The sequence below is a fragment of the Dendropsophus ebraccatus genome, chromosome 5 (genome assembly GCF_027789765.1).
Source record: "Dendropsophus ebraccatus isolate aDenEbr1 chromosome 5, aDenEbr1.pat, whole genome shotgun sequence".
Taxonomy (NCBI): Eukaryota; Metazoa; Chordata; class Amphibia; order Anura; family Hylidae; genus Dendropsophus; species Dendropsophus ebraccatus.
The window spans coordinates 36,156,407-36,225,670 of NC_091458.1; the positions used below are offsets into that span (position 1 = coordinate 36,156,407).

Here is a 69,264-nt window from a genome sequence, read left to right on the forward strand (position 1 = left end):
TGGAAAGCAACAGCTCTCAAGAATCTCACTCACACCTAGGGAACACGCTGCAAGTTTGTCCGAATTTGCAACTTTTCCGCAGCTAATCCGCAACAAATCTGCAGTATGATGTTCACATATGGCGGATATACCGCAGATATATTGCATATTCTTCCAATTTAATTTAATAAGTAATTCAAAATCTGCAACAAAACTGCATCAAATGCACAACTAAATCCACGAGTAAATATAGTCACACAGAATTGCTAAAAACTTGTTGCAGATTTATTAAGGTTAATTAAGTAAACCTGCAAACATTTTAGCTGTGTGTGAACATACCCTTAATCCAAAGTCCCCATATAACATCTACTGTAAATAAATATATATATATATATATATATATATATATATATATATATATATTTACAAATATTAAAATATGTCCACCTGGGTTGTCACCCAGTTTTCCAGATGCTTTCATTGCACATTTACATATGGACCTCTGGATGTCACAAGAAGTAATAGGCAGGTTTTGCAGCAAGTCAGCTGACCTGAGACAAGTTATAGCTAAAAAAGGACTATTGCATTGGTGATATAGTGGGTAATGAACACACACACACATATATATATATATATATATATATATATATATATATATCTTCTTCTCACATCCATAGATCTGATACAGAAGGTCTTCTTACCAGAGTTGCCCTGAGTTGCTGGCTTCTTCATCCACTCATAGTGATGCCTCCTGTGCCCATCTGCAGCCCCTGGAGAGATCTGAGGCTGGTGCCCTGTTGGCAGGACCCCAACACATGGAGGCCCCTGCACCTGAGCAGAAGGGTAATCAGAAACAGGGCTATAGCCCAAACTGCCCCCTGGAGAGGGATTTAAAGGAGTATGTCCTGTGGAGTAGGCTGTGTGACCCCAGTCTTCCCTTGGGGCTCCATAAGGTGTGATCCATGCGGAGGATCCAGAAGAAGGAGCTGCGCTTTCTAGGCTCAGCCCATGGTAGCCCCCGTAGTCAGGATACTGGGGGGCAGTGGGGTAGTTCTGCAGCCCGGGGTGGCCACGCATAGATCCGGGGTACATGCCAACGTCCTTATCCAGGAGGTAACTCACGTACATGGTGGCAGGTGTGTGCCAGCTAGCTGCATACTGTACTCATGCCCTCCTCCTCCTCCTCCTGCTGCTGCTGCACTGTGCTTCCTGGAGTTCCCTCAGCCCGGGATATGTGACTCCATTGGCCACCACTTACATGACTGACCGTGTGTACAGGGCTGTATTAGTAATGGCAGAGCCTCTGGCAGGTGACGTCAGTGTGCAGAGAGCCCCCCCTCCCTGACATCATTTGCATGTGAAGTGAGATAAGGAGAGGAGGGCAGCGACCTGATCACAGAGAAGACTCCACTCTTTATTGTTTAAGAGCTTCCTCCTTCCAATACAAACCTGCTGCACTTTACCCTCCAATCCCAGGTTCAAAGGGCTCAAGTCAATAGAGCCAAAACCGGGGGGCAAACATACTGCAGCCAGGACAGGGGGGCAGAGAGCCCCAGGAGGTGAGATGCTGCCAGCCTGCCTCATCTATCTATATACTGTATATAGCATGCACTAGGTATATAGATCACCTAGCAGCAAAGGTGCAGTCACACCACATCTATACAGGTGTGATAACAGCTCTGCTATTACACCACAAGCGGCTATACCAGGCAGGTGTGTTCTCTGCTCCATGCCACTAATCTCTGTAGTATACAGATGTAATCAATAAAATATCGATGGATTGTAATCTATCTCTCATCTATCTATCTATCTATCTATCTATCTATCTATCTCCTATCTATCTATCTATCTATCTATCTATCTATCTATCATCTATCTATCTCCTATCTATCTATCTATCTATCTATCTATCTATCTATCTATCTATCTTCTATCTATCTATCTATCTATCTATCTATCTATCTATCTATCTATTATCTATCTCCTATCTATCTATCTATCTATCTACCTATCTATCTATCTATCTATCTATCTCCTATCTATCTATCTCCTATCTATCTATCTCCTATCTATCTATCTATCTATCTATCTATCTCCTATCTATCTATCTATCTATCTATCTATCTATCTCCTATCTATCTATCTATCTATCTATCTATCTATCTATCTCCTATCTATCTATCTATCTATCTATCTATCTATCTCCTATCTATCTATCTATCTATCTATCTATCTATCTATCTCCTATCTATCTATCTATCTATCTATCTATCTATCTATCTATCTATCTCCTATCTATCTATCTATCTATCTATCTATCTATCTATCTATCTATCTATCTATCCAGCTATGTGATATTTGCTATAAACCAGCGTTATCTACCTGGGTATTTGCGCTTATTCTTTCCTTACCCAATACATAAAAGCTGCTATTCAGATAATGCAGAAAAACTTTTTTTTTTGGAACGTTCGTTTTTATGTTTGAAATATATATTTCATAATATGTAATTTGTTATCAATGCAACATTCGACTCTGTGTTTAGAATCAAATCGTAAATGTTCTGGTGAGCGTTTAGATGTGTATAGTGATGTAATATAATATATATATATTGATAGATAGATAGATAGATAGATAGATAGATAGATAGATAGATAGATAATAGATAGATAGATAGATAGATAGATAGATAGATAGATAGGAGATAGATAATAGATAGATAATAGAAGATAGATAGATAGATAGATAGATAATAGAAGATAGATAGATAGATAGATAGATAGATAGATACATAGATAGATAGATAGATAGATAGATAGATAGATGATAGATAGAAGATAGATAGGAGATAGATTGATTGATTTATTATGAATATTACAAAGAAAGATAAATAGATAGGAATAGATGATATATAGATAGATAATGGATATTACATAAATAGATAATGGATATTACATAGATAGATTGAATTATAATAGGTAGAATAATAAAATACGTTTGCATAAATAAACAGACAAAAATATTAGGGGAGGAAATAGGTGAGAGGTATATAAATAAAAGGAAACGAATCGATTATCGAGAAATAGGTTAAGTGAAATACGAGATAGGGGATAGGGGGTCGTGTATGTTCGGCTTGTTCTTCTGTTGTCATTGTCTTGTTTTTAGTATGTCATTATCAATTTTTAGAGAGTTAAATGATAGATGATAGATAGATAGATAATAGATAGATAGATAGATAGATAGATAGGAGATAGATAGGAGATAGGAGATAGATAGGAGATAGATAATAGATAGATAGATAGATAGATAGATAGGAGATAGATAGGAGATAGGAGATAGATAGGAGATAGATAGATAGATAGATAGATAGATAGGAGATAGATAGATAGATAGATAGATAGATAGATAGATAGGAGATAGATAATAGATAGATAGATAGATAGATAGATAGGAGATAGATAGATAGATAGATAGATAGATAGATAGATAGATAATAGATAGATAGATACATAGAGATAGGAGATATATAGATATAGAGATAGGAGATAGAGATAGAGAGAGAGATAGGAGATAGAAAGATAGATGTTTTATAGATAGATAGATAGATACATAGAGATAGGAGATAGAGATAGAGAGAGAGATAGGAGATAGAAAGATAGATGTTAAATAGATAGATGATTAAAAAAGATTAGGTATATGGGTATACAGATAGATGTTTATAGAAAGAAGAATAGATAGGATATACTAAGTAAAAGTTTTATAGATATGTAATAGATAGATAAAGATAGATAGATAGACAGATAGTTAGATCAGGCGATGGATACAAAACAGGAGCCTAATGGGGGATCCACACATTTCCCTGTTGTGATTGGTTAGCATGCCATCATTGCCTATTATTAGAGACTGTTATATAATAGCCAGAGACAGAAAACAAACAAAGAAACAAAGAAACAAACAAACAAACAAACATAGAAACAGCCAGGTAAACAAATATAAAAGACAGACATACAGACAGACAGACAGATAGATAGATAGATAGATAGATAGATAGATAGATAGATAGATAGATAGATAGATAGGAGATAGATAGATAGGAGATAGGAGAGAGAGAGATAGATAGATAAATAAATAGATAGATTGATAGATAGACATGAGATAGATGGAAACATGGGCAGATAGATACGTTTGGATACATATAATACATAGCACTAATTAGATTATAGAGATAAATATTTAGAGAAATGAGAATTGATCATCAGGTATATAGATGAGCCATGTACTGTGGTGTATAGCAGAGTCTCCGGGCTCAGTGGTGGCAGCAGGCGGCAGTCACACATAGTATCAGCCTGGGTTATATATACAATACTTCTCCATTATATTAGCACTTGTATATATGGCGTCTTTCTCTTCTTGGTACATTATATATCTTGCATCTTTTGCTAACAATGTATTGTTTTTCCCTTGTGCTAATTTCCCATTGAGGTAATAGTTTTCCCTTTATTGTTACCTCTCCTGATGCCATTGTCCCCCAGCACAGACAGCTGTCCCAGATGCTGCCACATATCAGGGGATTGTATAGGAAGCTTCATCACCCTGCAGCCTCTCTGACAGGTATAGTCTGCAGCATGGACAGACATGGGAAGTCATACATAATGCTGACACATAACATCTCGTCTCCCTGTCAGGGTTATCGCTAGTTAGAGTCACCATGTAGATAAGGATACACCTCACTTCATAGGAAAACTCTATCTATAATAACACTCATCATCGTCTCATCCGGATAGCAATGTAACAATCCTATATCCACTGTATTAGGAGAAGAAAATAATAATGTAATATAACAGCAGGAATCAATCACAAGAGAAGAGCCCGGATCAGTGATCACCTGCTCCTTTTGAAATTTTGTTTATCTAACATACCTACATCTATCTATCTATCTATCTATCTATCTATCTATCTATCTATCTATCTATCTTCTATCTATCTATCTATCTATCTATCTATCTATCTATCTATCTATCTATCTATCTCCTATCTATCTCCTATCTATCTATCTATCTATCTATCTATCTATCTATCTATCTATCATCTATCTATCTCCTATCTATCTATCTATCTATCTATCTATCTATCTATCTATCTATCTATCTATCTATCATCTATCTAATTATCTATCTATTTTATATCTATCATCTATTTATCTATTATCTATCTATCTATCTATCTATCTATCTATCTATCTATCTATCTATTTTATATCTATCTATCTATCTATCTATCTATCTATCTATCTATCTATCTATCCATCTCCTTCCTATCTATCTATCTATCTATCTATCTATCTATCCATCTCCTATCTATCTATCTGTCTGTCTGTCTGTCTGTCTGTCTGTCTGTCTATCTATCTATCTATCTATCTATCTATCTATCTATCTATCTATCTATCTATCTATCTCCTATCTATTACCTATCTTATCTGCCAGGTGTAATTCCCACCTATGGCTCCTTCCTCTATTCCCTTATCTGAAATGACAAAAGTCAAATATTAATAGAATTTAAAAAACTTGCATTCCGCCCGAATTCTGCTCAAATTCTGCCAGAGCTGGCGAGGAATTTCAAGCCAGAAACTTTCCTGCTTTGGCTGCAGACTGACTTGCAGTGTCCTATTGGGGTCCCTGTGCGGCCTTTGGTCTGTGTCATAGTCAGTGTATCCTATTTGCCTTTGATATTTATAACGTTTTTAGGGTAGCTTTACACGTACCGGATCCGCAGCGGATTTCACGCTGCGGGTTTGCAGCCAAATCCCCTGTGGATACATCCAATGTGAAGGTCTATGGGTTACATATCCGCAGTGGATTTTTCATTTCGCTGCGGATATGTAACCCGGCCCCTTTAACCCCCGCCGCCCCAGCCCGGAACATACATCATCTGCTCCAGGCTCCTGCTTGCTTCGGGCCCTCCCAGCATCTCCCAGCGGTCAGCCAATCAGTGTGCTGCCCTGCCGCAGTGCACTAATTAGCTGACCGCCGGGAGATGTGGGGGGCTCCGAAGCCTGGAGCAGGTGATGTATGCTCCAGGGCTGCCCCCGGCCTGGAGCATACATTACCTGCTCGGCGCCGCGGCTGTTTGAAGCTCCTGGCTCCCGTCGCTCCTCAACAGCCAATCACTGGCTGGGGCAGATAGTACCAAAAAGCTTTGTACAGCTGTTGCCAATGCAGTTAGCTCACAGAGCATTGTCTACATCACAGGTGTCAAACCCAGGCCCTCCAGCTGTTGCAAAACTACAATTCCCATCATGCCTGGACAGCCAAAGCTTTAGCTTTGGCTGTCCAGGCATGATGGGAATTGTAGTTTTGCAACAGCTGGAGGGCCTGAGTTTGACATACCTGGTACATTGTATACAAGTGTCTTTAAGCCTCAGCTAAGTGCAGAACAAACTGAATAAGTTTTATTATGCAGTGTGTGAACATGGCTTAAGTATAGTATATTTTTCATTTCTTTTATATCACCCATGATCATGGCTAAAAAAAATTGCAGTGTTCTTTAAAAACAATCCAATGTGTGCGTCAAACCAGCCGAATTATGAAGAAAATGTAAGACATCACATCTCTCTTTTCCGCCCCCAAACAATACATTCCATTGAAGTGAACAGTATTTAAAAAAAAAAAAAAAAAAAAAATATTTTAAGCATTTTGCACATTTCAAATGAAAAGGAAATCGATCTGCATTTTTCAAGTGTGTGAACATATCATTACAGGAACGTAATTGCTGACTCAAAACCAGAATTTTAATATGAATGTCAATTCTATATAATAACAATAAAAAATGACGTTGATGACCTTATTAAGTGATAGACACCTTGTCGCTATATACTCACTAGTTGATGCTTTTATTGGGGGTCATCAGCAGATAACTGTGTTATAGTATCTTGTTAACTGAGTGAAAATCTGTAATGTTCAATACACAGTAAATGAGCAGGAAAAAACAGAAAAACAAAGAACAAAAAAAAAATTATGTAAAAAATATAGGAAGAATTACAGATTCAACAGGCATAAATCAGACATTATAAATAATTTATAGTTTATTGAACGTTGAGGTGTTTAATTGTGGAAGACGTTGAGAAAGCTGATAGAAGAGATGTACCCTGAGGTGTTATGTACATTTATAAGAAGCCGCTCAGTTATACTTTGCATCCTTTTACTTTGTAAATGTGTTCTGGAAGTTTGCATATTTACCCTGTGGAGAATTAGGCATCAAATATTTAGGAAAACAAGCGTGAACATTGCAAAGTGATGCAAAGCTAGAGTCATAACTTTTTGGCTTTTTTGCATAAAACATGCAAAATATTCAAATAGTGGCATGATAGAAAGAACTTCCCCATTGGGAAAAGAGGAAAATGGACTTAGGTTATTCAGGATCTGCCTAGAATTGGTTTTCCTGTAATTTTTAATTCAGTGTGTTTTTGTATTTTGCATCTTTAAAATATGAATAAAATTTTTTTTTTTTTATATATATAAATAAATAAAAAATTTTGCTTAGAAAATTAGATTGGGAATAACTCTGGAGATAGTTTGTGTTATAGAATTTGGTGCTATGCAAAAATGGAGGACAATACAACAAATGACACATGAACCCTACAAATGGACCCTATTAGGGTGCACTGACATAATTTCCAGGATCCAGAGCCATTTATGATGGAAACACCCAATGACCTAATGCACTGAACCTGGCAACCCCTCTGGAGCACTACAGGCTAAATTACACCATGGTGCCATGGTGTCAACTATCAGCTTTTTTTTTTTTAAGGCTGGGTTTACATATGTTGGCATCAGTTGCGTTTTTTGCCTAAAAACTGACCACAACTGATGTCACAACTGATGCCAAAAATGCATCAGTTGTCATCAGTTTTTCTATCCGTCTTTTCATTAAAAACCATCAGTTGCCATCAGTTTCCATCAGTTGTCATCAGTTGTCACAAGTTGCGCTCATCAGTTGACATTTTTTTCCCCAGTATGTTTTCCTGTCATTTTCAATGGGATTTGCGGGGGAGCGCACGGGGGCTATATACTAATTGGGGGAGCTCACAGGGGGGCTATATACTACAAGGGGAGAGCGCACATTTTGAACGATCCCATTGAAAACAATGGGATCAGTTCAAAGATGCGTTTCCCTCCGGCGCTTTTCTCCTGCGCCGGAGGGAAACGCCGCCGCACCGCCGGACATATGTAAACCCGGCCTAATCTGGAAAACCATAGCATCCTGTTGCATTGAGAATTAGTTCTTGATAACACACATCTATGAGCATGGATAAATATAGTAACTGTCCATAAGATATAGTCAGTGAACCTTCTCCTTTAGGCGAGTATACCACAATACCCTAACTGTGCGTTCACACGTACAGGATCTGCAGCTGATTTGATGGCGCAGATTTGAAGTTGCAGATTCAAAGCAAATCAAATCTGGGCCATCAAATCTGCTACAGATCTGCTGCGGATCCTGTATGTGTGAACGCACCCTAAAGCAATGTGGGTCACTCTTCTTTATTAATAATCTTCACTTCAGCAAAACAAACAGCAGGTTAGAATGTAATTAGCTTTAGGGTCAAGCAGGTCGGGTGTTGTTACAGGGCACCAGGGTACGTAAATATACTTTTTTTTTCTTTTTTTACCCTATTTACTTAGAATAAAAATAGTTTTATATTCCAGCTTTTTAGCAGAACCAGTTTCATATTAGCTACCACTGCTGTGTATACTTTTTTTTTAATTACTCTTATACTTTCACATCATAATGTACATTATAGCAGCACTATGACATTATGCCATTTTTGTTGGACTGTTTTCCCTGTGCTATTATGTCATGATGTGTATGATTGCTGTGCTGTGATATCAATGTATGGATTATAACTGTATTGTGACATCACTCTATGAGGTAAATCTGTACTGTGACAACACTCTATGAGGTATACCTGTACTGTGACATCACTTTATGAGGTAAATCTGTACTGTGACATCACTCTGTAAGGTATACCTGTACTGTGACATAACTTTATGAGGCATACCTGTACTGTGACATCACTCTGTAAGGTATACCTGTACTGTGACATCACTTTATGAGGCATACCTGTACTGTTAAATCACTTTATGAGCCAAACCTGTACTGTGACATCACTCTGTAAGGCAGGGCCACCATCAGGATTTTCGGGGCCCCATACAGCCAAATTGTCTGCCCCCCCCCCCCCCCCCCCCACTAACGAAAACTATGGAACGTATCTTTGACTCAGGGCTGGCCTTTGGGGGGTGCGACCTGTGTGGTTGGCACAGGGCACATCACTCCCGGCTAGCTGGGGTGGGGATGTACTGGCAAACAAACAGCACACTTAACATACAAATTGAAATTAGATGTGCTGTCTGCCGCTGCTTTGCAACTAGAACCCCCAGCATGCCTGGTCAGCCGCTGCTGATATATATATATATATATATATATATATATATATGGATGTAGTATACACATATATATATGCTGGATATAGTATACACATACCATACAGCCTGGATATAATATACAGATACCATACAGCATCACCCCTCCAGACTCCATGTCCACAGAAATCAACACACACACACACATCCTCTTTAATATGACCCACGGATAGAACGCCGCCATCACGGTGAAGCCGATGCCGTGGTATGTTTTTAGAACTGCGGCCCGGTTCCCGTGTACGGCGCCGTTCTATCCACAGGTACCGTGCTAGGTCTGAAGCACAGGAGGCGGGCCGGCTTGCCCCAGTGGGCGGAATCCCCCGCCTCCCTATGACCTGGCTCCATTGATTATAATGGAGCCCCGTCATAGAGGGGAGGGAATTCCCTCCCACTGGGGCAAGCCGGCCCGCCTCCTGTGCTTCAGACGCATTGTTGCATTGGTCAAGCACAGCAGAGCCGAGTTGTCGGTTACATTGGTCAAGCAGAGCCGAGTTGTCGGTTACATTGGTCAGGCACAGCAGAGTTGTCAGTTACATTGGTCAGGCACAGCAGAGCCGAGTTGTCGTTTACATTGGTCAGGCACAGCAGAGTTGTCAGTTACATTGGTCAGGCACAGCAGAGCCGAGTTGTCGGTTACATTGGTCAGGCACAGCAGAGTTGTCAGTTACATTGGTCAGGCACAGCAGAGCCGAGTTGTCGTTTACATTGGTCAGGCACAGCAGAGTTGTCAGTTACATTGGTCAGGCACAGCAGAGCCGAGTTGTCGTTTACATTGGTAAGGCACAGCAGAGTTGTCAGTTACATTGGTCAGGCACAGCAGAGTTGTCGGTTACATTGGTCAGGCACAGCAGAGTTGTCGGTTACATTGGTCAGGCACAGCAGAGTTGTCGGTTACATTGGTCAGGCACAGCAGAGTTGTCGGTTACATTGGTCAGGCACAGCAGAGTTGTCGGTTACATTGGTCAGGCACAGCAGAGCAGAGTTGTCATTACATTGGTCAGGCACAGCAGAGTTGTCGGTTACATTGGTCAGGCACAGCAGAGCCGAGTTGTCGGTTACATTGGTCAGGCTCAGCAGAGCCGAGTTGTCGGTTACATTGGTCAGGCACGGCAGAGCCGAGTTGTCGGTTACATTGGTCAGGCAGAGCCGAGTTGTCGGTTACATTGGTCAGGCTCAGCAGAGCCGAGTTGTCGGTTACATTGGTCAGGCTCAGCAGAGCCGAGTTGTCGGTTACATTGGTCAGGCTCGGCAGAGCCGAGTTGTCGGTTACATTGGTCAGGCACAGCAGAGCCGAGTTGTCAGTACGGTAGGGACTGGTTCAGCAGTAGCAGATTTATATACTATACCAGGATGGGGGCGCACACACACTCTCTCTCTCTCTCTCTCACTTACTCACTTACTCACTTACTCACTCACTCACTCTCTCACACACACTTACTCTATGCAGGGAAGCTCCAGGACCCATTCAGTCTTCAGTGCTCCTCACACAGCGGCTCCTCCCCTCCCCCTTGTGTTCCGACCTTGCAGCAGAGACGACGGCAGCCAGAGAAGTTTGTGAGATGGAAGGAGAGAGGAGAGAGGGAGGCAGGAGAGAGGAGAGAGGAGAGGGGGCCCGCTACATCTACCTGTTATCTGGGAGAGCACACAGGCCGGAAGTCACCAGCTCCACACGAGCCTGGGAGCTGCTGAGGAGGGGGCCGGTCCATTGTGGAGGGTGGGGGGGGGGGGGATTCTGCAGTCCGGTCCACAGACAGTGCAGGGGGGAGGAGGGCCTAATGATTTTAGTTAAGTAGAAGGGGCCCCTTACATCTGCGGGAGCTCTCCCCTCTCCCTGCACTGTCTATATACCAGGCTTCTCACAAAGTGTAGTGTGTGGGAGACCCGGGCCCCCCCATAGGCCGGGCCCCATACACCTGTACTGCCAGTAATGCCCTGTTGGCGGCCCTGCTGTAAGGTATACCTGTACTGTGACATCACTCTGTAAGGTATACCTGTACTGTGACATCACTCTATGAGGTATACCTGTATTGTGACATCACTTTATGAGGTATACCTGTACTGTGACATCAGAGCCGGTCTTAGGGTAGATGGCGCCTGTGCGAAACCATATTCTGGCGCCCCCCCCCCCAACACACAATATATATATATATATATATATATATATATATATATATATATATATATGTAGATAAACCAGCAGCACTCTGTTCTCTGTAGTTCAAACACAAAAAGTGACTTTATTCCATATAGGTGCGATGTTTCAACCTCCTCTCGCGGCCTTTTTCAAGCATATAACATGTGACTAGTGGTACAAATTTATAATCTCATTCACAGGTGCTCACAAAATTAGGGGGTGTGTTCACTCTACACACGTGTCAAATGCACATCTAGTACAAGTAAATAAATGTAGATCTGCTTCACAATATAGTGTTACTAGTGCTACAACCATTATTTGTGTATAAGTCCATTTATATGGTGAAAAATTAATCAAAGTAAAAATAAAAGTAAAAAAATCCGCCTTGAAAAATTATCAGCGGGCCGGCGAGTTGCATTAAATAATACAAGTCCAAGTTCATAATAGTTCATGTTAGTGGATGTCAGGATCCATAGTGCCCTGATCGGTAATACACCCATCGAGGATCTGTAAGTTGTTATTCACATTGTAGGCCTTGCGGCATATAGATACCATGGTTAGGTCGTATCCAAGGGAGTGCTGTAGCTATCTAGTGGGAGGGCCACTTAATGGAGTAGCTGTGTCTCGGGTCCGCTCGTCTTCCCCACCTTTAGATCACGGCACAGACTTCTCGGTGTGAATAAGTCCCAAATCCGGGTCCCACTCCGAGCAGGAGCTAAACCGCACCGATCAGGTATGTGATCACAGTTGTACCGCTCCTCTCGTCCTGGCGATGAGTCCATTCCGGTACTCTCGTGCCTTCCGGTTAGACATGCCTAGAGACTCTCCTTGTGGTATCCTCCTCGGACATATAGGTAACTGAATAGATAAAAAAACTCCCATAACGACCCTCTAGTTATTTCTCGGGTGATCGACCGATCATGACATGGATCCCGGCGTCTTCTTGCACAAGATCTATAAACACAAGCAGAACGTTAGATACTAGTCTCATATGGTACATTTTGATGCAAACAAAGAACATATTGGCATTTCAACAGCAAGTCATCTCCTATACATACAAACAAACAAACAAACAACATCCTATACATACATACAACATTCAAACTCAAGGAACTATCTATTAAAAAAATTAGTGATTTTCAACCAAGCAATACTTTTTACCCCATTGAAACCTTTAGTGCACTTGTCAAACAGGACATTGCCGAGTTACAAAAGAAGCATGGTGAGCATGATGTGGTACACCCTAATATGACCACGGATAATATGCAGGCGCTTCATGACCTTGTCCATAACCACGATCTGGTTATTAAACCAGCAGATAAGGGTGGTGCGATCGTGGTTATGGACAGGGCCAGTTACCTACAGGAGGCTTATGGTCAATTAAGTGACAAGGAGGTGTATAGACAATTACAAAATGATCCAAAATTTGCTATTGCTAGAAAACTAACAGCTTTGGTTAAAGAAGCACATGACAGCAACATAATAGATGATGACTTGAAGGATTTTCTAATAGTGGATCACCCGATTACACCTATACTGTACTTCATTCCCAAGATTCACAAGAATCTTAAAAAGCCCCCGGGGAGACCGATAGTATCGGGAAGAGATTCAGTGTTAAACCATGTATCCATATTTTTGGATAAAGTCTTTCAACCACTAGCTACAGGGGCCAGATCCTTCTTAAGGGATTCAACACATTTCCTGAACATCATCAAATCATTGTCTATTCCACCAGGCACTCTACTTGTCGCTTTAGACATTTGTAGCTTATACACATCTATTGAAAACAGCAGGGGAATTTCAGCCATGATGAATGTTTTACCCCAACTACAGATGCTCCCGCAGGAGAATAAATTTTTACTACAATTACTGAATTTAGTCCTAAGCAACAATTATTTTCTTTTTGATGGTCTACTGTACATGCAACAGAGGGGCGTGGCGATGGGTGCCAATGTGGCACCCACCTACGCAAATATAGTGGTTGCAGAGTTGGAGGAGGGTGTCGTCTATGGAACCCACCACTTCCAACATGTCCTGGGGTGGTGGCGTTTCATTGACAAAGTGTTCCTCCTGAGGACAAGCAACATCACACAGTTTAATGAGTTCCTAGTGGACTTGAACAGCGTGGATGAAACAATCAAATTCACAGCCACCCACTCACATGATCGTATACATTATCTGGACGTAGAAGTGACACTAATAGGGGATAGATTGGTCAGCAACATCTACAATAAAGAGACTCAGGTTTGACAGCTGCCATCCCCGACACATGATTAGATCCCTCCCGTACAGTCAAATGATAAGAGCCAAGAGGATCACAGATCCAGAAATGGATGTGGATAGAGCACTTGACAAAATGGCTAGGGAGTTTACAGACAGGGGATATCCACTGAGATTAGTGGAAGAAAGCAAAGAAAGGGTTAACAGACTGGATAGACAAACATTGCTCACACAGAGGAAATCCAGAGAAAAAGTAAAACGAATACCCTTCATTACTACTTACACACACTTATCCCCGCAAATAGGTCAAATTATGCAAAAACATTGGCACATTGTCAAGAATAGCTATAAAAACATACAAGATTTTCAAAATCCACCACTACTGTCAAACCGCAGAAACAGTAATTTAAGAGACAGAATTGTCAAGACAGATATAGCATTGCCCAAGCAAGATACGCAAAGATATCTAGTATTACGTAAAAATGGATCGTACCCATGCTTATCTTGTGTCAATTGCAAATATATGTGCAAGGGTGAGAAATTCATTCACCCGGTGACCCTAAAAGAGTATCCCATAAGACAGTATTTAACATGCAATTCGAGTTGGATCGTGTATGTATAATGGTGCAGTTGTTAAAAAATTTACGGCGGGGAAACCACCAATGACCTTAAAACTAGATTGACCCAACACAGGTATTCGATTCGTAAGGGCAAGATGGATTTACCTGTACCTAAGCATTTCCTGGATGTCGGGCATACCGAAAAAGATTTAAAATTCATGATAATCGATCAGGTTGTTCAGCCAAAAAGGGGAGGTGATAGACATACACTCCTAAAAAGGAGAGAGCTAGAGTGGATACACAAACTTAAAGCGTTGGGACCGTACGGCCTCAATATTGAATATAAAGTTACTAGTGGTCTGTATAGGAGATGACTTGCTGTTGAATTGTCAATATGTTCTTTGTTTGCATCAAAATGTACCATATGAGACTAGAATCTAACGTTCTGCTTGTGTTTATAGATCTTGTGCAAGAAGACGCCGGGATCCATGTCATGATCGGTCGATCACCCGAGGAATAAATAGAGGGTCGTTATGGGAGTTTTTTATCTATTCAGTTACCTACATGTCCGAGGAGGATACCACAAGGAGAGTCTCTAGGCATGTCTAACCGGAAGGCACGAGAGTACCGGAATGGACTCATCGCCAGGACGAGAGGAGCGGTACAACTGTGATCACATACCTGATCGATGCGGTTTAGCTCCTGCTCGGAGTGGGACCCGGATTTGGAACTTATTCACACCGAGAAGTCTGTGGCGTGATCTAAAGGTGGGGAAGACGAGCCGACCCGAGACACAGCTACTCCATTAAGTGGCCCTCCCACTAGATAGCTACAGCACTCCCTTGGATACGACCTAACCATGTTATCTATATGCTGCAATGCCTACAATGTGAATAACAACTTACAGATCCTCGATGGGTGTATTACCGATCAGGGCACTATGGATCCTGACATCCACTAACATGAACTATTATGAACTTGGACTTGTATTATTTAATGCAACTGGCCGGCCCGCTGATAATTTTTCAAGGCGGATTTTTTTACTTTTATTTTTACTTTGATTAATTTTTCACCATATAAATGGACTTATACACGAATAATGGTTGTAGCACTAGTAACACTATATTGTGAAGCAGATCTACATTTATTTACTTGTACTAGATGTGCATTTGACACGTGTGTAGAGTGAACACACCCCCTAATTTTGTGAGCACCTGTGAATGAGATTATAAATTTGTACCACTAGTCACATGTTATATGCTTGAAAAAGGCCGCGAGAGGCGGTTGAAACGTCGCACCTATATGGAATAAAGTCACTTTTTGTGTTTGAACTACAGAGAACAGAGTGCTGCTGGTTTATCTACATATATACTACAGTGGACCCAGGTCTACAGTCCGACCCGCTGGCAAGTAGTGCTGCTCCCATCCTTTGAATATATATATATATAGTTAGTTAGGGCCCTATTACACGGAAAGATTATGGAGTAAAAAATTGTTACATTGTTCAAATTTAAGTGCAAATCTTTCAGTGTGTTTGCAGGCGAATGGCTAAATTAGTCTTATGTTGTTGATCGCATCTTTTGAGCTGACCATAAAATCAATGTTAGGCTGGGTTCACACTACGTATATTTCAGTCAGTATTGTGGTCCTCATATTGCAACCAAAACCAGGAGTGGATTAAAAACACAGAAAGGATCTGTCCACACAATGTTGAAATTGAGTGGATGGCCGCCATATAACAGTAAATAACGGCCATTATTTCAATACAACAGCCGTTGTTTTAAAATAACAGCAAATATTTGCCATTAACCCTTTGAGGACCAGGCCCAAAATGACCCAGTGGACCGCGCAAATTTTGATCTTAGTGTTTCCGTTTTTCCCTCCTCCCCTTCTAAGAGCTCCAGCACTCTCAGTTTTTTATCTACAGGCCATGTAAGGGCTTATTTGTTACAGGAATAGTTGTACTGTGTAATGGCGTCATTCATTTTACCATAACATGTATGATGGAATTCCAAATATATTATTTATGAAGATATAAATAGGTTAAATCGTAAAAAAGAATGCAATATGGTAACGTTTGGGGGGTTCCTGTGTCTACGTAATGCAATATATGGTAAAAGCGACATGATACCATTACTCTATAGGTCAGTACGAACACAACCATATGCAGGTTTACGCAGATTCTCTAATGTTATATATTTTTTTTAAATGAAATCCTTTTTTTTGGCAATTAATTATAAATAAAATGGGACTATTGTGACGCTTATAACGGTTTTATTTTTTCACCTACGGGGCTGTATGGGGTGTCATTTTTTCCGCCATGATCTCTAGTTTTTATTAATACCATATTTGTGAAGATCGGACGTTTTGATCACTTTTTATTAATTTTTTTATATATATAATGTAACATAAAATCGGTAATCCGCGAACTTTTTTCCCTCTTTCCGTGTACGCCGTTTACCGTTCGCAATGACGCTTGTTATATTTTAATAGATCGGACAATTACGCACGCTACGGTATATTATATGTTTATCTATTTATTTATTTTTATATGTTTTATTTATATAATGGGAAAGGGGGGTGATTTCAACTTTTATTGGGGGAGGGGCTTTGGGGTAGTGTGTGTGTGTTTTTAACTTTTTTTTTTTTACACATTTGAAGTCCCTTTGGGGGACTTTTACATTCACTACTTGGATTTTTACACTGATGAATGCTATGCCATAGGCATAGCATTGATCAGTGTTATCGGCGATCTGCTCATTGAGCCTGCCTGTGCAGGCTCAGTGACCAGAGCGCCGATCGGACCGCACGGAGGCAGGTGAGAGACCTCCGGCGGCCCGTTTTACCGGTCGGGACCCCCGCAGTCACACTGCGGGGGTCCCGATCGGTAAGTGACAGGGGACTCCCCCTGTCACTTACACTTAAACGCCGCGGTCGCGCCGCGATCGCAGCGTTTAAGGAGTTAATGACACGCGGCAGCGCGATCGCTGCAGCGTGTCATTACCGGTGAGGTCCTGGCTGCTGATTGCAGCCGGCCCCCACCTGCTATGAAGCGCGCTCCGCTCCGGAGCACGCTTCATAGCGGGAGAAACACCCAGGGCGTACAGTTACGCCCTAGGTCGTCTGGGCCTGCCTTTCCCTTTCGAAAATCTTTTGGTGTATGTACACATTGTGCGTTCATTATTACGACTGTTCGTATGCTACAGTATATGATCAATCGGTTGTAATTGCGATCATAACTAATGACTGTTTTAAAGCATTACACTATGACTTTTTTTTGGCATCTTTAGATGAACATGTTATGTATCCAGGTATGTGTGTGGTGTCTCACTATGGTCGACTGGTCACTTGCCAGATGGTGCTGTGTGACGTCACTATTGTGGTGGTTGGTCGGAATATAGCTCAGCTGGATGGGTTGTCGTGACGCCAGTGCCGGTTGGGCACACAGGTATGGTGGCACACCTGCTTTTATTTTAGGTTGGCGAGCTATACCTTTTCCCCTGTGGTTGGTGACCTGCCGGGCTGTGAGGGGGTCCCTTGGGAGTTGTGACCCACCCGGACTATCGGTAGCGCCACCCACAGAAAGGGGAGATGACTCAAGGATGGTTTAATTACTGTGTAGGTGTTTGAGTAATAATCACCATAAATAAGATCTTCTTTACTAGAGGAACACTTAATACACCAGCTGACAATAGACTGCTGACTTGACTGGACAGAATCTTTGCTGAGAGCTTCAGAGGTAGAATAGTAGAGTTAAAACTGGTTGCGTGCTGAGGAGTAGAGTAAGTTCAGAATAGCGTAATAGAGTAGGTGGTGAGAGTTCAGAGTAGTGGAGAGGAGTCTCAAGAGTCCCGAGAGTCCCAACTCTACTCTTCCGGACCTTTAGAAGAAGTAGAATACTTGAGAGTACTTGAGAATAGAAGAATACTTGTGCCCGTGTTTCGACCTCTGTCGTGATACCATCTATTGCCCTGCAGTGGCAGGTGACCCGTCCTAACAAGATGACACAAGCCCCAGTCCTTGTTACCTGAGTTAAGCAAGGTTACACCTGCGCTGCAAGATAGAGTAGGTAGGCTTCTAGCGACTTTGCTCTATCCGGATCAGTCCCTCTTTTTTCAGGATACTGTCCTGCACCTTTAGAGATGTTCACGGCGTGGGTTGGGATGATCCCTGACTTGTCCTCTCTTGAGTAGTTTAGCACTGCATAGGTAGACAAAGGGTTGCTTTTAAGGAATAGGTCTCTGTGTCTTCCATGTGTGTCCATCCATTACCACACTCCAGACTAGACAACACTGGACTTGTTCTCTTGTCCCTGACAGGGGACCTGGCTGAGCCAGGGCCCAGCTGAACTACATCAGGGACCATCTTGTTTTGGGTCCTCTCTCTACCAAGACTCGGATAAGACTCACTAAGTGTGCGTGTGTACTTTCTCTCCCCATGTGACAACTTCCTACAGGGTATGTAATAACTCCTGTAAGTGGTGGAGAAGAAAGTGCAAAGAGAAGAAAAGGATAGAGATAGGTGGAGAAGAGGAAGAGCTCTCATTGGTGCACAAATCACAAATAAACAGTAACCCCTTTGTGGGTGTTGCTAGTATATACACCTTTCACAAAAGCCTGTACTTCAAGTAAAAGTGGAGATGTAGTAGTACCTGAGTTTTGCCACTGGATGTCGCTAGTATGTATATTGTATGCTTAAGTATTGCACAGCTATTGTACTCTAGGGGTTATCGTTGTTTGTGATTTGTGCAACAATGAGAGCTCTTTCCTCTTCTCTAACTATCTCTTTTCTCCTTTCTTTTCTTGCACTCTCTTCTCACACACTCACAGCAGGTATTACATACCCTGTAGAAGGTAGTCACATGGGGAGAGGAAGTGCTAAGTAGTCTTAGTCAAGTCCCTGTACAGACAGGACAAGTCTAGTGAGTCTTAGTTTAGCTGTTAAGCAGAACAGAGGCACATGGGAGACAAGTAAACTCTTCTTTTGAAAGCAGCACTTCTACACACTGTGCAGTGCTAAACACCCTTAGAGAGGACAAGTCAGGGATCATCCCAGCCGACGCTGTATAACAAGTCCAAAGGTGCAGGACAGAATCCTGATGAAAGAGGAACTGATCCGGATAGAGCAAAATTATCAGAAACCTACGTACTCTATCTCACAGTGCGGGTGTAACCAGGAAACCTTGGCCAGTCTGCTCATCCCAGGTAACAAGGTCGAGGGCTTGTGCTACCCTCTAGGACAGGTCACCAGACACTGGTGGGAAATAGGTGGTTCAAAGATCAAAGAGTCAAAACACAGGCACAAGTATTCTATCTACTCTAAAGTTTACTTATTTTACTTCTAAAGTTCCGGCAGAGCACAGTACTACTTTGGGTTGGGGCTCTATCAACATCCTCCTCTCTACTTCTCTGCACTTTCTTTCCTTCTCAGCCTGCAACCAAGCCAGCACAGCTGTTCTACCTCTCAAGCTCTCAGCACAAGTCTAAAGTTTCTTATCAAGTCAGAAGTCTATTGTATACCACTGTATCAAGTATTCCTGCAGTTAAGAAGAGTATATTTATTGCAACGGGACTCAGTGATTCTTATCTCAGCACCTACACAGTAACAGCACCTTCCTTGGGTTATCTTCCCTTTCTGTGGGTGGCGGTACCCATAGTCCGGGTGGGTCACAACTCCACTCTGGACCAACATGATATCCACCCAAGGGACCCCCTCACATCCTGGCAGGTCACTGACCACAGGGGAAAGGCTATAGCCAGCCTCACTAATATAAAAGCAGGTTTGCCACCATACCTGTGTACCCAAACTAAAATCTGTCTGGGCTGTACTCCGACCAACCACCACTGTAGTTGAGTCACACTTCACCAACTGGCAAGTGACTGGTCGAGCCTCACAGCAGTGCACCACACCTTACTTGCTACAGCTGTGCAATATACAAGTACAATAGATAAATAGTAGCGACATCTAGTGGCAAAATTAGGCATACCTTTATTACCACTTTACTTTGAGTACTAACTAGCAACACCCGTGGTGGGACACCACATGTGCAATGGTGAAAGCTGACAAAATAATATTTATGGAGGCCTCCCGACTCTCTTTGTTGGGGTGACAGTAAGATCAAGCAGTTGGACTTCAATATGCTCCATCCAGCAGAGGAGTCTGGCAGTGATTACTCTCCCCATTAGGAACACAATGCTGCTCATAAATCCTGAGTTTCACTAATAACATTACAATTTATTAAACATCATATAATTGTGATACTGAGCTCCTAGAGACTGGGGTCATGGGGAATCTTTTTATAGTTGCTACACATGCGTGCAGAAGATCTCAGCAGATACAGTTAATGATCTATGCACTTGTTCCTGATATGCACTGGTTGTGAGTGGAGCTTTGGAAATGTATTCACATTTGTTGCTTCATGTATTGATGTCCCTCTGCATGTGTCATAGTAATGAGTAATGGGGGACATTAACATTACATTGGTGTGTAGATGGTGAATCTCTTCAGATCAGGTAAACATTCCAGTAATAATTCTGCAGCCTAGAGGCCAGTGATCAATGCAGGCTGTCTCCATGTCTTCCATTCTATATGTATGTTATATGGACATTGGCCTATGTATACCACTATTACTAGTGCTTAAAGGGCTTTTGTTATTTTGACAAGCTATTCTTTATCCACAGAATAGAGAGTCAGTAGAAATCTAAAAATGCAGCCCTAAATGAACTTCATATAAAGTTTTGCCTTACAAGTTGTATGAGACCCTCATTGGAACACATTTGAGGAGCCACATAGGGTTTTGAACAAATGCATCTTAAAGCCATGTTCACGCGGCGTAAAACACCGGCACTAGTAATAGTGGTATACATAGGCCAGGTCACAGAACAGCCGGGTCAGAGAACGGCTAGTGTTTGTGAAGATCATCCCGGTACTGCAGATGATCTTCCTTCGTGCTGAATTGGGATCAGTGTGCGCCCGCATCCCAATTCACCATAGCTGACAATGGAGTGTGTGGCCAGAGCCTCACGCTCCATAGTGTGACTTGTCAGGCTTGTGCGGCAGCTATTCAACGAATAGCAGCCGCACAAAATTGACATGTAAGTTTTTTGTCCGGCCGCTATGTATACACTCCGGCCAGGATTCCCACAGCCTGCAGTGCACATAAGTTTTGAATTAATCACGGCCGTTGTTGCGAATCGCCTGTGATTAATTCAAAACTTACCTTGTGTGAACATGGCCTAAAAGTGGTAAATCCCACTTGGAACAAGCAAGCAGCTAGGGGGCTGGCTGGGCATGTATCGGTTTTAGCTAGAAAATTCCCTTTAAGGCACTTGGTTTTTTGGTGTGAACCAGCCCCCAAAATTGTACTTTTATGGCCTAATCCCCCCCAATACACCTGTGTTTTTTGTTGTTGTTTTTTTGCTATTAAGTTCTATTGACCACAATGATAAAACTATTTACATCTAACCACTATGGTGTCCCATGATGATAGCTAGCCGCAACTCTTTGTATATGTGCTATTTTATGGTCTGAAAAATGACTGTTTATTAGGACTCATCATGTGCTTTAGAAATGGTGTTTGCATAGCTGAATAGCTGAGGTTGTGTTACAGTCCTTGCATCACCTTGTGCGTTTGTACCTGTTAAGTGTACTGTGCCTTTAACACTGTTCTGTAACCATCAAGCATACCGTACTACTCCAAATAGTTATGTGGGAGTGAGAGAACATCTTTTTTCATATCGGCAATTTATTTTTCAAGGGGAACTCCATAACTATTGTAAACATGATCTCTGACTCAAGCGTGGTATCTACATGTGACTTTGGTAGGTTGATTTGCTCTCTAATATGCTGATGACCTCCTATGGTGAGCCATACTTCAGAAGAAGAAAAGCCAGACAAGGCGACCCCTGTAAGATCTCTCTCTGGTTAATGTCATGGACAAGACAGGAAAAGCCATTGTGACTATGACACTGCACATGGACCTATCATGACCTAAGATGGACAATGTAAGGGCCCTATTACACGGGACGATTATTGTGCAAAAAAACGTTAAATCGTTCGAATTTAAACGATAATCATTCTGTGTAATTGCAGGCAAAGATCGAAAAATCGTTCGTATATGTCGTTGATCGTTGTTATAGATCTGAACCTAAAATTATCGTTAATCATTCGCTAATTGTTCGCTAATCATTCGCTGTAATTCCACGTTCGTTCGCTCAAGTTCCGCTTTTTTTTCAATAACCGTTCAGTGTAATTGCACATTGTTCATTGTTTTTCTGGGATCAGAAGGAATAAACGATCATAGTAACGATCATAGTAACTAACGATTATCGTTCTGTGTAATATGGTGAACGATTTCAGGTTAACGATAAACAATCTCGTTTGCGATCGTTTATCGTTAGTCGTTAATCATTAAAAATCGCTCAGTTTAATAGGACCCTAATGCTGCGTTTACACTTAACGATTATCGTGCGAATTTGCGCGATAATGATCAAATTCTAACGATAATCGTACGTGTAAACGCAGTGAACGATCGAACGAAGAGCGAGAAATCATTCATTTTGATCTTTGAACATGTTCTTAAATCGTCGTTCACAAAAAATTTGCAGATCGTTCCGTGTAAACAGTTGTTCACCGATTTTACCTATGTGCGAGATACTGTAGGCTTAAGCGATCGCAAAACAAATTTTCCGTACAATATATTGTTCCGTCTAAACGCTGATCTTTATTAAAAAAAATCGTTACTTCGAAATCGTTAATCGTACGATCGGGCGAATTATCGTTCCGTGTAAATGTAGCATAAGACATAGGTATAAACTGTATGAAGACCTTTAGGCGGCATGCACACATACCTTTATGGGGTCCACAAGCTGACTGTCTGTCACGGACTGAACTCTTGACCTCTTACAGAATTCTCAGCACCATTATTTATTATGATGCTTGTAGAGATGAGCGAATCAGACGGATTTCTGGTTCGTATGAATCAGAAATCTCGGCGGCTGACTCCCGCTATCTGTTCCGTCCGTGCAGCGGGTAGATACATCGTAAGGAATGCCTGGAAAACTGGGAAACAGCCATTGGCATTGGCGGTATCCCAGTTTTCCAGGTGTTCCTCACGATGTATCCACCCGCTGCACGGAGGGAACAGACAGCGGGAGTCAGCCGCCGGGATTTCTGATTCATACGAACCAGAAATCCGGCTGATTTGCTCATCTCTAAATGCTAGAAGCTCCGAAACAGCTAAAGTTCTGTGCTACTGTATTGACACAGTCCTGTCAGTTCAGCAGCAAAGACCTTTAGCTATTTTGGAGCTCCCGACATCATAATAAATTATGATGCCGAGAGTTCCATAAGAGGTCAATGATATACAGTCAGCTTGTGGACCGTATGTAACGTACATGTTCATGCCGCCTAAGACATTTGATCTTCGATAAGCCTATATACATTTTATATTAGGGACACAAGAGCAGTAAACTACACTGTTGTGTCACACAAATAAAACATATGCCACCATAAAGCAGATCAAATCAGAGCCCAGGATATCATTGAGGCCTCAGAGAAATCGAATCCATGGATATTGGCGGTGCACCTAAGAACCTGTTAACTTGTTAAAATGACTGGAAAAGAATTGCATGTGCAAATGTTGTATCTGTGTTTTAGGTGTGTAAAAGCAAATACAGATTAGTCCTGTTGATCACATATTAAGTTAGACTGGAATTTCCTTACATGTAATGTCCTGAAAAAAAAAAAAAATCAATGAATACGGATGGATATGTGCAAATGTGTAATTAAAAGTATTCTTAGAACACTCTTCAATAAAGCTCAACTATGAGTCTATCTCATCGTTAGAAGAGTAAATTATGGTCATTAATGACATTAATAAGCAAATCATTCATAAACTATCCTCAGGATAGGTTATCAATATCGGAGTGGTGCCCATAAACGGCACACAGTGATACACAGTGATTGCAGAAAGCAAGCCACTCTGTATGTTATGTAGAAGCCATTCTAGGTTACTGTAGCTCAGGTCAAAATCGCTTCTATGAAACAGCTGCAGTAACCCAACATGGCCACCACACAATGTATGGTGCTGTCTGCTTCCTGCTCTAATTCAGTTATACATGGCACAGTGGCTCTGGCAAACAGTTGATTGGCAGATATGCTGGGTGTGATCTGATATTGATGACCTATCTTGAGGATAAATTATCAATACAATTTGCCTGGAGAGACCCTTTATTAGTAGGAAAACAAGCTATTACGGCATCCACTTTTCTAAAAGTCCTATTTAAGTCATTATGGGGTTTTTATTAGTATCAAATGGCTTGATCATGAAAATGAGGGTCCCAAATCAACCTTCTTCATTATAGTGCTTGAAAAAGCACTATATTGAAATCCGTATTCTTCTTCTTCCGTTTCTTCTTCCAGCCATTCTTCTGCGATTAATACAGCCCAAAGCGCTTTGTGCACAGACTCCGTTTAAACTGCATTTCAAAGCTCTCAGTGGTGACAGGTGTGCTATCTATTTTTGATCGGATTTGTCGTTTTTAGGAAATTTACATTTAAAGACCCTGAATTTCCCATAGAAAATAATGGCCCATTGGAAATAATGGCCACACTGTAAACGCTTACAGCCAATCACAGCACATATGCAAATAGCTGAAATATAGCAGCCAATAGAAATTCTAAGGTCTTGTCAGTCAATGCCTCACAAAATCCACACAGTCACCTGTCCACTATTGGCCAATAGAAGATGTAGAAGATGGAAGGTCCTTAACGATTTTCTCTCACTGACATGAGTAAGATTGTCATGGTAACTGAGCAATGATCTTTACCATTATAAGGCTGTAAATCAGTGAAGTCGCAGAGCTGAGGCAGTGATCTAGCAGAGCCGATACCCGCAGCACACAGCAGAACTGAGCCAGTGATCTAGCAGAATCGATACCCGCATGACACAGGAGAGCTGAGCCAGTGATCTAGCAGAGCCGATACCCGCATGACACAGCAGAGCAGAGTCAGTGATGTATTAGAGCTGAGTCAGTGAAGTAGCAGAGGTGAGTCAGTGAAGTAGCAGAGGTGAATCAGTGATGTTGCATAGGTGAAAGGACCAAAGGGAAGGTACCAAAGTCGCTCTTAAAGGGATGTTACATAAGTCGCTCTTAAAGCACGGTACCAAAATAGCTCTTTAACCCCTTAAGGACAGAGCCAATTTCGATTTTTGCGTTTTCGTTTTTTCCTCCTTGTGCATCAAAGGCCATAGCACTTGCATTTTTTCACCTAGAAACCCACATGAGCCCTTATTTTTTGCGTCACTAATTGTACTTTGCAATGACAGGCTGAATTTTTGCATAAAGTACACTGCGAAACCAGAAAAAAAATTCAAAGTGTGGTGAAATTGAAAAAAAAAACAATGCATTTTGTTTATTTGGGGGAAATGTGTTTTTACGCCATACGCCCTGGGGTAAAATTGACTTGTTATGCACGTTCCTCAAGTCGTTACGATTAAAACGATATATAACATGTATACTTTATATTGTATCGGATGGCCAGTAAAAAATTCAAACCATTGTCAACAAATATACGTCACTTAAAACCGCTCCGTTCCCAGGCTTATAGCGCTTTTATCCTTTGGTCTATGGGTCTGTGTCAGGTGTCATTTTTTGCGCCATGATGTGTTCTTTCTATCGGTACCTTGATTGCACATATACGACTTTTTGATCGCTTTTTATTACGATTTTTCTGGATTTGATGCGACCAAAAATGCGCAATTTTGCATTTTGGTATTTTTTTTGCGCTTACGCCGTTCACCGTACGAGATCAGGAATGTGATTAATTAATAGTTCGGGCGATTACGCATGCGGCGATAGCAAACATGTTTGTTTATTTATTTATTTGTTTACTTTTATTTATAACCTGGGAAAAGGGGGGTGATTCAGACTTTTATTAGGGAGGGGGCTTTTTATTGACAACACTATATATTTTTTTTTTACACATATACTAGAAGCCCCCCTAGGGGACTTCTAGTATATACACTTTGATCTCTCATTGAGATCTCTGCAGCATAGATATGCTGCAGAGATCCATGAGATAGGCACTCGTTTACTTCCGGCTGCTGCAGCCGGAAGTAAACGAGTGCCGAGCCGGGGACGGCGCCATCTTGGAGTGGTCCCCGGTCGGCTTCAGAAACGGAGATCGCTTCTCCGGGATAATATCCCGGAGGAGCGATCTCCGCCACTAGACACCAGGGAGACGCTGGATCCGGTAATCGGATGCAGCTGTCATGTTTGACAGCTGCATCTGATTACTGTATTAGGGGGCATGGCGATCGGACCGTGCCCGCTAATACCTACGGTCCCGGGCTACAAGCGGCACCCGGGACCGCCGCGGTTCAGAGCGGGGTCTCCGTGCGGCCCCGCTCTGAACGCCCTTACCGGCAATAGGGCGTACCTATACGCCCTTTGTCGTTAAGGGGTTAAAGGACAGTACCAAAGTCACTCTTAAAGGGACAGTATATAAATCACTCTTAAAGGGACGGTACTTAAGTCACTCTTATGCCCCTATTCCACGAGTCGTTTGTAGGAGCAAACGAGCGCTATTAGCGCTCGTTTGCTCCTCGTTCCCCGCTCGCTGCCACCGCTATTCAACGCGGCGTCAGCGAGCGGGTGAGTGCGGGAGGGGCGGCGGGGAGCTGCTGGGGGGGCTGCCCGGGGGATCGCTGATCGTCCGGGCAGCCCATAGGATACAGCAGCATCTGCTGCCGACGGTCCTATTCAACGGAGCGACGGCAGCAGATCGCTGCTATATCAGTCGCTTGTTTTTCAACATGTTGAAAAACAAGCGACTGCAACGATCAGCCGACATGAACGATGTTGGCTGATCGTTGCACTCTATTCCACGGGACGAATATCGTTCGTAGCGGCCGTTATCGGCCGAATACGAACGATATTGCTCCTCTAAATGACCCGTGGAATAGGGCCTTAAGAGTGACAGTATTACTAATTAGGCTGGGTTCACACTACGTATATTTGAGGCTGTATGTTTGAGGCTGTATAGCAACCAAAACCAGGAGTGGATTGAAAACACAGAAAGGCTATGTTCACATAATGTTGTAATTGAGTGGATGGCCGTCATTTAATGGCAAATATTTGCTGTTATTTTAAAACAACGGCTGTTATATTGAAATAATGGAAGTTATTTACCGTTATATGGCGGCCATCCACTCAATTTCAACATTGTGTGAACAGATCCTTTCTGGGTTTTCAATCCACTCCTGGTTTTGGTTGCTATGAGGACCTGACATGAGGACCAAATACAGCCTGAAATATACATAGTGTGAACCCAGCCGGGGCCCAAGTAACTTTTACAGGAACAGTTGCTCTTCAAAGGGTGGAACCTATGTCACTTTTAAAGAGACATTACATAAGCTGGTCTCAAAGGGACAGAATATAGTTAACTCTTAGAGGGTTGCCACCAAAGTCGCTCCTTAAGGGACTGTACCAAAGTCACTCTTAAAAAGAAGGTACCAAAGTCGATCTTAAAGGGATTGTATCAAGGGTTAAAGTTTCTCTTAAAGGGAAGTCACTGTTAAAGGGGCGCTCTTTTCAAGCACTATGGGGGAGATTTATCAAACATGGTGTAAAGTGAAACTGGCTCAGTTGCCCCTAGCAACCAATCAGATTCCACCTTTCATTCCTTACAGACTCTTTGGAAAATGAAAGGTGGAATCTGATTGGTTGCTAGGGGCAAGTGAGCCAGTTTCACTTTACACCGTGTTTGATAAATCTCCCCCTATGTTTTTCCCTGGAAATGCAGATCTAGTTTAAAGAATGCTACCGCTGTGATAGCTGTATAAAAATGTCAAACCAATCAAAATACATGTGTACAAAGAAATTCCCGACACTCACCGCTCGATGCATCGAGCGGTAAGTAACGGAACTTCTTTGTATCTACGTTGTTAACATGCTGGTTGACTTGGAAACCAATCAGAATAGACTGCTATTGCAATAGACTGAAGGGGCAAGTACCCAGAGTAAAGGTCCTTTTACATGGGCTGGTTATTGGCAATGAGCATTCCAAAAACACTCACTGAGCCAATAATCGGTCTGTGTAAAAGTGATGGCGATCAGCCTAGAACTCCTTAATGGGATGAGGATAACTTGAGCTAGCTGGAATTGGAAGTCAGCATGTAGTGGTTGTGTATGGGCTTCCACTGACCTTGATCTGGCCGTGCCCAATGTTAAACACCCAACAATAAGTAATTTATGGAATTTTCTTTGTATATGTATTTTTGTTCTAATACGTTATATGACACTACAATGTTGTTACAGTCACAATGGTAAGTTGTCACCATGTTTATGTCACCTCATCAAGGTCTTGCTCCCTTCTCTTGCTTACTGTTTTTTATTAGTCAAGTAAAGGGATCTGCATGGGTTCAGTGACGACAACAACATAGTCTCTATGAGGTATGGGATGACAGCATATCAAAGGTTAAGTCGTGCTACCTTGCGGTCAAGGCGAAGTCAGACTATATGGTTGACAATCATGTAGGAATAATAAGGAAGACTCAGACACTAAACTGTTGTTAAACTTCAAGTCTCGAAGTTAAAAAAAAGCACACTTTTCATAGTGGGTTTATTCTAGTAGACATCAAAATAAAAATTCCTACATACTTATTTATGTGTATTTATGTGTACATTCTAGTCACTTGCAGGGACTTTGGTTATGTTGGTGACCAGGGTCTTAGCTGGGATTGAGGACACATACCATTTTGATATCACTTTTGTCAATGTCCATGTGCCCAGACTTTAGACACAATTTATGCTAGCTTCTGGGGTGCCCACTATTATATTTATATTATATTTATATTTATTTAAGGTTGTACAAATGTCAGAAAAATGCAAAAATATGCAATATTTTGCACACAATAAGGCAAAAGAAAACTGGCTTAACTTTACTCATATATGTAAACCTAGCCTACAGGCCCTATTACACGAAGCGAATATCTGCCCAATTAGGCAGATACAGTTGTGCTCAAAAGTTTACATATGCCAGAAAATTTTTTACTTTCTTTTCCTTTTTTCAGAGAATAGTTGACCTGTCATTGGCTACAGCAGAACAAAGTGAAGGTTCTGGAGTGGATATGTTAGTCTCCTGAGCTGAAGATTATTGAGCCACTCTGGGGAGATCTCAAGCTGCGTTCATACAGGACAGCCCAGGAATCTTCAGGAACTGGAGGCTTTTTGCCAAGAAGAATGGGCAGCTTTACCATCTGAGAAAATAAAGAGCCTCATCCACAACTACCACAAAAGACTTCAAGCTGTCATTGATGTTAGAGGGGGGATACACAATATTAAAAACTGGGGTGTGTAAACTTTTGATAAATTTGGCAGATAAATAGCTCATGTCATAGGGCCTTTAGCTCCCCTTCTGTACTTTTCAAAGATGTCAAAAACTCAAACTTGGATTAACAGTATACATCAATGCTCTTTTCTCGTACAATTAAAATGAGAACATAGTATTTCCTTTTAACAAGTTCTATCATTATTCCACGTCTATAATAAAACATGCAATTCTACAATGTCAGATCCTCTGACAAGATATTTCCCTATTATCCCCATATGAAGACGTCACTTTTCTATTAGTCATAGTTTGGTCGGCACCGGAGAACCTCTGCACCATATGTCTTGCAGTCTCACGTGACAGATCTTTTTAACCTCTTCAATGCCCTTGAGAAGTTCTGCAGATGGGTCGTTTTGAAGGCGAGTGGTCAACTCCTTCAATATTTTATCTTTGTCGGACATTTTTGCACATATTACAAAGGGAAACCCGAACTTCTGCTTGTACCGAGTGTTCAGGAGAGTCAGTCTCTCTTGTTCTCTAGAAGTAAGGGATGTGAGGCCGGCTTGTCTCTGCTCCTGCTGTGATTCCATTGTTAAGGTCCCGCTAGTCAGTTCTCTACCGGCCAGGTCAGGGTGACACCTCAAGATACCTTCTTTTCCTATATGGATAAATAAAACACAAAAAGAAATCAAAACTTTGTAAACTTTCTAAACTTCCAATAGGCTGTATTATTATCAATGGTTCTCCATATATTTTTCACACTCTCCAGTCCAGAGTAGGTTGGCCTTTAGTGAGTGCTACCAGCAAGGCCTTTGTTGGTAGGGTTGTGATTATATGGCAATAAAAGCATTTGGTCAGTACACAAGGTAACCAGGAGAATAATGCAATAAGCTTGTGGAATTTATGGCTTCCCTCAAGCAGGGACAAGATAAGAACTTGAGGATATTTCCAGTCTTTTCAAGCTGAGCCCTTCAAGGCTTTGATGTGTTTCAACCTACAGAGCAACTCCATTCTTATTCTGTTCTGTTGGGTGGCAAAGTCCCGGAACTATTGTTGGACGCTGGGAAATATTTGCTAAAGTAACTGTATGTTTTTTCACTGTCCCGTCTAAGAGGGGGTTGTTGATATCCTATTGTCTGACCAAGTGACCATTGTTGTCCTTGTTCACACTTCATTTTAGTTTTGCTTTCGACATAGTCCCCTAGTGATTGCTCAATATAACCTCAACATCATAACTTTTTTATTTGTGATTATATTTGCATCCATAAGGATAAGGTTTTAAGGGTATTTCATCCATATCTTCGCTTATCTCCTGGTCGAACCTGATCCTTTATATCCTTATTCGTGTGCCTGTATAGAATCTATGGGATTTGTGCATCACTTTGTCTAATTTCCTTGTAATACTTGTAAAATTAAATATATTTTGGTCAGTTTCCAGCACATTACGCGTTTTCTTACAATACTAAGTAAAGGCCCTACACGAAACGATTATTGGCCGTATTCGGACAATATCGGCCATTGTGCCGATAATTGTCTTGTGTAGTAGAAGACAACGATCAGCTGACATGAACAATGTAGGCTGATCGTTGTCTGTCATTGTCTTTCAACATTTTGAAAGACAAACGACCTAGATAGCAGCGATATGCTGCCATCGCTCCGTAGGAGCGGCGGCAGAAGACCGCTGCTATCTTCTATGGGCTGTCCGGACGATCAAGCGATCACCTGGGCAGCCCCCCCTCCCGCAGCTCCCCGCGATTCCATTACCAGTGATACATTATGGGCTCATAGGATATTCTGGACTGTGTATTTTTAATTCAAAATTCATGAACTTAAACATGTTATCCCAAGAATATGGCATAAGGATAAGGCATAACTAGGTGATCTTAGGGACTCCCACTGATTCTTTATGTGGCTTCCAGGCATTGCCAAGCACTAGACTTAAAGGGGTTATCCAGCATTAAAAAACACATGGCCACTTTCTTCCAGAGACAGCATGACTTGAGTTTTTCCAACGCTTAAATGTAAATGGAGTGGTGGCCAAGTGTGTGTGTATAGCTCCTTCATTTACTCAGGGGAACATTGCCCAACATTTCTGTGATCAGTGGAGGATCCCCATCGATCAGCTAATTTTCCTTAAAGGGTAACCTTTAACATCAGGATAATTCCTTTAAGCTTAAATCCAACCTGATTCAGGAAGCAGTGTCCATTACAGTGGTAAGAAAGTTGTAATTAAAAATAATGACAACCCATTTCCCATAGCCCTATTAGACAGGGACCCCCGGACCTGGCTCCCTATCTATCAGATTGAGTGTAGAGCTGCTGTGAAGAACAGTGGTCACTGTGGTGGACTTGGCCCATCCACATATAACATGGTCTTCCATTTATGTTACTGGGCTACTGCAAGGGAGCTGAATCTCCAGCCGCATCTAACAGCTGATTATTGGGGGTTTCTGAGGATGGACCTGTAGGTTTTATTTCATCATACAGTAGGTCTTAGGGTACAGAGACATTTGGTTATATGAAAGAAGATCTATGGTCATCTTAACACTTTCTAATGTGTGTTTATGGCGGCTGTCACAAGATTACAATAGGTAACTGTCATTGTAAAGTTGTTCATTTTAAACAACCTCTTAATAGGCTTATTGGGACCTGGTCTCCTAAATAAAGCCAAGTCACACCACTCCCTGCTATAGGCATATGTCAACTTCCATTACAATCATGGTTTGGGAAATCTATAAGGTACATGACAGGTGGAACAGAGAACAGGGTTTCTTTACAGTATAAACACTATGCATGTGGACACACAGTAGGATATTGTTAACCAAGATTATTTGCAAAGCTTTTCTTTTCTCACACTGGCCATAAACCTTAGGGCCCTATTCCACCGGACGATTATCGTTTGCATAATCGTTAACGATTAAAGATCTCAAACGACCGCTATGGCGAAAGACCTGAAAACGTTCACTCATTTCCATGGAACGATAATCGTTACTTATGATCGTATTTGCGATCATTTTTTCTTCGCTGTTTCTTGGCTATTGCGTTCGTATCTACTGCAAACGACCGAACGACATCTTATTCAATGCAAACGATTTGCGAACGTTTTGCGAACGAGCAACGATAAAAATAGGTCCAGGTCTTATGAAGCAATCAACGATTTCTCGTTCGGTCGTTAATCATTAACTGCATTTCAACCGAACGATTATCGTTTAGATTCTATCTATCTATCTATCTATCTATCTATCTATCTATCTATCGCAGACTATAATAATATTGTAATATAATGAATCCTGAGGCACCAAATAAAGCTCATGCAATGTCTATCTACCATCACCTTAGTATTCCACCAAACCCGACGTGTTTTGCACAGATACTTCATCAAGGCTGTCTCACTGGTAGAGCAGAGTGTTCCTGATAACAGTATCACATTGTAGGGTCCTATTAGAGGAGGCGATTTTTAACATTAACCAATAAACAATCGCAAATAAGAACTTTTGGGAATGACCTGAAATTGTTCACCATACACACAGAACGATAGTCCCTAGTTACGATTGTTACTACGATAGTTAACTCCTGATCCCAGCAAATGAGCCAACAGTGTGTACATACACAGAAGATTAGCGAATATTTAGTGAATGATTAACAATGATTTTATGGTCAACTAAAAAGAAGTGATCAACAACATTTTTTGATCGTTGCCTGCATACACACGGAGAGATTATCGTTTGAATTCGAATTATATAACGATGTAAAAGGGCCTTGGTGTTTGTTAGGAATCAGTCCTCACTTATCTTAGTCTAGTCCTGTCTAGTCCACACTGACAGCTTTTACCTGAACTGCAACTTTGTAGCAGATTTGTCTCTTACTTTCTATTACTGATAAAAGGCAGATATTGTAAAAAGGAAATGAAACAAATTATATAGAAAAGTGAAGGGGCTAGTCACAAATGGCAAATTTGTTACCAAATTTTACAGGTTTTTGTTAAAGGGAAGCTGTCACCCCCTGTGCTGGGATGAAGGCCACCCGACCCCCCGCTAGAGCCCTGGATACTTACCCCATTTCACCAAGTCCCGCGACAGAGATATCCTTGCTGGAAGTGGTGCGCGAGCGCTGCAGAGATGAGTCCGACGCCCATAGAGAATGACGGCTCCAATTATTCTCTATGGGCATCGGACCCATCTATGCAGCGTGCACGCTGGGATTCCAACAAGCATATCTCCATCCCGGCAACGGCTCCAGGAGCTGGACTTGGCAAGATGGGGTTAGTATCCGGGGCTCGGGCGGCCTTCACCCCGGCACGGGGGTGACAGGTTCCCTCTAAGGCTTTTATTTAAGATGCCCTTGATAGGATTTGAACCCAGGGCCCCAGTGCTGCAAGGTAACAGTGCTAACCACTGAGCCACTATGCTGCCCATGGTCTGTTCTAAAAAAAACAATATACACTGCCGATGTTCTGCTGGTAAGTCAGTGATAAAATCTGGGCAGAAAATGTCTAATATATATAGTATGTGTGAACCTACTCTTAATGAGGAAATACACCTTGAATAACTGACAGCCGAACAATCATACAGCCATTAGTTGACTCTCCCATCTGGCCCCTATCCTTCCCATACTCAGGAATGTTTAGCATGGCTGAGCGATCCTGTGTTCTCTATGAGGAGGGTTAGGGTTCATTTACACAGAAAGATTATCTGCCAAAGATTTGAAGCCAAAGCCAGAAACAGACTATAAACAGAGATCAGGTCATAAAGGAAAGCCTGAGATTTCTCCTCTTTTCAAATCCATTTCTGGCTTTGGCTTCAAATCTTTGGCAGATAATCTGTCAGATAATCTTTCTGTGTAAATGGACCCTTAGGAGCCAGAGTCAGGCTGCGGCTCATCTGTCCCAGAACAAAGGGGTCGACCAGTAATTTTCACCACCGACATCGTCTGTTGGTGGTCAGACGGGAGAGTCCCATACACCTTCTATTGCCAAAAGTATAAAGTGTATGGGGACCTTTACTCATCTTAATGGTCTTGTTTCTGCAGCAGGTGCACAGGTTTCTGTAAGTTGTATTCAGATGGATAGAAAAGTTGCTGAAATTTCTGCCATCTTTTGTGTGATAAATGTGAATATACCCTTGTAGAATTCAACATTACGTACGTAATTTTACATTATGAAATAAAAACGTGGCCCAGTGACATGTTAATAGTTTATTATAATGATGGGTTCGCTTTAAGCTTTATTAGCATAAACACTGGGAAAACAACTTTAAGGATAGTTAATCAAATAATGTTTTCTTTCAAACCAACTGGTGCAAGAAAGTGCCAGAGATTTGTAATTTACTTCCATTAAAAAGTCTCAAGTCTTCCAGTACTTATCAGCTGCTCTATGTCCTGCAGGAAATGGTATTATTTCCCATCTGGAGAGCAGGAGAGGTTTTCTATGGGGATTTGCTACTGCTCTGGACAGTTCCTGACATGGCCAGAGGTGGCAGCAGAGAGCACAGTGTCAGACTGAAGAGAATACACCACTTCCTGCAGGACATACAGCAGCTGATAAGTAGTGGAATACTTGAGATTTTTTAATAGAAGTAAGTTACAAATCTCTGGCACTTTATGGCACCAGTTGATATTAAAGAAAGAAAAAATTAGTGAACAACCCCTTTAAACCTTTAACAATTACAGAGAGAATAGCTCCTAGATTTGGGTTTGTATCCCAATAGACAAGGATGATATGATCTGCGTATACAAGACTAAGCTAGTAAAATGATTGACGCTGTCACAAGACCTCACCATTGCAAGGTAATATATAGGCAGTCTACCTTCATAGATAACTGAACAGATTTTTTGGGCTACATGGCGACTCTGCCGCACATGACAGACGTGTTATTTTTGCTATGGAGAATGGCTGTTGACATGCTTCGCTCGATAGTTTACTCACTGTAACTGTTCGTGCAATAAAAAAAGAAAAAAAAATTCTACAAACATATAAATGACTGGAAAACAACTAATTAAAGGGCAATGTACGAAGGAAATGGAAATGAAGGTTTCTCTGTTATTACACGCTTGGGTTGTACTCACTGCAGGGCGATCATGATAAACAGGATGCCTATGACTGCAATGTGCCTGGAGCCGCCTCATATTCCTCCCGACTGCTCTTTGAAATTCAGATTTAGACATAAGAGTATACACTTAGGATTGTCTGAAAGAATCCTGGGGCCCGCAGCACCAAAGACTGAGGGTGTCAACCCCTAGGTTATACAGGGTATTATAAATTGCAGATAGGGCTACCCTAAAATAGTGTATAGTGATCTGCCACATGGCTCCAGAAAACGTTTCCTCCTGCTGGATCTCCTAGGCTGTGAAAAGGCTTATTACAGTGTCAGACTCTGAGCATTGGCTGGACAGAGGGTTGAAAACAGGGATGGGGAACCTTCGGCCCTCCAGCTGTTGCAAAACTACAATTCCCATCATGCCTGGACAGCCAACGGCTGTCCAGGCATGATGGAAATTGCAGTTTTGCAACAGCTGGAGGGCCGAAGGTTCCCCTCCCTGGTTTATAACATTAGCGCTTCCATACAGAGAGAAGAGATGACCGGACAAAGTTCATTCCATTTAGTTTATCATCAGAAACATGGCTATTGAAGTCCAAAAAGACCTTGCTGAATTTACATTAAAGGAGAAGTCCAGTGAAAATTTTTATTAAAGTATGGTATTGCCCCCCAAAAGTTATACAAATCACCAATATACAGTTGTTACGGGAAATGCTTAAATGCTTTTTTCCCTGCACTTACTACTGCATCAAGGCTTCACTTCCTGGATAACATGGTGATGTCACTTCCTGGATAACATGGTGATGTCACTTCCTGGATAACATGGTGATGTCACTTCCTGGATAACATGGTGATGTCACGACCTGACTCCCAGAGCTGTGGCTGCTGGAGAGGATGATGGCAGAAGGGACACTGAGGGACACAGGGCACTGGAGGGACACTGATCATCCCCCTGCTATCATCCTCTCCAGCAGCCACAGCCCGCACAGCTCTGGGAGTCGGGTCGTGACATCACCATGTTATCCAGGAAGTGACATCACCATGTTATCCAGGAAGTGACATCACCATTTTATCCAGGAAGTGAGGCCTTGATGCAGTAGTAAGTGCAGGAAAAAAATCAGTTTATAAGCATTTCCCGTAATAAGTGTATATTGGGGATTTGTATAACTTTTGGGGGGCAATATAATACTTCAATAAAAATTTTCACCAGACTTCTCTTTCAAAATGAATACTGACTTGCCACATATAAATATTTAGGGCTTTAAATTTACTTGCCAGGAGGACCCCATAGCCTGCCCCCTATAGAAGTCAATCTTGTTGAGAGAAGACACTAGAATCTGTGCAAAAAAGTCACTTAAGATAGCCAAATGCTAGTTTAGCTGACAGCTGTTCCTCTTTATTAGAGATGATCGAACATGGGAAAATCTGAGGTTCTATAGAACTCGAACCTTGTCAAACCTTCCGCATTTGATTCCCGATGCCTTTTCGGTCCATGGGGAAGTAGGAGACAGCCCGGGTACCGCCTGGAATTCTGGGATTCAGCCTAGATAATAGGCTGTATCCCGGAATTCCAGGCGGGATCTGGGCTGTCTCCTCCTTCTCCACGGACAGGGAAGGCATCGGGAATCAGATGTGGAAGGTTCAACAAGGTTCAAGTTCTATAGAACCTAAGATTTTCCGCTGTTCGATCATCTCTATTCTCTATGCCACCTTACACAACCGCCCTAGGCTCTGTAATCGGCTTATCTCCTCTGAAAATAAACAGACCGATATTGAAATCTGGTCTATTCTATGTCTACAATGTTTTATTGCACTAATACATCTAACCTTAGCCATCCACCTTAGATAGCTGTTAGATAATAAATAAATGTTTAATTTCATGTTGGTTGGAAATTTGGGACATCCCCTTACATTAGGTAGTTGGCAGATCCCATTGAAATAGACAGGAATGGCCCATATTAATCACATCCGTATGATCAGCTCTTCAGACTGCATTGTAAGGGCCCTATTACACAGAGCGATAATCGGCCTAATCGACCAGATTCAGGCGATTATCGCTCTGTGTTATAGAGACAACGATCAGCTGATGAAACAAAGCCAGAAAAGACTGGAAATGTGGGCAGGGGATGTAAAGTGTTTTGGCAAAGGCTAGCGATGTCTGTGCAGCCCTTGCTAAACGATTATCAGGCTGTGTAATAGGCCCAATAAACAAGCGCCGATTAAGCTTGCTGCTTGTTTCCAGTATTGATCCGCCCATCAACGGTCCGTGTAATAGGACCCTAAGCCTTTCAAATCTTTCATAGTTCTGTACTCAAAAACAGCCTCTTCTCTACTGGAAGACACCTTGGTGACCAGTTGATGACAGCAGGTTAGGCAAATGGACCCCCAGTGATCAGTTGTGAATAGTGGAGGAAGCGTTGATCAGCCATACAGCCTGCAGAGGAAATTTTACAGCAGTATTATATACCTGGCAAATACTTGAATGTCCAACCATGTTGTGTCTGCAATCTCTCTTTATGAGGTCCATATATCCTAAGAGGCCATATGGATAAGGGGTGCCTTTATGAAACACCTTCTTTAATAGAAATTATTTTTTCAATAATTTGTAGGACATTTTATTAGAACAAAAGGCTGTATAACTGTCAGGACAGGGGAGGTAGGGACAAGACGACACCTGATGCTGAACCTGCCAACTGTCCCTACCTACTTGCCTCAAACGGCCCTGGGCGGCCGTGAACAACCACCAAGACGTTCCCTGTACTAGATACTTCCATAAGGCCCTGATACACTTTAGTGAAAAGTCAGCTTAGCCAGCTGATTTTAGAGGGTCATATCAACTCTCTAATGTGTATGGCAGCCTCTAGTGCTTAGCGGAGAGGACTAACTCTCTATCAGCAATCCCAGTCCAGTGTGGTTCTACTCTCGCTGCAGTGTATTCCAGCTGAGACTTGTGACAGTACAGTGCCAATCCTGCAATCCCAGTGTGGTTTTATTCCAATTCAGTGTGATTCCTTCTTTTTTTTTTTTGCAGGACAGTCCAGCTGAGACTTATAGTTCTACAGCGCTTAATATATTCCAATGCGCTATTGTTGTGTCTCTTTACCACGGCTGTGACTAGCATAACACCATAAGGGCCCTATGGTTACATGTCACATTTTACATTTTTAACTATGTATTATTGTTTTTTGTTGTTTTGTTCTTTCTAATATGTGTGTTTGTTAGTAATTATATTTATATCTCGGTTTTTACACTGACGCATTGATTCATGCTTTGAGATTTTCACTATTTTTACTTCTATTACCAATGTTAAATTGCTTTTTATTTGGAATATCAAGTAGACATTAGGTATATTGCCTGGACATCCAGGCTCCTCTCCCTTTTTTTTTTTTTTTTTTTTTTTGTTACTTAGGGTTGCCATTGCCTGAACTGCTTTTATTCTGTTCTTGTCATTTTGTGGAGTTTCACTTATCCACTTTCATTTCACATACCAATTTTTACCCATCTGCATACCTACACTAGCTTTAAGGTCTAGGCTTCTTTCTTTTATTCTCTGTTTGATATTTAGTGATCAGGGTAGTCACTGCCTAGTTGTGACCTCGGCCCCGGAGATTATATTGAGCTGCACCCACCGCCTTTACTGTCTTTAGGTTCTGAAACGTTCTTTGAACCTAAATACTCGGCATAAGTGTGGCCTTCACATATAATCTTATATAATCTTTTTATAATCTTCATTATAAAAATTTCCAAGTTAGGGCTGATCTAAGCTTTCCCAAGTTCTACCTCCGGCATCTTCCCCAATACAATTCATCCATTCATTACATTTGCTTCAATAAAAGTCTTTTAAACTTAAGCCCCTATTACACGGGGCGATTCTGAGGAGCAAACGAGCGCCGACCTGTCAGGTACAGCGCTCGCTTGCTCCTCGCTCCCTGCTCGCTGTTATACGGGTCAGCAGTGAGAGGGTAAGATCCGGGGGTGCGTTAGCCCATAAAAGATAGCGGCGGTCTGCTGCCGCTGCTTCTATTCAACGGAGCAGATCGCTGCTATCGGGATCATTGTTGTTTACACGTTGAAAGAAAACAATCGGTCAACATCGTGCAACATTGTGCATGTTGGCTGATCGTTGTCTTCTATTACACTATCGGCCGTACAGTCTGTATTGGCTGAATATGGACAATAATCCCTTCATGTAATAGGGCCTTTAGCAAAATGTAGTCAACAGATTTGTAAAAAGTCGCCCTCAGCACGCAGAACATTAGGGGAGATATCATGTGTGGTCGATTATGTTCAGATCTGGTTTGACCAGATTTGGAAAAACCTGAATGAGGAATCTATTGGCCATTTTCTGACTGGAATTTTTGTGTGATCCATCAGATGTAGATGAAATAAAGAGGACATAGGGAGGACATTCCAGACTGGCCTGTACAGTGAGGAGGACATGAATATGGAGTGCGGCCTCTCCTACAGGATGTTATCTTTGCTTTTCTTCCCTTTCATCCTCTCCAATTCTCCTCCTCTTTTGTGTGGCAAGGTACTTTCTCTTTATTCTCGGCCCTCTTCCCTGCTCCTCCTCTTCCTAATCTGTGACTGATTCTTTGGAAAGCCGCTCTTTGCTTTTTGTGCATCCCTAATGTGTGTTATTCAGCCTGCTGGCAACACCTTCCTGCAATTGATGGAATGAATGAATAGCAAGGGCAGAAAAAAGTTCAGCGAAACAGACGTTGACCTAGAGCCAGGTCAGTTTGTCAAGGTCTTCTGGGTGGAAAATTGATTCGAACCTAAATATTTATTTATCAGCTGCACTACTAGGGATTAGAAGGAATTGGCCATTGATAAGAACAGAAAAGGGACTCTTGTTTGTTTCTGTTGACCAACTAGGGGGGGGTTGGAGACCGGATTACAAGGCATATAGTGGATTTAGGCATCCATTTATTTCCCTATTCGTATATAGCACCAAAATATTTTGCAGCACTGTACAGAGATTGTCCCCATTCACATCAGTACCAGTCACAAATCTAATTTCCCAAGCTCATATATACAGGTAAGTCTGCGTTTTTGCAGTCCGTTGTTTTTTTTTTTTTTTTCATAAAACGGATGAAAAAAACTATGAAAAAACAGATGCATTTGTGTGCATCCGTTTTGATCTTTTTTTTTCCATTGGATTCCATTATTTAAAATAAAGGACCAAAAAATTGATCAAAACGCATCCATTTTTTTATTCTACACAAACATGTGGTCGACTATGTTTTTGTGTACGTTAAAAAAAAAAAAATCAATTTTTTCACCCATTTTTTTTTTTTGCAAGAAATGGATGAAAAAAGAATTGCAAAAATGCAATGCGAACCCAGCCTAAGGGATAATGGCAAAAATAATCAGGAATCAATTTTCTTATTAAATCTTTAGGTAATGTTTCCACATAGTATTTTGGGTAAATGCCCCCCAAATCAGTATTTTTTCTATTGAGGCTTACCAAAAATGATAGTAAACAAAATACAACAAAAAAAAAAGTTTAGAAATAAGCAAAATCCTAAAAAAAAGAAAAAAAAAAAGTAAATCTATAATTTCAGCAGTTTTTTTTAAAATAAGAAAAGATTTTTTTATTTTATTAAGGTTGGTGATCAAAAAGTTAACACATCTGGTTAGAGGACAAGTCACAGTGTCAGCAAAGAGAGTCTCTAAACAAATGTGTAACAGTCTCTAGTCGGATACATGCAAATGTCAGAAAGGGCCTTGGACGGTCTCTGAGTAAAGGGCCTTTTACATAGTCCGATTACTAGCCAGGAGCATTGCTAAATAATCGGCCCGTGTAAAAGTAACAGTGATCAGCTGAGGAACGGGAAAATGCCAGATCCTCGGCGGACATCTTTTCGATTGCAGTAAAATTTATAGTGATCAGTCACACATCTTCCTTTGTGAACAGGAGATCTGTGGCCAATAGCAAAGGGAAACTGACAGCACACATGTGTGTATATCTGTGCTGTCAGTTTCCAGATCACACACTCTGGTACTCCTATCCTGCTCTCTCATCAGGCCCCCGCCTCCTCCAGAATGATCGACAGCTAGAGGAGGCAGGGACAGAGAGCGGGATGCCAGATCACACAGCAGTGTACTAGATATGTGTGCACAGCTGGTGATCTGACAGCCCAGATATATATGCATATCCATGCTGTCAGTTTTCATTGCCACATGAAAGATACAAGAATACAAGATTCGTTTAAGCAGCCTGCTTGCTCGATTTGTTGTGCCATTCAAAGGCACTGCAAAAGAGTACCTTACTCAATGGCGTAGCTACCGCGGTCGCGGCGGTCGCCGCCGTGACCGGGCCCGCCACGAAGGGGGGCCCCCAGGGCCCCGCGAGGCCCTCCCGATCAATCACTCTTTTGACCGCAAGCATTGTTTTGCTTGCGGTCACAAGAGTCCGGCTCCGTCTTCCCCCGGCTGCTGCGCGGCTGCCGGGGGTGTCGCGTCTTATCCCCGGCAGCGCGCGCATCCCCAGAGCTCCCTGCGCGCCTTGGGCCCTGACTTCCGGTTCCGGCGCGCAGGAAGTTCTGGGATGCGCGCGCTGCCGGGGATAAGACGCGACACCCCCGGCAGCCGGGGACAGACCGAAGGAGTGAGGATCAACGTGGGAGCGCGTTGTCAGGTGAGTTAAGTTTTGTTTTGTATCAGCCTGCAGGGTGGGGGGAAAGAGGGGGGCATCTATGAGGGTGGGGGGAAAGAAGGGGGCATCTATGAGGGTGGGGGGGGGGGGAGAGGGGGGCATCTATGAGGGTGGGGGGAAAGAGGACCATCTATGAGGGTGGGGGGGAAGGAGGGGACCATCTATGAGGGTGGGGGGAAGGAGGGGGGCATCTATGAGGGTGGGGGGAAAGTGGGGGGCATCTATGAGGGTGGGGGGAAAGAGGGGGGCATCTATTAGGGTGGGGGGAAGGAGGGGGGCATCTATGAGAGTGAGGGGAAAGAGGATTATCTATGAGGATGGGGGGAAGGAGGGGGGCATCTATGAGGGTGTGGGGGGGAAAGAGGACCATCTATGAGGGAGGGGGGGAAGAGGGGGCCATCTATGAGGGTGGGTGAGGAGAGAGGGGGCCATCTTTAAGGGAGGGGGTAGAGGGGGCCATCTATAAGGAGGGGGGAGAGGAGGCCATCTATAAGGGAGGGGGTAGAGGGGGCCATCTGTAAGGTGGGGGGAGAGGAGGCCATCTATAAGGGAGGGGGTAGAGGGGGCCATCTGTAAGGAGGGGGAGAGGAGGCCATCTATAAGAGGGGGAGGGGGGAGAGGGGGCCATCTATAAGGAGGGCAACATGGGGGGAGAGGGGCCATCTATTTTGGGGGGCAACATAGGGGGAGAGGGAATACACAGAGGGGGGCATATATTATTAGGGGGTCACATAGTGTCAGGGCTACCCACTAAATGAGGGTGTAAAGGGGCCAATACAGATGTGCAGCTTGTATAGAGATGAGGATGGTGCCAGAGTGAGGAGCCTAATATGTCTGTCTGGCAGATTCTGTGGATTCGTGGCTCGGAGAAGTTCTCATAACGGCCCAGGACGGATGGAGAAGATGAAAAGGAAAGAACTCCGATCAGAAAAGACGTCCCCTGTGAGTCACCTGATATAACTGCACTGTAATGTATATGGTGTACAGGACCTGTGTAGAGCTGGGGCCACCTTTATATGACTGGATGAGGTGATTTAGTATACTGGATTTGGTCAGTAACAATATGGTGGTGATGGTAGTGGTTGTGGTGTGACGGTAATGTTTCCTTCCTATATACTGGTATTACTGGTAATATTGGTCTCAGTATACAAGATTTGGTCGGTAACAGTATGGCGGTAATATGTACGGTGATAATACTTTCTCTTCCAATATGCTGGTGTTATTGGTAATATCTGTCTTGGTGTATATATATATATATATATATATATAGACACACCAATAGCATCACTTGGTCGTGAAAGGAAGGGGGGGGGCCCAAGTTGGCCTCTCGCACCAGGGCCCAGGAGACGTTAGCTACGCCCCTGACCTCACTAGTCATCTTTTATCCATCATTTGCAATAGCCTGTCTATAGCAGCACCAGTACACGTTTCATCGGGCCTGATCCAAGGTGGCAGCACCTGTCCTCAGTTTGGGTGTGGGTGTTGCAGCTCACTTCCATTAAAGTGAATGGAGCTGAATTGTAATACCACACACAACCTGTGGATAGGAGTGGCGCTGTTTTTGTAAGAAAGTAGCTGTGTTATTTCTAATCCTCTTAAAGCCTTGACCCAAACCGATCAAAACTTTTCACATGTCTGTGTGATATATTAAGGGCGCAGTAACGCGCCGTAGTCATAATGTTAGTAGATAGCTATGGAACCTGCAGCCATTACATTGTCCTCATGTCAGTCCATAGTCCCTGTGGTGAAACGTAAATAATTCTAGGAAGACACACTAGCTCTCCTCCTCCAGAGGGAAGAAAACTGTCTCTCTAGCGCCACCTATAACAGCAAGAAAGTGGAGCTAGATCTCAGAAATGAGTAAAATCCCTACTGCACGCTTTGGTTCAAAGTAACACAGTGACACAGGACGCAGACAGGCATTAGGGTGTTTATTGCTGAATGCACAAAGGTTAATCACTGGTTATTTGTTAGCAAGTAACCTGTCTAGTCAGAGCAGATTCTTAACCCTCCAAGAACCACAAACCAGCCATGTACGGTGGTGCCTGAATTGTAGTTGGGGAAACAATGAATTACATTCTTTTGGATAATTTAGGAGGATTTCCATTGAGGAAGGTTTCCTAATACTAGCAAATTATTATTATTATTATTATTCAAAAAATAATTGCAGGCAACGATTAAAAAATGGTTTGTGTGTCGTTGATTTAGATCTGACCCTAAAATAATCATAAATTGTTCGCTAATCATTTGCTGTAATTCCTTATTTGTTCACTAATCAGTGTTATGCTACGTTTACACGGAGCGATAATTCGCCCAATTGATCGTTAAACGATTTTGAAGAAACAATTATTTTTTTTTTATAACGATCAGCGTTTAGACGAAGAAAAATCGTTAGAAAAAATTGTTAGAAAAATTGTTATTGTGATCGTTTTTTAAGATCACTTAAGCCCATCTCACACATAGGGTGAATCTTTGAAAGACTGTTTACACGAAGCGATCTGCGATTTTTTAGCGAACGACCAACAACGTTTTGAGCACTTTCTTTTCCTCAGGCTTGTCCTTTTCCTATTTTCAACGACTATTTGAGAACACGTTGAAAGATCACAATGAACGATTTCTCGCTCGTCGCTTGATCAATCTCTGTGTTTACACGGAACCATTATCGCTCAAATGTGATTGTTATCAACGATAATCGTTCCGTGTAAACGCAGCATAATTCCAAATCGTTGCTTCTTTTGCTGAGATCAGATGGAGTAAACTATGATTGTAACCATTGTAACTAATGACTATTGTTCTGTGTAACGTGGTGAGCGGTTTCAGGTTACCGATAAACAACCTCTTTGCGATCGTTTATCGTTAATCATCGCTTGGTCTAATAGGACCCTTATCGAAAAATCGTTTGTGTGTCATTGATCGTGGATTTAGATCTGACCCTAAAATCATGGTTAATTGCTTGCTATTCGTTCGCTGTAATACCACATTCATTCGCTAATCGTTCAGTGTAATGGTCCATTTACACGGAGCGATAATTCGTTCAATCGATCGTTTTTACGTTTTTGAAGCAAAGATTTGGTTTTTATAAAGATCAGCATTTAGACTAATAAATCGTTAGAAAAATTGTTAGAAAATTCGTTAGAAAAATCGCTATTGCAATAGTTTTTAAGATCGCTTAAACCCATCTCACACATAGGGTGAATCTTTGGAGGTTTAGGGCCTCTTCCACGGGAGCGATAATCGGCCCAATTCGGACGATTGTCGCTCGGTGGAATAGAGAAAATGATCAGCCGATGATCGTGTCATCGGCTGATCGTTTATTTAGAGCCAGACGTAAAATCATCGGTCCCCCACCGCACATCGCTACAGTGGAATAGCGGTGCGTGGCGCGACCGACGATTTGAGTAGCGCAGCATACATTACCTAGCAGGGCTTCTCCTCCTCTCCGTCTTCCTCCCCGGGTCCCGCGGCACAGCATCAGCAGCATGAGCAGTCAGACCGCTTAGCCAATCACAGGCCAGGACCGCCGCGGCCAGTGATTGGCTGAACGGTCTGACAGCTCAGTCAGGCCGCTCCGGAGCTGCTAATGCGCTGTGGGACCTGGGGAGGAAGACGGAACGGAGGAGAAGCCCTGCCAGGTAATGAATGGTGCAAGAGCTGCAAGGACATCGGTAACGATGTCCCTGGAGCCCTCGCTCAACGATCATCGGGCCGTGGAATAGGCCCATTAAACGAGCGCCGATCTAGCAGATCGGCGATCGTTTACGTCGTTGATCGGGCCCCCATCGGCCCGTGAACTAGAACCCTTACACAAAGCGATCTACTAATTTTTAGCGAACGACCAAAGACAATTTAAGAACATGTTGAAAGATCAAAATTAACGATTTCTCGCTCGTCGCTTGATCGTACGCTGTGTTTACACGAGACGATTATCGCTCAATTGCGATCGCTATTGCGAAAATTGGAGCGATAATCGTTTCGTGTAAATGCATTCTCTGCCCCAACAAATGTCAAGAAAACGTGGGATCTGTCGTCCTGTTGATCCTCTGGCAGATTAACGAAGCTTTACCCCCTTCTATCCATTCCATGTATGAATACTTGGCCAAGCTCCTACGTATGGCTTGTCTGAAGGAGAATGTGCAGCTAGCAGCTTATGAATGCATATGGCCGACATTACCCAGAACCATCCCCTGCAAGCTTGTGTGGGTCTCCCTGACCATATTATGGACCATCACATTACTGAGACGTTGTGTAAATTGTTTGCTTTTATGTACTACATTAGACATTAACAATTATAACATATCCTGTACAATGTTGCTGTTACTGTAATTTCCATGTACATATTCACACAGAGGGCAATGAACCATATATCCCATCAGGCCTCAGCCTCGATCAGTAAGTAAGTGGCCGGTCACAATCAATTTTATGGCAGCACTTACACTGGATCAGCGCAGAGTGTAACCGGCAAGAGGACATCCAGAAAACATTAACTTAAGTAATTGCCGGGATGTAATCAATTGTTGGTAATGGATACAATTAGCCAGAGCAACGACAACACCTGTCAGCCTGGTTATAGCCCCCACCCCCCTATTATACACGTCAGTACCCCACAAGAGTTCTATGCTAGTGGGCCAACTGTACACAGCTCATTGACCTCTATGCAGATGTTGTACCTGGGAATACCCTCATGGATGATGACAACATACTGTACAGGATCTATGCACTTAAACATTGGGTCATAGTTATATAAAGACTTAAGGCCCTATTACACAAAACAATTATCAAACTACACCAAAACTGAAAAGGGAAGCCCACAAAAATAATAAAAACGACATGGATCCTCGCTTAATTCATAGAAAATATCAAGTTTATCACATCAATCACAGAAAAAACAACATTTAAAAACAAAACCCGGGCAGGTGGGAGACCAAGTTGCTGGGACAAGATATTTAAAGTGCCAGTGCATCCATATCAATAATCTTGTAAACCATATGTAGACATTCGTACTGCATAAGGTGCAAGGAAATAAAGTGCAAGCGCCTGCTGCTACAGTACGATGATCGTAACAATGCATATACCAACAAATATGTACGGATGCAAGATACTATTACCGGTATGTAATACAGGTCCCAGTCCACTGGCCACCCACCTCACACTCCAACGCCGTTTCACACCGCTTTGTCACACCCTAACGTAGAGGTGCGAAATAGAGTTGGAGTGTGAGGTGGGTGGCCAGTGGACTGTGGGCTTTCCTTTTCAGTTTTGGTGTAGTTTGATCATATGGGGGATTAGGGAGCATATACGAGGAAGATAAATATTGTTTTGATCCTAGGTTATATAGGTGTTTTAACAAAACCATTATCGTCCGTATTCGGCCAATATTGGCCTTGCGGCCGAAGATCGTCTGGTGTAATAGCAGGCAACGATCAGCTGACATGAACGATGTTGGCTGATCGTTGTCTGCCATTGTCTTTTAACATGTTGAAAGACAAACAACTAATATAGCAGCGATCTGCTGCCGTTGATCCATGTAATAGGAGTGGTGGCAGCAGACCGCTGCTATATTCTATGGGCTGTCTGGATGATCTAGTGCCTACTTCCCCGGCTGTCCCCCACCACTGACTGGCTGGGCGGGGCTGACATATCACCCCCATGGTCCCCGCTCAGGCCAGAAGCCAACTGGGGGGCCTGGGATCGGAGCGGAAAACAGCAGACCCCTGCATTGTAGCCAGGGAGGTAGGTGCATGTTGTAATGTTTAGCCCCCTCCTCCGCGGCTCTTCTGAAGAAATGTCAGAGCCCAGATTTCTCCTTTAATTTAGTGCCCTACTACACGGAAGGATAATCATACGGAAAATCGTTATATCGTTCAAATTTAAATGATAATTGTTCCGTGTAATTGCAGGCAACATTCAAAAAATCGTTGTGTGTTGTTGATCGTTGATTTAGATCTGACCCTAAAATCATCATAAATCATTCGCTAATCGTTTGCTGTAGTTCCGCATTCGTTCAGTGTAATTCATTCAGTGTTATTTCACATTGTACGCTCTTTTGCTGGGATCAGATGGAGTAAACAATCGTAGTAACGATTGGAACTAACGACTATCGTTCTGTGTAATATGGTAAACGATTTCAGGTCAACGATAAACGTTCTGGCTTGCCATCGTTTATAGTTAATCCTTAAAAATCGCTTTGTCTAATAGGACCCTTCGTGTGATTATAGGATTGTGTATCCTCTTGGCTGATGGCAGGGTTCTCCAACATCGAAAAACAAATAGCGCACCAAGAAGGAGTTATGGGAATGGAATGAAACTTTCTATGTCTGACTGCAATGATGATATATGGAAGTGATTACAATATTTAAGGGAAAGGATAATTTTTATTAGGAAAAAATGTACAATTACAATGAGGCTCTAGTTCCCTGCAGCTTGGATACAAGATGAGATACAGTTGGGCATGGAGGATACAGGTTACCTATAGGACGTTTGCCCACAGATGTTATAGCTGGGCCTGTGGATCCTGCATACTTTCAGGTTGCTACAGCTGGTATTATAAATGCTCATTTGGTGATAAATCTGGTGATCAGGTCCCCTAGGAGGTGTCACAATGTAGCAGAGATGTTCCTAGGGAGCCTTTGCTGTGTATGGGTGACCAATATCCTGCAGAAAAATGGCAGGTGGCTGCAGGATGTCCTGTATATATCACTGAGCTGCTAGTGTCTCTTGTATCACTACTAGGGGTGACTGGCTGTCAATGCGATGGCTCTCCAGATCATCACACCAGCAGGGGGCAGTGTATGACTCCACAGCACAGGCAGGATTAAAGAGTGCACCTTACTAGAATGAACTGGATTCCAAACAGTGTTTATTGCTATCCACGATATTGATCCAGTCTGTAGCACTTCTATCTCCCTCCCCAATCTCCTGACGGAACTCTCCCGTTACCATTCTCTCTCTAATTACAAGATCAACTTGCAGAAATCGGAGGCGCTAAACGTCTCCCTCCCGGCGGCGGTGGCCTCCTCCCTCGAAGCCTCTTTTCCCTTCCGATGGTCCCGCACTGCCCTTAAAGCGTAACTGTCATATTTTTTTTTAGTCATATGCTTTTTCAGTCCAGAAGGAAACTCTTTTGGTTTATAAAACCTATTACAGAGTTTCTTAAAATCGCTTGTACTATTGATATTTAATGTTTTTTTTTAAAATGGCCCTGAAATGACAGTTACGCTTTAAGTACCTGGGGGTTCAGCTCACACCCTCCTTGCCCGATCTGTATAAGATGAACTTCCCACCCATGCTCCAGAAGATAGAAAGGGATCTTCTTAGGTGGCACAAGGGTACCTTCTCATGGTTCGGCCGCTGCGCCATCTTCAAAATGAACGTTCTGCCCCGCCTCCTGTATCTCTTCCAGGCCCTACCGATAGCGGTTCCTGTGTCGTTTTTCGGACGATTGACGTCCTTTCTCACCAAATTTATATGGGCACACAAACAACCGCGCCTAGCAAAGGCAGTCTTGCACCGCCCCAAATCTCGAGGAGGCCTCAGCCTCCCTAACCTTCACCAGTACTACGTGGCAGCTCACCTACCAGGGTGCTGGACTGGCACCGCCATTCTACCACGAAACTATGGGTGGAACTGGAGAAGGCGTTGACACCTCTGCCTTTGCTGGCCGAGCCCTGGCTGCCAGACTCGGCCCGTCAAGTGAGCTTTTACCCCACCATCACTCCGACGCTTTGAGTCTGCCAGAAACACCTATCCGCCGGCTTCTTGGCTCCGCACCCCTCCCCCTTATTCCCGATTCTGGGCAACCCGTCCTTTCTGCCGGGGAAGGAGGACGCTGGCTTCCGCTCCTGGTTCCGAGCTGGACACTTCCGTGCTCTATCCTTCCTCAGGGGAGTGGCTTGGCCCTCGTTGACGGACCTCAACGCCTTGACAGACCCCACTCCCTTGGGGTTCTGGAGGTCCCTTCAGCTCCATCATTTTCTCCGTACTCTCCCCATGCCCTCTTCCTTTGCCTGCACCCTTACCCAGTTCAAGTCTCTCTGTATAGGCTCGGGCCCGCTCCGTCACTCTCTTTCCATAATTTACGCCATGTTGGGCTCCCCTCCGGACCAGCCACCTCCCCCCTTCCTCGCGGCCTGGGAAGGGGATTTGAACATCTCTCTTTCCCCAGCGCAAACTGACAAATTCACGTGTACACATTCCTCCTCGATATCCTCCTGCACCCAGGAAGCGGGTTATAAACTCCTCTCTAGATGGTACCGGGTCCCTACCCGTCTCCACCGGATCTTCCCGGAAGTGTCCCCACAGTGTTGGAGGAATTGCGGCGAGGAAGGTTCTCTGCTCCATACGTTCTGGAGTTGCCCCAAGCTGGTGCCCTTCTGGCGAGAAGTGTGGCGTATCACCTCCACCTTCACTGACCACTCTCTCTCTTTCTCTACTGCCCTCTTCCTCCTGCATGTGTCTGACATCCCCCTCAAGAGTTACCGCTCCTCAGTCCTCCGACACCTGATCAATGCTGCCCCCCCCCCACGACTACATTATATGTTAAGTGTACACTTGCCCTAACGCCCTGCGTGGTGCAAAGGGCACCGGTGTTGTTGTTTTGGTTATCTTTGCCCTGCCTCGCTTTGTTTAAAATGTGAAAATGTTAATAAAATTTAGAATTAAAAAAAAAAAAAGATTAACAACAAACAAACTCAAACGACCGCTATGGCGAACTACCTGAAATCGGTCGCCCAATTACATGGAACGATGATCGTTACTTATGATCGTTATTGCATTCCTCCTGTTGTTGCCACTGCGTTCGCTGCTACTGCGAACGACCAAACGACATCTTAGTTGCAAACGATCAACAATAAAAATAGGTCCAAATTCTATTAAATGACCAACAATTTCTTGTTGGTCGTTTAATCGTTGTCCGCTACTACACTAAACGATTATCGTTCAGACCCGAACGATTTTTCGAACGATAATCATTCCGTGTAATACCACCCTAAGGCAAACAAAGGCACCAGTGGCAGCTGTGAATGGTAGGACACATAATGGGCACCATGACACTGCATTCCCTTCTGGTAATGGTCCAGCCAGAGACAGGGCGTGTATTTGTAATGTCAGCTGTATCTAGATGGTGACTGCTTGTGTTTGGCAATGGATTAGACAATCCTCTCCAGTGGTGGTCTATGGCCTGTTCTCCATGTGTGTGCTGTGCCTTCATATGACCACTGATCCAAATAGCCCTAACAGCTTGGGCTGAGATGATGGCCATTTGTGCCTGAGAAATATCCATATTATAGAGAGTGCAAAAGGGGCCTTAAAACTCAGATCCCAACCCTTCCCCGACCTCCACAGTTGCAGGACATAAACATTTACCAAGATGTAAGCATGCAACTCGCTGTGCATAGAGGACCCATCTCCTTGCACTGCTTCCTAGAAGACATCTGGTGGCCACACATGAATTTTTTATATTGCTATAGGAAGACGTGCAGTTGCCAGACATATCAGGCTTTACTCATCTCCTAGCCAAACAGATTATATTGCATATTGGAATCCAACATGTGGAACCTTGTTTTTCACAAAAGTAGGACACCAGGGGACAGGGTGGTTGCCCTCCCAACAACAACAACAACATGACTTAAGGGATAGCTTACCTGCGCCAGGCCATACACCACCCCCTTTTACCCATCGAAGAGACGACACATAGTTGTGGTGCAAAGGCCACAGCGGCCCAATTTTATTAACAATAAAATATCCACCAGGTATGAAAATTACTTCTCTTATAAAATATAAATAACAATAACCAACATGGTTAATAACATTGGAAACCACACCCCCTGAGATAATCCAACCCAGTGGGAGGAGAATTGGAAGGACCCCCTGCTCCTTTTCCCCCTTTCCGTTATCCACCAAGGTCTTCAACTTGCCCTCAGTCGCAGGCACCTAACCTGAGGACACCACCTGTTGAAGCCATGCACTCCCCTGTGGCACTGGCCACAGGATCTCCCACACCAGCTGGGTACCGCCCCAGCATTCCAAAACCATGTTCTCCAATTTTAACTAATATTAACATTAACTATGAGTCTCCAATTTTAACCGGGTCACCTCCAATTCCCCTACCCACTCCAGCCGCCGTGACAAACCGTACCCCCAAACACTAAGGGCGGGCGGGCGGGAACTTTTCTTCTGTGTAGCTCCGCTAGGTCTGCCCGTTCTGCTCCTCCCTCCCCAAATATACCTAGCAATCTTCCCACCTCTTCCTCCCTTATCCCACCAATTACCATCAGCCCCCCTCCCCACTCATCCCCTTTGCACGATCCCAGCACGTGCTTGCCATCTCCCCTAGTCATGTGCACCCTCCACTATGTTGCACATTGTAACGCCTGGAGTAGTGGATCCACTGGACCGGCACCAGCGATGGCACAAACCTCACCAGGGAGCGGAGTCTAAGGGGCCGCTGGTTTTCACCAGAGCCCGCCGCAAGGCGGGATGGACTTGCTGCGGCAGGCGACCCCCAGGTCGCTACCCCTGGCTTGGTTGCTGGTGACGGCAGGCGAGGCGTGGCAGGAGCAGTAGGCAGGAGATGGCACTGGCAAAGGTCTGCAGGTGAGAGCGCACGTGACAGGCTGAACGCAGGAACAGATGGAGTGACTGGGAAACAGGAACCAGGAACAGGGACTAGGGACCGGGTAACGGATAGGACTCAGGAACAGGGACTGGGACCAGGTAACAGATAGGACTCAGGAACAACAGGGGCTGGGCCAAACGCTATGGGAAGCATGTAGAGGCTCCAACACTAAGGACAGGGCATGCTGGGATTTATAGGGGAGTGATTGGGTGCAACTACCAATTAGGAGCGCACTGCCCCTTTAAATCTGAGACCGCCGGCGCGCGCGCGCCCTAGGAGGCGGGGACGCGCGCGCCGGCCGGCACAGCGGGAGACAGGAGCGTGGAGAGGTGAGGCGCCCCCCGGGGCCGAGGTGACAGCAGCGCCGGGTCCCCGACTATGGACACCGGCTGCTGCATAGGGCAGGTAGCGGTCGCGGCGGCGGCCCGGAACGCGGGACGCCGCCGCGGCCGTAACAGTACCCCCCCCCTTTGGCCTCCCCCTCTTTCTTGCCTGCAAATGGTACAGGAAGCCACAAAGTCTTTGACATCTTGGGATAGGCTGGGCCACCAGTAGTGGCGAGAGATCCGTTGGCCGGTCTTACGGACTCCCGGGTGCCCGGCCTCCAACGAGGAATGTCCCCAGTTCAAAATACCTCTTCGAAGCGCAGGGTGAACATGAGTCTTTCCGGGGGGTACTCTCTGAAGAGTGGAGGTGACGACTGGTACTAGGCGATCAGGCGGTATAACGTGGCAAGGGACCTTCTGTAAGTTCTTCCGGTGGTGAGAGGACACGACCTTAGTCTTGGGTACGGGGAGAGGGTACACCTCGGCAGAGAAGGCATCCGCCGAGTCTTGGTCTTCTGCCGGTAGGCCGGATAGAGGCTTGGCCGGGACAGGAAATGACATAATACACTTGGTCTGAGGTGACTTGAGACACTGGTGGGAACAGTCCTGACCCCAACTGAGAATCTCCCCGGTTCTCCAGTCCAGCTGAGGGGCATGTTCTTGTAGCCACGGGAGTCCCAGGAGGACCGCGGGGGAAGAATGGGGCAGGACGAAGAAGGATATCTCTTCTTGATGTGAAGGACCCACCTGGAGGACTAAAGATGCGGTCTGGTAGTACACACGGTCGGTAAGAATTTCGCCCGTGACCGAGGAGATAGTCAGGGGCCTGGCTAGTCGGGTCACGGGTAGCCGCCATCTTTGGACCAATGTTGCCGCAATAAAACTGCCTGCTGACCCAGAATCGAGGAAGGCAGTAGTCAGATGATTTTGTCCTGAGGGAGTCCGGATGGAAACTGGCATAGACAGACTTGGAATGGTGGCATTTACACCTAGGGACACCTGTCCCACCGGACCTAGGTGCGAGCATTTTCCGGATGTTTGGGGACGTAGGGGACATCCCAGCCGGAAGTGATCGGAACCACCGCAATAGAGACAGAGATTCTGCTCCAGGCGCCGGATTCTTTCATCAGGCGTCAGGTGAGCCCGTTCCACCTGCATAGGAATCTCAGGAGAGGGTTGGGACATCGAAAGGTCAGGATTCTGGAAAACTGGCGCCAGCTGGGGATGGCGACGGGAACGGGTTAGTAAATGTTCATGCCGAACCTCCTCCTCCCTCTCCGAAAAACGAGTATCAACTCGGGTGGCCAGTAGAATGAGTTCGTTCAGGGAGGTAGGCAGGTCTCGGGCAGCGAGCACGTCTCTCACACGACTAGACAGGCCCTTCTTGAAGGTGGCCAATAGGGCGGCCTCGTTCCAGTCCAATTCAGCTGCCAGGGTGCGGAACTGGATGGCGTAGTCACCAACAGAGGAGCTGCCTTGAGAGAGGTTGAGGAGAGCAGTCTCGGCTGAAGAAGCACGGGCAGGTTCCTCAAAGACGGAGCGAAACTCGAATAGGAAGGCCCGGAGATTGGCAGCAACAGGATCATCACGGTCCCACAGTGGCGTGGCCCAGGCCAGGGCTCTACCCTCTAATAGGCTGATGATGAAAGCCACTTTAGAGCGCTCGGTGGAAAACTGACTACTCAAAAGTTCAATGTGCATGGTGCACTGAGTCAGGAATCCTCTGCACAACTTAGAGTCCCCAGAGTACTTGCTTGGGAGGGCCAGTCGGAGTGAAGAAGCAGCGTCAGGAGATGGTGTGCGCTGGGCAGTAGTCTGCTGCTGTAAGGCGGCAGTGAGTTGCTGGATCTGCTGTGACTGTTTCTGGATTTGTTGAGCCTGTTGCGCGACCACTCTGGCGACGTCACGGAGATCTGGCACCTCGCCGGGATCCATGGTTGGAGCCTACTGTAACGCCTGGAGTAGTGGATCCACTGGACCGGCACCAGCGATGGCACAAACCTCACCAGGGAGCGGAGTCTAAGGGGCCGCTGGTTTTCACCAGAGCCCGCCGCAAGGCGGGATGGACTTGCTGCGGCAGGCGACCCCCAGGTCGCTACCCCTGGCTTGGTTGCTGGTGACGGCAGGCGAGGCGTGGCAGGAGCAGTAGGCAGGAGATGGCACTGGCAAAGGTCTGCAGGTGAGAGCGCACGTGACAGGCTGAACGCAGGAACAGATGGAGTGACTGGGAAACAGGAACCAGGAACAGGGACTAGGGACCGGGTAACGGATAGGACTCAGGAACAGGGACTGGGACCAGGTAACAGATAGGACTCAGGAACAACAGGGGCTGGGCCAAACGCTATGGGAAGCATGTAGAGGCTCCAACACTAAGGACAGGGCATGCTGGGATTTATAGGGGAGTGATTGGGTGCAACTACCAATTAGGAGCGCACTGCCCCTTTAAATCTGAGACAGCCGGCGCGCGCGCGCCCTAGGAGGCGGGGACGCGCGCGCCGGCCGGCACAGCGGGAGACAGGAGCGTGGAGAGGTGAGGCGCCCCCCGGGGCCGAGGTGACAGCAGCGCCGGGTCCCCGACTATGGACACCGGCTGCTGCATAGGGCAGGTAGCGGTCGCGGCGGCGGCCCGGAACGCGGGACGCCGCCGCGGCCGTAACACACATCGCTGCGGGGCTTTCTATATTAATAATAATAATAATAATAATAATAATAATAATAATAATAATAATAATAATAATAATACTGCTAATAATAATAAGAATATCCTTTTGAGGCTATATTTTCACTATTTTCACTATTTATGTATTTGGACCTTTTTCATTTCATGGCTATGTTCACACCACGCTGAAGAAACAACGGCCGTCCTGCGTGAATGGCAGTTTTTCAACACTACCTACTGCCGGAATGAATGATCATAACCATTAATGGCCGTTCATGCAGAATGGGAGTTTTTTCGACAGCCTGTGAACATAGCCTGAAAAACTGACAAGATATCCACCTCCATGCAAAAAATGTGGGCAAAAATTTATTTTTCTAGCCTAATCTATTCTTTATTGGCAAATTAAAAAAAAATTTGATTTGGGGAATTGATTCTATCAACAAAAGTGGTGGGATTCCCAGATTTCAGTGGACACAGTGTGTATGATGACGAATTTTAGGAGACACAGTATGTATTATAATGAATTTCAGGGGGTACAGTGTGTATTATAATGCATTGAATGGAGTTGAGTGTGTATTATTATGAATTTCAGGGGGTACAGTGTGAAGCATCACATAATAGTGAACTGAGTATAAGGAACAAAAGAAACCAAGAGAAGAGTAAGGCATCTGACCCAGCATATAAATTCAGTACATAGAGTAACAGTGGCATCTAGTGTTTTACATAGGTATTGCAACCCCAGGACCCTATTGTACCTCTGTATGTTCTACATCTCACATATGTGCATGAACCCTAAGTATTGTAAATATACAGGAAAAGTGTTATTAACCTATTCAACGTATTGGCCCCAATATTATGATGGACTGTACTGGGAGTATGTTTGTTAGGGCAAATGTATGGCTTTAGTTCACATTACTGTTCAGAGCCATTATAAGGCATTCTATCCCCTTTTTCTTTATGTCAAAATAATGGAAGACTTAAGGGGTTCTCCATAAAAAATATCTTGAAATCAACTTGTTGCAGAAAGCTGCCTTATGCCCTGGAGCAAGCAGTGTAGTTATGTATAATCAGACACTATGCTCTCTGCTGCCTCCTCTGGTCTTGTCAGGAAGTGTCCAGAGAAGATGAGCAAAGAGGTTTGCTCTGGGGGTTTGATGCTCCTCTAGACAGTTCCTGTCACAGACAGAGGTGGCAGCAGAGAGCACTATGTCAGACTGGAAAGAATACACCACTTCCTGCAGGACAAACAGCAGCTGATAAGTACTGCAAGACTTTTTCCTCATAAAAGTAAATTACAATTCTGTATAATTTCTGACACCAGTTGATTTAAACATTTTTTTTTTCCTGGAATACCCCTTTAATTCGTCAGTTTTCTACGATCATTGTTTATTATACGTAGGGTTGGTTCACATGTGTCTGACAATTCAGTAAAAGCATAGCTACTTTCTTGCAAAAACAGCAATACCCCTTGTCCTTAGGTTGTGTGCAGTATTATAATCTAGCTGTATTCACTTCATTGGAACTGAGCTGCAAAACCACACACAACAGTGGTGCTGTTTCTAGAAGAAAGCGTCCATGTTTTCCTAAGTCTGGATAACTCATTTAGGCTATGTTCACACTGCGTATGATTCCGTCCGTAGTTCGTACGCCGCCATACATGTGCGGCTGAAAATACTAGGGGCGTGTGAAAAATAGACATGCAACCGGATGCGTACGAACCGCGAACATACGCCCGTAGTACAGTTATGCTTCCCTAACTTGTTTCGAAGCGATCTGAGGCAGGTCATTTACTTGGAAATCTTCGCCCAGTCCCAAAAAACTCACAGAACCTTTTGGATCGAAAAATCACGTTCAATTTCGCTGAAATAAGTACTTCGTACAGGACCGCATGGAAATCCACGGCCGCGAGTTTCAACATTTCCGTCCTCAGACAATGGTCTTGTTCATTTTTCACGGCGCCGTATACGATCCGGCCGTAAGCTCATACGTAGTGTGCACTGTGCGGGCGTATATCGTATACTTTCAAGCGAACGCATCAACCTCAAAACTACGTGCGTATATTCGCTGTTTGCACTACGGATGGAAACATACGTGGTGTGAACATAGCCTCAAGGGGTATTCTGCTCAGGTAAAATACATGCTGAATCATCCCCCTCCTGGAGACTAACAATTTATTCCATACTGTGCTGAAAACACATAAAACTGTGCGTGAGCTGGTCACTCCCCCTCCTCCCCCCTCCCTTTTAAGATGGCTTTTGTAACAGGTCCCTGGACGGCTTATTCCGCACTCTGTAATGCCCAAAGTAATAATCACAGTGAGGTCATCAGCAACTTTATCTCAGAATAACCCTCCCAGCATTACAAAGAAGCTAAAAAGTTGCAGATAAAGACTGCCAGGGACTTGTTTATATCAGCCGCCTCGAAAGGGAAGGGGGAGGAGGGAAACAGTTTTCTGTGTCTTCAGCAGAAAGCATCACAGTTCTGCAGGAAGGTGAGTATGGCTTTGTTTTTTTATTTTTTCCTACGTGGTCAGGAGGTGGTGGGAGGGGAAGGTTAACCAACAGGGTTGATGCCTAACATGATGGGAAGGGGGTCTGGGGGGTCTTGCAGGGGGATTGTCTGCAGTGAAGTCCCAACTACATTAGGGGAGCTAAGTGCCAGGGGATTACCTTCAGGGAATGTGTACTGGGGAGAAGGGGCTAACTACCAGGGGGGATTACCCTAAGGGGATGCCTACATGGAGAAAACTGTAAAACTGTCTGTAATATGCTGGGGGCCTGATACTGGGATCTGTAATATGCTGGGGGCCTTATACTGGGATCTGTAATATGCTGGGGACCTGATACTTGAGTCTGTAATATGCCGGGGGCCTGATACTGGGGTCTGTAATGCTCCCTCTGTATTGTCCTAAATGTAAGGTCCATACAATGAGAACAATGTAAGAAAAGTTATGGAAAAAAAAATAGTGGTTGACAGCCCTCCCCCCCATGCTACACCCCAATGTCACACCCCCAATGCCACATCCTTCACTGTTAAAGCAGAAGTGTCCCTCAGAAACTATTTCAAATGTTGGCAACTATGGACGTGTATGGAGCAAATTATTAATCTACAGGAGGGGAATGATTCAGTATGTATTTTACCTGAGGGGAATACCCCTTAAATGTTCACACCACCATTTGTGGTCATATGTATGCTAAACACATCCATAGCCTATAATGAGCCTTACATATGCCAAATTCATGCAATATGTAGCAGGAATATGGATATAGAGCTTTAAATAGTTTTCAATCTCATACAAGAAACAGTCTATGTTCTTACCTGATATCGGAAGGGAGTCGATGAATTCACAAACTCTGTCCTCCACCTCAGAAAGGGTTAAAAATGGCCGCCTGGACCACACTGCAGCTGTGATAATTGGACATTTCTCTACGATATTTCCAAAAATATCCAGAAATTGCTCATAGTTCATAGAGTTTACGGCTTCCAGATCCATCACCTGATCTACCAGCGGGGTCTGTCTGTAATAATAATGCTGGAAAAGTAGAGTCAGATCCTAATCTTTAGTTAATAAGTTTATTTTTAACTAGTCAGAGAACCGTGCGTGGAACCGAGGTCACTGACACTTCCAAAATCTGCAGACTGAAGACTAAAGCCTGAAAACTAGCTTTTAAACTGACATAACCACTAATATACGTCAGAGGTGTCCACAGACATTAAAGGAGAACTCCGGCCTCAGGGTTTGGTGTTTTTTTTAATGGCAGGGCACAAGGGGAAAGGGGGGGGGGGCAACAAACGGCATTAACTTACCTCTCCCTGTGCCCGTAATATTCTATCTGACCGGCCCCAGGACCCCCGCCAGGCTGTGGGATCACCTGTGCTGCCAATGTCACAACCCAGCTGATTGACAACCACTCAGCCAGTCAGTGACTGGGGTGGGACTCCGCTTCTGTCACTGATTGGCTGAGCAGACTGTCCATCAGTCAGGTCGGGCATTTCCCTCCAAGTCTTGGCATCTTCAGAACTGGGGGGAAAATCCCTTCCTGCGGGGGTCCCGAGGTCGGTCAGGCGACACATCATGGTCACGGGGAGAGGTGAGTAATCAATCGTGCTAATTTTCTCTCCTGACACCTGACAACAATTTGTTTAGGCCGGACTTCTCCTTTAATGTCGTTTACATGGACTCAGGATACAGCGCAGGAACAAAGTATATACAACTGTTCATTATGGTTTGCATAGTGAACAGTAGAGGACATGGTTTCGGTTACTGCCCCAGGTGATAGAATGACGAAACAAATTACTACAACTATTTCTGTACCTGTGACCTGCAGGGTAAACTGCAAGACGGGAGGGTTCCTATGTATCCAAAGACAGGTGCGGGGGAGCAGAGACCTAACATTTTGTGAATAAGGTCCTTGACTTACTGGCACAGTGCAAAAAAAGAGTCTGCAGGCCATGTGCATTATAGTATTATAGACCTCAGATAGTATGGGCATTGCCGCTGTGACCACAGGAGCAGGATGGCAGCTACTATACATAGTCACTGCTTTCCTCTCTGTCTGATCAGTTGGCAGACAACGGAAGGACCATCTGTCCAAGATTGATGATTCTTAATTATGGAATTACCTTAAAAAAAAAAAAAAAAAAGATATATGAAAAAAATACAATAAAATAAAACACTGGCCCTCCAGCTGTTAAAAAACTACAATTCCCATCATGCCTGAGAGTATGTATCAATGGCGCAATTTATTTTTTTTCTCCGTGCTGCACAAAAAAACTCCAGTCCATGCACAAAAATGATCCAACCATAGAGAAGGAGAGACCGGCACTACTTTAGTGGAGAGGGTAGTTGTGGGGGTCAACAGTAATAAAAGTGTGTTCGCTCTTAAGAAGAGTTGAAAGAGGGCACTCATCGTATAAAAATCTTTATTGTAGTTGCTTCGAACGGGCATAAAATTTAATTGGGTTGGTGAGTTTGCCAGTGCAAGGGAGTGTGATGAGTTACAGCTGTTTCGCACAACACGTGTGCTTCTACTGACTGTGTATTTGCGCTCACTTGACACTGCTTAATAGCATAGTCGTGGCACACAATCGCACTTCTATAAAATAGTGCAAGTGAATTAAAAACAAGTTACAAAATCACTAGTATGCAGTCAGGGGCGTAGCTAATGTCTCCTGGGCCCTGGTGCGAGAGGCCAACTTGGGCCCCCCCCCCCTCCTTTCACGACCAAGTGATGCTATTGGTGTGTGTGTGTGTGTGTATATATATATATATATATATATATATATACACACACAGTGGTGCATTGGATTATGAGCATAATTCGTTCCAGGACCGTGCTTGTAATCCAAATCCACTCTTAAACCAAAGCAAATTTTCCTATAAGAAATCATGTAAATGCAGACAATTGGTTCCACACCCCAAATATATTTATTATTCTGTACTGTACAGTAATGGAGAGGATGGGAAACACAAGGGCTGACAGAGACTGCAGGGAGCATGAAGGAATGAGCAGGGCAGATGTGGGCACATACATGCAGCGCTCTCTGTCCGGGGAGAGAGGGGTTACAGCTATGGAGAGATTACCCCCCCCCACAGTCCTGTCCCCTGATGTAAGCCCCAGCCTGAAGGGGATCTGCTATGATTTGGAAGGTGTTTAGAGTACAGTGCTGTAGACCCTGCTATGCAGGCCATGCCCCTTCTCCACTCGCGCTCCCACCCAATACAGGAAGTTCTTAAACCAAAGCAATGCTCTTAAACCAAGTCACAATTTTGAAAAACTGTGAGCTCTTAAACCAAAACGCTCTTAAACGAAGTTACTCTTAAACCAAGGTACCACTGTATGTATATATATATATATATATATATATATATATATATATATATATACACACACACACACACCAAGACAGATATTACCTATTACCGCCATACTGTTACCGACCAAATCCTGTATACTGAGACCAATATTACCAGTAATACCAGTATATAGGAAGGAAACATTACCGCCACACCACAACCACTACCATCACCAGCATATTGTTACTGACCAAATCCAGTATACTAAATCACCTCATCCAGTCATATAGAGGTGGCCCCAGCTCTACACAGGCTCTATACACCATATACATTACTGTGCAGTTATATCAGGTGACTCACAGGAGACGTCTTTTCTGATCGGAGTTCTCTCCTTTTCATCATCTTCTCCATCCGTCCTGGGCCGTTATGAGAACTTCTCCAAGCCACGAATCCACAGAATCTGCCAGACAGACATATTAGGCTCCACACTCTGACACCATCTCTCTACACACTGCACATCTGTACTGTCCCCTTTACACCCTCATTTAGTGGGTAGCCCTGACTCTATGTGACCTCCTAATAATATATGCCCCCTCTGTGTATTCCCTTTCCCCCCCAAATAGATGGCCCCCTCTACCCCCTCCCTTATAGATGGCCCCCTCTACCCCCTCCCTTATAGATGGCCCCCTCTACCCCCTCCCTTATAGATGGCCCCCTATACCCCCTCCCTTATAGATGGCCCCCTCTACCCCCTCCCTTATAGATGGCCCCCTCTCTCCTCACCCTCCCTTATGGATGGCCCCCTCTCCCCCCACCCTCCCTTATAGATGGCCCCCTCTCCCCCCACCCTCCCTTATAGATGGCCCCCTCTCCCCCCACCCTCCCTTATAGATGGCCCCCTCTCCCCCCACCCTCCCTTATAGATGGTCCCCTTCCCCCCCCTCCCTTATAGATGGTCCCCTTCCCCCCCTCCCTTATAGATGGTCCCCTTCCCCCCCTCCCTTATAGATGGTCCCCTTCCCCCCCTCCCTTATAGATGGTCCCCTTTCCCCCCCTCCCTTATAGATGGTCCCCTTTCCCCCCCTTTATAGATGGTCCCCTTCCTCCCTTATAGATGGTCCCCTTTCCCCCCCCCACCCTCATAGATGGCCCCCCTCTTTCCCCCCACCCTCATAGATGCCCCCCTCTTTCCCCCCACCTTCATAGATGGCTCCTCTTTCCCCCCACCCTCATAGATGGCCCCTCTTTCCCCCCACCCTCATAGATGGCCCCCTCCTTCCCCCCACCCTCATAGATGGCCCCCCTCTTTCCCCCCACCCTCATAAATGCCCCCCTCTTCCCCCCACCCTCATAAATGCCCCCCTCCTTCCCCCCCACCCTCATAGATGCCCCCCTCCTTCCCCCCACCCTCATAGATGCCCCCCTCCTTTCCCCCCACCCTCATAGATGCCCCCCTCCTTTCCCCCCACCCTCATAGATGCCCCCCTCCTTTCCCCCCACCCTCATAGATGGCCCCCTCTTTCCCCCCACCCTCATAGATGCCCCCCTCCTTTCCCCCCACCCTCATAGATGCCCCCCTCCTTTCCCCCCACCCTCATAGATGCCCCCCTCCTTTCCCCCACCCTCATAGATGCCCCCCTCCTTTCCCCCCACCCTCATAGATGCCCCCCTCCTTTCCCCCCACCCTCATAGATGGCCCCTCTTTCCCCCCACCCTCATAGATGGTCCCCTTTCCCCCCACCCTCATAGATGGCCCCCTCTTTCCCCCCACCCTCATAGATGGCCCCCTCTTTCCCCCCACCCTCATAGATGCCCCCATCCTTTCCCCCCACCCTCATAGATGGCCCCTCTTTCCCCCCACCATCATAGATGGTCCCCTTTCCCCCCACCCTCATAGATGGCCCCCTCTTTCCCCCCACCCTCATAGATGGCCCCCTCTTTCCCCCCACCCTCATAGATGGTCCCCTTTCCCCCCACCCTCATAGATGGCCCCCTCTTTCCCCCCACCCTCATAGATGGCCCCCTCTTTCCCCCCACCCTCATAGATGGTCCCCTTTCCCCCCACCCTCATAGATGGCCCCCTCTTTCCCCCCACCCTCATAGATGGCCCCCTCTTTCCCCCCACCCTCATAGATGCCCCCATCCTTTCCCCCCACCCTCATAGATGGCCCCTCTTTCCCCCCACCATCATAGATGGTCCCCTTTCCCCCCACCCTCATAGATGGCCCCCTCTTTCCCCCCACCCTCATAGATGGCCCCCTCTTTCCCCCCACCCTCATAGATGCCCCCCTCCTTTCCCCCCACCCTCATAGATGGCCCCCTCTTTCCCCCCACCCTCATAGATGCCCCCCTCCTTTCCCCCCACCCTCATAGATGGCCCCCTCTTTCCCCCCACCCTCATAGATGGCCCCCTCTTTCCCCCCACCCTCATAGATGCCCCCCTCTTTCCCCCCACCCTCATAGATGGCCCCCTCTTTCCCCCCACCCTCATAGATGCCCCCCTCCTTTCCCCCCACCGTCATAGATGGCCCCCTCTTTTCCCCCACCCTCATAGATGCCCCCCTCCTTTCCCCCCACCCTCATAGATGGCCCCCTCTTTCCCCCCACCCTCATAGATGGCCCCCTCTTTCCCCCCCACCCTCATAGATGCCCCCCTCTTTCCCCCCACCCTCATAGATGCCCCCCTCTTTCCCCCCACCCTCATAGATGCCCCCCTCTTTCCCCCCACCCTCATAGATGCCCCCCTCCTTTCCCCCCACCCGTACAGGCTGATAAAAAAACAAAACTTAACTCACCTGACATCGCGCTCCCACGTTGATCCTCACTCCTTCGGTCTGTCCCCGGCTGCTGCGCGGCTGCCGGGGGTGTCGCGTCTTATCCCCGGCAGCGCGCGCATCCCAGAACTCCCTGCGCGCCGGAAACCGGAAGTCAGGGCCCAAGGCGCGCAGGGAGTTCTGGGATGCGCGCGCTGCCGGGGGTAAGACGCGACACCCCCAGCAGCCGCGCAGCAGCCGTGGGAAAGACGGAGCCGGACTCTTGTGACCGCAAGCAAAACAATGCTTGCGGTCACAAGAGTGATTGATCGGGGGGCACCGCGGGCCCCCCTTGTGGCGGGCCCGGTCGCGGCGGCGACCCCCGCGACCACGGTGGCTACGCCACTGTATGCAGTGCAACATAATGAAATTATAGGAACATCTTTAAATCTATTTTTTCATGCCTAATTTTACTTGGGCATTAGTAACTAGCATAATTCTACAGTAGAGTTATATAGGGTCGTCCAAAACTAGGTGGACTGTATGTAAAATAGGGTTATGAAGGGGGAGATTTATCAAACATGGTGTAAAGTGAAACTGGCTCAGTTGCCCCTAGCACATACCTCCCAACTTTTGCAAAGAGCAAAGAGGGACATGTGTGTCGCGGTCCCCATAGCAACCCTCCATAGCCACGCCCCCATAGCGACCCTCCATAGCCACGCCCCTACAGTCACCACATGCTGCTGACTGAATAGTGCCCTATACAGTATCCAATCCCCCCAAAAATGCCCCACATAGTATCCAATCCCCCACATAGTGCCCCACGTAGTATCCAATGCCCCCATATAGTGCCCCACATAGTAGCCAATGCCCCATATAATGCCCCACATAGTAGCCAATGCCCCCATATAGAGCCCCACATAGTAGCCTATGCCCCCATATAGTGCCCCACATAGTAGCCAATGCCCCCATATAGTGCCCCACATAGTAGCCAATCCCCATCTAGTGCCCCACATAGTAGCCAATCCCCCCATATAGTGCCCACATAGTAGCCAATCCCCCATCTAGTGCCCCACATAGTAGCCAATCCCCCCATATAGTGCCCCCCATAGTAGCCAATCCCCATATAGTACCCCACATAGTAGCCAATGCCCCCATATAGTGCCCCACATAGTAGCCTATGCCCCCATATAATGCCCCACATAGTAGCCAATCCTCCATATAGTGCCCCAAATAGTAGCCAATCCCCCATATAGTGCCCCACATAGTAACCAATCCCCCCAAATAGTGCCCCACATAGTAACCAATGCCCCCATATAGTGCCCCACCCAGTAGCCAATTCCCCCATATAGTGCCCCACATAGTAGCCAATCCCCATATAGTGCCCCACATAGTAGCCAATCCCCATATAAGGCCCCACATAGTAGCCAATCCCTCCATATAGTGCCCCACATGGTAGCCAATCCCCCATAGAGTGCCCCACATACTAGCCAATCCCCCATAGAGTGCCCCACATAGGAGCCAATGCCCCATATAGTGCCCACATAGTAGCCAATGCCCCCAAATATGCCCCACATAGTAGCCAATCCCCCATATAGTTCCCCACATAGTAGCCAATGCCCCCATATAGTGCCCACATAGTAGCTAATCCCCCATATAGTGCCCCACATAGTAGCCAATCCCCCATATAGTGCCCCACATAGTAGCCAATGCCCCCATATATGCCCCACATAGTAGCCAATGTCCCCCATAGTAGCCAATCCCCCATATAGTGCCCCACATAGTAGCCAATGCCCCCAAATATGCCCCACATAGTAGCCAATGTCCCCCATAGTAGCCAATCCCCTATATAGTGCCCCACATAGTATCCAATCCCCCATATAGTGCCCACATATTATCCAATCCCCCATATAGTTCCCCCCATAGTAGCCAATGCCCCCCATATAGTGCCCCACATATTATCCAATCCCCCATATAGCGCCCCACAGAGTAGCCAATCCCCCCATTAGTGTGGCCCCAGCGAAAAAAACAATAAACCAGTAACTCACCTGTCCTCTGGTCCCAGCAGCTCCTCTCCCAGCAGAGCGCGCACTCCCGTCATCCTCCGGGGCGGGCAGCGGGGTACAGAGACACTGACTGTACCGGAAGTGATTCATGATGGAGGCCGCAGGTCACTTCCGGCACAGTCAGTGTCTGTATACCCCGCTGCCCGCCCCGGAGGATGACGGGAGTGCGCGCTCTGCCCGGAGAGCAGCTGCTGGGACCGGCGCACAGGTGAGTTACTGGTTTATTGTTTTTTTCGGTGGGGCCACATATAATGCGGGACCGCGGGACAGCACCCCGAAAACGGGACTGTCCCGCGGAATCCGGGACAGTTGGGAGGTATGCCCTAGCAACCAATCAGATTCTACCTTTCATTTTCTAAAGAGTCTGTGAGGAATGAAAAGTGGAATCTGATTGGTTGCTAGGGGCAACTGAGCCAGTTTCACTCTACACCATGTTTGATAAATCTTCCCCTTCGGAAGTTCATAACCCTATTACACATACTGTTCACCTACTTGGAGACCACCCTGTATTATTGTCTCTGTCACAGTTCAGGTTGATCCATTTGAGACCTGTGAACTTCAAGACAAAAATGATCATTAGGAGCATGGGCCTTGATAAATATTGCACAATTATTTATTTATACTTTGCTAAAAGCAAAGGTGTACACACTACAGCAGGGTCTGGCTGGATTACTGCTGTGCAACATTTTTGTGCAAAATAAAAAATTGCACTTGATAAATCTGGCTAAAAAAGTAACAAATATAGTGAAAAATGTGAAAAAGGCGCAGCCGGCATAAACTCATCAAAAATAGCACAAATGGCTATGCCACAAAATAATTTATCCTGTGCGCAACAACATCTTTTTCGCCAAAATAATTGAGCAAAAAGAATGATACATATGCCCCTTAGTTTTTATTGAATCTCAGTCTGAAGACCTTCTGTGTTCATGAGTTATAGCCTCTCTAAGGCTACATTCAGACGTTCAGTCATTTTTCAGGACCGTATATGATGTCTGCTATCATCCGCAGTCTTCATCCGCTATCTGCCAAAAATTCATCCTATGACGTCCACAATCCGTATTTTTTTGCGGATCAGCAAATAAGGGGAAGGTGATAGTTAAATAAGTAGCAATAGTTTAAAATGATAACTGATATTTTGTGGATTTTATGGACGTTTCATCCGCAAAAATTACGGATCAGCAATAATGACTGATCTACTAGACTGCTATGGAACACCCTGTGCTGCAATTATGGTCCGTAATTTTTGCTGATGACACCGCAGCTACAGATGGTGACAGTCTCCGTCTAGTCCTCTATATCCAGAGTGCTAGTGGACATCCAGTTGTTTCCGTGTCTGTCATGCCATCCATGTGTAAATCCACTCTTTATTTCTTGCATAAAATCTTCATGAGTATAGGCAACATATAATCCAGAAATAATAATATTAATAATTTATTTGTATAGCGCCAACAGATTCTGCAGCGCTTTTTTTAATACAATTTTTTATTCCATTATTGCTATCTAAAAGTATCAGAAGCTGCCATCACTCTTTCTCCATGACCAAGTTGGTAATGGATAACCTTGTGACTTGCAGAAGACTTTTTTTAACTGTTTATTTATAATATTTTTAAGTACAAATGATAACAAATAAAGGTGTAACAGACCAGAGTTGACAATTTAATTGGATATCATCAGTGGCGGTCTTTGGCACCAAGCACCCCAAGCGATTGCTTGGGGCCCCCAACATCCAGAGGGGCCCCCACGCCCCGCTCTTGTGCTCAAGACTGCTGGACAGGGCTGCTGCCCCGCTCGCTGCTGCCATCTGAACTGTAACTATGAACACTCGTAATCAACGCTCATAGTTACATGCAGCAGCACTGACAGGGCGGGAGACATTGCCCCCCTACCTGTCAGTCACTCTTGTGGCCGCAAGAAGGGTTTTCCCTGCGGTCACAAGTGGCAGCTTTGTCCTTGTGGTGTCGGCGCTCCAGTGACATCACTGGAGCATCGGCGCCAGGACAAGGGGAGTGCGGCCACAAGAAAACCTTTCCTGCGGCCACAAGAGTAAAGAGAAGAGGAGACGCCCGGACCCAGGTGAGTATAAGTGTTTGTTTTATTATGTTATATACTATATGGGAGGGGGAGCACACAGGGTACTGTTTAACTGGGGAAGCGCACATCGGGGGTCTATATAAATGGGGGAGCACACAGGGGGGCTATATAACAGGGGGAACACACAGGGGGGCTATAGACTACTGGGGCTTCACAGAGGGGTCTATATACTACTGGGGCAGCAGAATGGGGTCTATATACAACTTGAAGAGCACACAGGAGGTCTATATCCAAGTGGGGAAGCAGACAGGGGTCTATATACTACTGGTGGGGCACACAGGGGGTCTATATACTACTGGGGGAACATACAGGGGGTCAATATACTACTTGTGAGGCACACAGGTGGTCTATATATAACTGGGGGAGCACACAGGGGTCTGTATACTACTGGGGCAGCACACAAGGGGTCTATATAATACTGGTGGGGCACACAGGGGGTCTATATACTACTGGGGGAACCACACAGGGGGATTATATACTACTAAAGGAGCACACAGGGGTCTATATCCAAGTGGGGGAGCACACAGGAGGTCTATATCCAAGTGGGGGAGCACACAGGGGG

The 69,264-nt window shown here is 44.7% G+C and overlaps 2 protein-coding genes across 2 annotated transcripts in view; both read right to left on the reverse strand.

Annotated features, from left to right (window-relative positions):
- CDX2 (caudal type homeobox 2) overlaps nt 1-1,318 on the reverse strand; it is an 11,211-nt gene extending 9,893 nt beyond the window's left edge. Inside the window, exon 1 of the mRNA XM_069969864.1 lies at nt 681-1,318. Coding sequence (XP_069825965.1) covers nt 681-1,107 — 427 coding nt within the window. The 5' untranslated portion in view covers nt 1,108-1,318. The remainder of the gene's footprint in view (nt 1-680) is intronic.
- Nucleotides 1,319-28,964: 27,646 nt separating this feature from the next.
- On the reverse strand, nt 28,965-60,581 carry URAD (ureidoimidazoline (2-oxo-4-hydroxy-4-carboxy-5-) decarboxylase). The gene is made up of 2 exons (XM_069972067.1): nt 59,314-60,581; nt 28,965-30,360 (listed from the first exon to the last, which is right to left on the reverse strand). The coding sequence occupies exons 1-2, from the start codon at nt 59,486-59,488 to the stop codon at nt 30,005-30,007; spliced, it is 531 nt and encodes a 176-aa protein (XP_069828168.1). The 5' UTR covers nt 59,489-60,581; the 3' UTR covers nt 28,965-30,004.
- Nucleotides 60,582-69,264: the final 8,683 nt, after the last annotated feature.

What these genes read in the sequence shown, in the direction of transcription:
- URAD (XM_069972067.1), bottom strand. Translation starts at nt 59,488, where the DNA reads ATGGATCTGGAAGCCGTAAACTCTATGAACTATGAGCAATTTCTGGAT. An exon ending in CGACTCCCTTCCGATATCAG is followed by an intron (nt 30,361 to 59,313) that starts GTAAGAACATAG and finishes TTATCCATATAG; the next exon opens with GAAAAGAAGGTATCTTGAGG.